The 72,089-nt window shown below is 39.1% G+C and overlaps 2 protein-coding genes across 2 annotated transcripts; both read right to left on the bottom strand.

Moving 5' to 3' along the window:
• Positions 1-21,694: 21,694 nt before the first annotated feature.
• Positions 21,695-33,287, bottom strand: LOC128664313 (DNA ligase 1-like). The gene is made up of 7 exons (XM_053719153.1): positions 33,141-33,287; positions 32,429-32,599; positions 30,083-30,199; positions 26,133-26,312; positions 25,197-25,763; positions 22,367-22,504; positions 21,695-21,721 (listed from the first exon to the last, which is right to left on the bottom strand). Exons 1-7 carry the CDS (start codon positions 33,285-33,287, stop codon positions 21,695-21,697), a joined length of 1,347 nt encoding a protein of 448 aa, XP_053575128.1.
• Positions 33,288-35,461: 2,174 nt separating this feature from the next.
• LOC128664312 (uncharacterized) lies at positions 35,462-42,190 on the bottom strand. Its single transcript, XM_053719151.1, has 7 exons — positions 41,946-42,190; positions 41,426-41,657; positions 40,829-41,191; positions 40,485-40,685; positions 36,450-36,665; positions 35,607-36,152; positions 35,462-35,494 (listed from the first exon to the last, which is right to left on the bottom strand). Exons 1-7 carry the CDS (start codon positions 42,188-42,190, stop codon positions 35,462-35,464), a joined length of 1,836 nt encoding a protein of 611 aa, XP_053575126.1.
• Between the last annotated feature and the right edge of the window lie 29,899 nt (positions 42,191-72,089).

Below are 72,089 nucleotides of genomic sequence, written 5' to 3'. Positions count from 1 at the left end.
AGGGGTCTGATCTAAGGTCTGATGAAGACATGTGGCTGACATTGGCTGCAGGACCAGGGGATCTGATCTAAGGTCTGATGAAGGCATGTGGCTGACATTGGCTGCAGGACCAGGGGGTCTGATCTAAGGTCTGATGAAGGCATGTGGCTGACATTGGCTGCAGGACCAGGAGGTCTGATCTAAGGTCTGATGAAGGCATGTGGCTGACAATGGCTGCAGGACCAGGGGGTCTGATCTAAGGTCTGATGAAGGCATGTGGCTGACATTGGCTGCAGGACCAGGGGGTCTGATCTAAGGTCTGATGAAGGCATGTGGCTGACATTGGCTGCAGGACCAGGGGGTCTGATCTAAGGTCTGATGAAGGCATGTGGCTGACATTGGCTGCAGGACCAGGGGTCTGATCTAAGGTCTGATGAAGACATGTGGCTGACATTGGCTGCAGGACCAGGGGGTTTGATCTAAGGTCTGATGAAGGCATGTGGCTGACATTGGCTGCAGGACCAGGGGGTCTGATCTAAGGTCTGATGAAGGCATGTGGCTGACATTGGCTGCAGGACCAGGGGGTCTGATCTAAGGTCTGATGAAGGCATGTGGCTGACATTGGCTGCAGGACCAGGGGGTCTGATCTAAGGTCTGATGAAGGCATGTGGCTGACATTGGCTGCAGGACCAGGGGGTCTGATCTAAGGTCTGATGAAGACATGTGGCTGACAGAGGGGCTGCAGGACCAGGGGGTCTGATCTAAGGTCTGATGAAGGCATGTGGCTGACATTGGCTGCAGGACCAGGGGGTCTGATCTAAGGTTTGATGAAGGCATGTGGCTGACATTGGCTGCAGGACCAGGGGGTCTGATCTAAGGTCTGATGAAGGCATGTGGCTGACAATGGCTGCAGGACCAGGGGGTCTGATCTAAGGTCTGATGAAGGCATGTAACTGACATTGGCTGCAGGACCAGGGGGTCTGATCTAAGGTCTGATGAAGGCATGTGGCTGACAGAGGGGCTGCAGGACCAGGGGGTCTGATCTAAGGTCTGATGAAGGCATGTGGCTGACATTGGCTGCAGGACCAGGGGGTCTGATCTAAGGTCTGATGAAGGCATGTGGCTGACATTGGCTGCAGGACCAGGGGGTCTGATCTAAGGTCTGATGAAGGCATGTGGCTGACATTGGCTGCAGGACCAGGGGGTCTGATCTAAGGTCTGATGAAGGCATGTGGCTGACAGAGGGGCTGCAGTGCCAGGGGTCTGATCTGAGGTCTGATTAAACCATGTGTCTGACAGAGGGGCTGATCAGATTTGTGATGTGGGTTAGGGGCTGCAGGGACAGGGATCTGATTTGTTTGGAGGTATATGGCTGACAGAGGGGATGCAGTGCCAGAGTTCTGTACTGACTCCTGATGTGGGTATGTGGCTCATAGAGGGGCTGCAAGGTCAGTGGTCTAATCGGACACCTGATGTGGGTATGTGGCTCATAGAGGGGCTGCAGGGTCAGGGCTCTGAGGTCTTATGAAGGCATGTGACTGACAGAGGGGCTGCAGTATCAAGGGTCTGATCCTGGGATAGGCACAGACAAAGGCTTTGGCGGACATTTTCTAAAGTGCAGACCTTAGTGAAGGACACCAAGGTACACTCGAAATTAAAAACATTATTTTATAGCGCTGGGTGTTATTATACTGATGCAGATACCACTGATCCTATAACCAGCCCTCCTCTGGCTATACCCATGTGCCAGTGTCACTACTGTGTCATTATATAGTGCTGGGTGTTATTATACTGATGCAGATACCACTGATCCTATAACCAGCCCTCCTCTGGCTATACCCATGTGCCAGTGTCACTACTGTGTCATTATATAGTGCTGGGTGTTATTATACTGATACAGATATCACTGATTCTATAACCAGCCCTCCTCTGGCTATACCCATGAGCCAGTGTCATTACTGTGTCATTACATAGTGCTGGGTGTTATTATACTGATGCAGATACCACTGATTCTATAACCAGCCCTCCTCTGGCTATACCCATGTGCCAGTGTCACTAGTCTGTCATTATATAGTGCTGGGTGTTATTATACTGATGCAGATGCCACTGATCCTATAACCAGCCCTCCTCTGGCTATACCCATGTGCCAGTGTCACTACTGTGTCATTATATAGCGCTGGGTGTTATTATACTGATGCAGATACCACTGATTCTATAACCAGCTCTCCTCTGGCTATACCCATGTGCCAGTGTCACTAGTCTGTCATTATATAGTGCTGGGTGTTATTATACTGATGCAGATACCACTGATCCTATAACCAGCCCTCCTCTGGGTATACCCATGTGCCAGTGTCACTAGTCTGTCATTATATAGTGCTGGGTGTTATTATACTGATGCAGATACCACTGATCCTATAACCAGCCCTCCTCTGGCTATACCCATGTGCCAGTGTCACTACTGTGTCATTATATAGTGCTGGGTGTTATTATACTGATACAGATACCACTGACCCTATAACCAACCCTTGTCTGGCTATACGCATGTTCCAGTGTCACTACTGTGTCATTATATAGCGCTGGGTGTTATTATACTGATGCAGATACCACTGATTCTATAACCAGCCCTCCTCTGGCTATACCCATGTGCCAGTGTCACTACTGTGTCATTATATAGCGCTGGGTGTTATTATACTGATGCAGATACCACTGATGCTATGACCAGCCCTCCTCTGGCTATACCCATGTGCCAGTGTCACTACTGTGTCATTATATAGCGCTGGGTGTTATTATACTGATGCATATACCACTGATCCTATAACCAGCCCTCCTCTGGCTATACCCATGTGCCAGTGTCACTACTGTGTCATTGTATAGTGCTGGGTCTTATTATACTGATGAAGATACCACTGATTCTATAACCAGCCCTCCTCTGGCTATACCCATGAGCCAGTGTTACTACTGTGTCATTGTATAGTGCTGTGTGCTATTATACTGATGCAGATACCACTGTTTATATTACCAGCCCTCATCTGGCTATACCCATGTGCCAGTGTCACTACTGTGTCATTATAAAGTGCTAGGTGTTATTATACTGATGCAGATTCCACTGATTCTATAACCAGCCCTCCTCTGGCTATACCCATGTGCCAGTGTCACAACTGTGTCATTATATAGTGCTGGGTGTTATTATACTGATGCAGATACCACTGATCCTATAACCATCCCTCCTCTGGCTATACCCATGTGCCAGTGTCACTACTGTGTCATTATATAGTGTTGGGTGTTATTATACTGATGCAGATACCACTGACCCTATAACCAGCCCTCCTCTGGCTATACCCATGTGCCAGTGTCACTACTGTGTCATTATATAGCGCTGGGTGTTATTATACTGATGCAGATACTACTGACCCTATAACCAGCCCTCCTCTGGCTATACCCATGTGCCAGTGTCACTACTGTGTCATTATATGGTGCTGGGTGTTATTATACTGATGCAGATACCACTGATCCTATAACCAGCCCTCCTCTGGCTATACCCATGTGCCAGTGTCACTACTGTGTCTTTGTATAGTGCTGGGTGTTATTATACTGATGCAGATACCACTGATCCTATAACCAGCCCTCCTCTGGCTATACCCATGTGCCAGTGTCACTACTGTGTCATTATATAGCGCTGGGTGTTATTATACTGATGCAGATACTACTGACCCTATAACCAGCCCTCCTCTGGCTATACCCATGTGCCAGTGTCACTACTGTGTCATTATATAGTGCTGGGTGATATTATACTGATGCAGATACCACTGATCCTATAACCAGCCCTCCTCTGGCTATACCCATGTGCCAGTGTCACTACTGTGTCTTTGTATAGTGCTGGGTGTTATTATACTGATGCAGATACCACTGACCCTATAACCAGTCCTCCTCTGGCTATACCCATGTGCCAGTGTCACTACTGTATCATTATATAGCACTGGGTGTTATTATACTGATGCAGATATCACTGATTCTATAACCAGCCCTCCTCTGGCTATACCCATGTGCCAGTGTCACTAGTCTGTCATTATATAGTGCTGGGTGTTATTATACTGATGCAGATGCCACTGATCCTATAACCAGCCCTCCTCTGGCTATACCCATGTGCCAGTGTCACTACTGTGTCATTATATAGCGCTGGGTGTTATTATACTGATGCAGATACCACTGATTCTATAACCAGCCCTCCTCTGGCTATACCCATGTGCCAGTGTCACTAGTCTGTCATTATATAGTGCTGGGTGTTATTATACTGATGCAGATACCACTGATCCTATAACCAGCCCTCCTCTGGGTATACCCATGTGCCAGTGTCACTAGTCTGTCATTATATAGTGCTGGGTGTTATTATACTGATGCAGATACCACTGATCCTATAACCAGCCCTCCTCTGGCTATACCCATGTGCCAGTGTCACTACTGTGTCATTATATAGTGCTGGGTGTTATTATACTGATACAGATACCACTGATTCTATAACTAGCCCTCCTCTGGCTATACGCATGTTCCAGTGTCACTACTGTGTCATTATATAGCGCTGGGTGTTATTATACTGATGCAGATACCACTGATTCTATAACCAGCCCTCCTCTGGCTATACCCATGTGCCAGTGTCACTACTGTGTCATTATATAGCGCTGGGTGTTATTATACTGATGCAGATACCACTGATGCTATGACCAGCCCTCCTCTGGCTATACCCATGTGCCAGTGTCACTACTGTGTCATTATATAGCGCTGGGTGTTATTATACTGATGCATATACCACTGATCCTATAACCAGCCCTCCTCTGGCTATACCCATGTGCCAGTGTCACTACTGTGTCATTGTATAGTGCTGGGTCTTATTATACTGATGAAGATACCACTGATTCTATAACCAGCCCTCCTCTGGCTATACCCATGAGCCAGTGTTACTACTGTGTCATTGTATAGTGCTGTGTGCTATTATACTGATGCAGATACCACTGATTATATTACCAGCCCTCATCTGGCTATACCCATGTGCCAGTGTCACTACTGTGTCATTATAAAGTGCTAGGTGTTATTATACTGATGCAGATTCCACTGATTCTATAACCAGCCCTCCTCTGGCTATACCCATGTGCCAGTGTCACAACTGTGTCATTATATAGTGCTGGGTGTTATTATACTGATGCAGATACCACTGATCCTATAACCATCCCTCCTCTGGCTATACCCATGTGCCAGTGTCACTACTGTGTCATTATATAGTGTTGGGTGTTATTATACTGATGCAGATACCACTGACCCTATAACCAGCCCTCCTCTGGCTATACCCATGTGCCAGTGTCACTACTGTGTCATTATATAGCGCTGGGTGTTATTATACTGATGCAGATACTACTGACCCTATAACCAGCCCTCCTCTGGCTATACCCATGTGCCAGTGTCACTACTGTGTCATTATATGGTGCTGGGTGTTATTATACTGATGCAGATACCACTGATCCTATAACCAGCCCTCCTCTGGCTATACCCATGTGCCAGTGTCACTACTGTGTCTTTGTATAGTGCTGGGTGTTATTATACTGATGCAGATACCACTGATCCTATAACCAGCCCTCCTCTGGCTATACCCATGTGCCAGTGTCACTACTGTGTCTTTGTATAGTGCTGAGTGTTATTATACTGATGCAGATACCACTGATCCTATAACCAGCCCTCCTCTGGCTATACCCATGTGCCAGTGTCACTACTGTGTCATTATATAGCGCTGGGTGTTATTATACTGATGCAGATACTACTGACCCTATAACCAGCCCTCCTCTGGCTATACCCATGTGCCAGTGTCACTACTGTATCATTATATAGTGCTGGGTGATATTATACTGATGCAGATACCACTGATCCTATAACCAGCCCTCCTCTGGCTATACCCATGTGCCAGTGTCACTACTGTGTCTTTGTATAGTGCTGGGTGTTATTATACTGATGCAGATACCACTGACCCTATAACCAGTCCTCCTCTGGCTATACCCATGTGCCAGTGTCACTACTGTGTCATTATATAGCGCTGGGTGTTATTATACTGATGCAGATACCACTGATCCTATAACCAGCCCTCCTCTGGCTATACCCATGTGCCAGTGTCACTACTGTGTCATTATATAGTGCTGGGTGTTATTATACAGATGCAGATACCACTGATCCTATAACCAGCCCTCCTCTGGCTATACCCATGAGCCAGTGTCACTACTGTGTCATTATATAGTGCTGGGTGTTATTATACTGATGCATATACCACTGACCCTATAACCAGCCCTTCTCAGGCTATACCCATGTGCCAGTGTCACAACTGTGTCTTTGTATAGCGCTGGGTGTTATTATACTGATGCAGATACCACTGATCCTATAACCAGCCCTCCTCTGGCTATACCCATGTGCCAATGTCACTACTGTGTCATTATATAGTGCTGGGTGTTATTATACTGATACAGATACTGCTGATCCTATAACCAGCCCTCCTCTGGCTATACCCATGTGCCAGTGTCACTACTGTGTCATTATATAGTGCTGGGTGTTATTATACTGATGCAGATACCACTGACCCTATAACCAGCCCTCCTCTGGCTATACCCATGTGCCAGTGTCACTACTGTGTCATTGTATTGTGCTGGGTATTATTATACTGATGCAGATACCAATGATCCTATAACCAGCCCTTGTCAGGCTATACCCATGTGCCAGTGTCACTACTGTGTCTTTGTATAGAGCAGGGTGTTATTATACAGATGCAGATACACATCCAGTATTTCACTCAGGCTTTATTTATTCCATAACTTAGAACCCAATATCGCTAGCAGTCTCTTGACAATCCACTAACTTTATTCACACTACATATTTTCTTATTATTTAATCAGAAAATAAAAATATACTGTACTTAGGTTGTGGCGGACACTGCAAGAGTTAGTCACAGACACCAGTGTCCGTGTACAGACACCTTACCTATCCCAGGTCTGATCTGAGGTCTGAAGTGGATATATGGCTGACAGAGGGGGCTGCATGGCCAGGGGCCTGATCTAAGGTCCAATGAAGGCATGTGGCGTACAGAGGGGCTGCAGGGCAAGGAGTATTCTCTGAGGTCTAATGTGGGTATATGCCTTATAGAGGGGCTACAGTGGCATGGGTCTGATCTGATGTCTGATGTGAGCATATGGCTGATAGAGGGGCTGCAGGGTCACGGGTCAGTTATGTGATCTGACACCTGATGTGGGCATGTGGCTCATCATAGAGGGGCTGCAGGGTCAGGGGTCTCATCTGAGGTCTTATGTGCATATGTAGCTCATAGAGGGGCTGCAGGGTCAGGGGTCTCATCTGAGGTCTTATGTGCATATGTAGCTCATAGAGGGGCTGCAGGGTCAGGGGTCTCATCTGAGGTCTTATGTGCATATGTAGCTCATAGAGGGGCTGCAGGGTCAGGGGTCTCATCTGAGGTCTTATGTGCATATGCAGCTCATAGAGGGGCTGCAGGGTCAGGGGTCTCATCTGAGGTCTTATGTGCATATGTAGCTCATAGAGGGGCTGCAGGGTCAGGGGTCTCATCTGAAGTCTTATGTGCATATGTAGCTCATAGAGGGGCTGCAGGGTCAGGGGTCTCATCTGAGGTCTTATGTGCATATGTAGCTCATAGAGGGGCTGCAGGGTCAGGGGTCTCATCTGAGGTCTTATGTGCATATGTAGCTCATAGAGGGGCTGCAGGGTCAGGGGTCTCATCTGAGGTCTTATGTGCATATGTAGCTCATAGAGGGGCTGCAGGGTCAGGGGTCTCATCTGAGGTCTTATGTGCATATGCAGCTCATAGAGGGGCTGCAGGGTCAGGGGTCTCATCTGAGGTCTTATGTGCATATGTAGCTCATAGAGGGGCTGCAGGGTCAGGGGTCTCATCTGAGGTCTTATGTGCATATGTAGCTCATAGAGGGGCTGCAGGGTCAGGGGTCTCATCTGAGGTCTTATGTGCATATGTAGCTCATAGAGGGGCTGCAGGGTCAGGGGTCTCATCTGAGGTCTTATGTGCATATGCAGCTCATAGAGGGGCTGCAGGGTCAGGGGTCTCATCTGAGGTCTTATGTGCATATGTAGCTCATAGAGGGGCTGCAGGGTCAGGGGTCTCATCTGAGGTCTTATGTGCATATGTAGCTCATAGAGGGGCTGCAGGGTCAGGGGTCTCATCTGAGGTCTTATGTGCATATGTAGCTCATAGAGGGGCTGCAGGGTCAGGGGTCTCATCTGAGGTCTTATGTGCATATGTAGCTCATAGAGGGGCTGCAGGGTCAGGGGTCTCATCTGAGGTCTTATGTGCATATGCAGCTCATAGAGGGGCTGCAGGGTCAGGGGTCTCATCTGAGTTCTTATGTGCATATGTAGCTCATAGAGGGGCTGCAGGGTCAGGGGTCTCATCTGAGGTCTTATGTGCATATGTAGCTCATAGAGGGGCTGCAGGGTCAGGGGTCTCATCTGAGGTCTTATGTGCATATGTAGCTCATAGGGGGGCTGCAGAGTCAGGGCTCTGAGGTCTGATGACAGCATGTGGCTGAGAGGGGCTGCAGAGTCAGGGCTCTGAGGTCTGATGACAGCATGTGGCTGAGAGGGGATGCAGAGTCAGGGTTCTGAGGTCTGATGACAGCATGTGGCTGAGAGGGGATGCAGTGAGAGGGTTCTGATCTGATGTCTGATGCATAAAATGTTAACGCGTTATACATAAAAGAAGGCTAATAATAATACTAATAAGAAGAGTATGTGGCTCAGAGAGGGGCTGCAGGGTCAGGGGTCTGATTTGGTTGAAGGTATATGGATTTATAACTACACATTAGTGTGCACAAGCAACTTACAATAGGTCGTTTATAGAATAAACTTGTTGGTCATCTCTATATTATATTCACCAGTATTCATGTCATTGTGCACTTCAGTCAGCCAGTTCCATTCTATACGTTTATATATAAGAAGACTTACTCTTAACATCTGGCGTCTCCGGTCACTCTCGCACTTTAGTTCAGCCTCTCTCTGTAACTCCGTCAGTCTCTTCATGGCTTCCTGCTGCTCGTGCACAGACAGACGTATAAACACCTTCTCTCGCTGGAGCAGAACTCTGCCAGATTGTGTGGAGCTGAGCGGAGGGGACATGTCATCTTCTGTACTTGACAGCTGTTACAGGAAATCATTATGAACTAAATATCGAGATACACACAGTATACTTGAGTATCACAAATGTCTTTGTCACAGGGACAGAGCTCAGAATTAGGGACTGTCCCTTTCATGTTGGCCCTGACATTTATAATCTCTCTTCTCAGGTGAGATATTCTAAAATGATCTTTCAGAACTGCAAGATCCCTAGTGAAATATTCAAAAGGCAGATTTTGCTTTGCTTTTCCAAGGGGCATTCTCTGCATTTCTGTATTTGGAGAGACAATCCCAGTGAAACATAGCATTGCATGAAATGAGAGTTCTGCTGCATTTACTCTTTGTGCTTTCTATTTTATATCAATTTACACTTCTGATTACATTTTATTATATTTAAACTTTACACTTTCTATTTTGTATTTTATTTTGTATATGGCAATGTTTTTAGGATTGTGATTTTACAAATTCTGATTATAGATCTAACTTCATAGGGGCAGAAATCACTGAATTTTCTAAGAAAAGGGAAGGAACCTGGAAATCCCAGAGAGATGAGAGATGTCTTCCATAGAAAGTAATGAATACAAAATTTCACATGAAAGAGAGAAGGTAACTGGAGAACCCCTATGGCTGATGATGAGGCCTATTTATTAAAGGTCTTGCGGACCTGATCCGACAGTGCGGATCAGGTTTGAAAGACCTCGCTAAATGCGGAGAGCAATACGCTCTCCGTATTCAGCATTGCACAAGCGCTCAAGAGCTGCTGGTGCAACGCTGCCCCCTGCAGACTCGCGGCCAATGGGTCGCCAGCATGGGGTGTCAATAAACCCGATTGTACTCGATCGGGTTGAATTGTGGCGATTCCTGTCCGCCTCATCAGAGCAGGCGGACAGGGTTATGGAGCAGCGGTCTTTAGAGCGGTGCTTCATAACTGCTGTTTCTGGCGAGTCTGAAGACTCGCCAGAAACACGGCCCTTCAAGCTCCATTCAGAGCTTGATAGATAGGCCTCAAAGGCTCCATTTGCATCCATTCCAAATGATATATTACTTTGAGCAAACTTCACCCCCAAACAGCTGGCGAGACAAATCAGTGAGATCAGCTTGTTTAAAATGCTTAGAAAAAAAAGACTTGTTAGAGAGCTTCAGACACCCTGGGAACTCCCCTGTACAGCCCAAGCAAACTGCACTGTCCCTCCCACTTTCTGAATTTGTCACTTTTAGTTTGCAATGTAACAAATTCAAGGTGCAATGTAATTTGTATTTATAAACAGAAATATACAAAGTATCGTCCTAATTTGTTACACAGAAACTTTCAAAACATAATCAGAATTTGTAAAATCACTGAGTTTTATCTAAATGTATTAAAGGGAGACTAAACCCAATTTTTTTCTTTCATGAATCAGATTTAGCAGCAATTTTAAGCAGCTTTTTAATTTACTCCTTTTATCAATTTTTTTTTTCTCTTGCAATTTTTTTTTTTAAAAACAGGAAAGTAAAAATGACAAGCCGGACCATCTTTGGTTCAGAACCTGGGTTGTGCTTGCTTATTGGTGGCTAAATATAGCCACCAATAAGCATGCGCTATCCAGTAGACATGTGCGGTTCGTTTCGGATTTATTCGGAAATTCGGTAAATTCGGTAAATTCGGAGATTCGGATCAATTCGGATTTCCGAATTAAAATACTTCCGAATCTACCGAATGAATCCGAAATAGCTGCCGTATCTCCGAATAAATCCGAATTAGCTCGGTAAAATTCGGCATTTCCCCATAGGAAACAATGGGAGTTTCGGCTGAAAAAAAACTAACACCGCAGCCCCATTGTTTCCTATGGGGAAACACTAAGTCTGCACCTAACACCCTAACATGTACCCCGAGTCTCTAAACACCCCTAATCTGACACTTATTAACCCCTAATCTGCTGCCTCCGCTATCGCTGACACCTGCATTATTTTATTAACCCCTAATCTGCCGACCGAATATCGCCGCCACCTACATTATAACTATTAACCCCTAATCTGCTGTCCCTAACACCGCCGACCCCTACATTATAGTTATTAACCCCTAATCTGCCTCCCCCAACGTCGCCGCAATCTAACTACAAGTATTAACCCCTAATCTTCCGACCCGATATCGCCGCCGCCTACATTATAGATATTAACCCCTAATCTGCTGTCCCTAACACCGCCGACCCCTACATTATAGTTATTAACCCCTAATCTGCCTCCCCCAACGTCGCCGCAATCTAACTACAAGTATTAACCCCTAATCTGCCGACCCGATATCGCCGCCGCCTACATTATAGCTATTAACCCCTAATCTGCTGTCCCTAACACCGCCGACCCCTACATTATAGTTATTAACCCCTAATCTGCCTCCCCCAACGTCGCCGCAATCTAACTACAAGTATTAACCCCTAATCTTCCGACCCGATATCGCCGCCGCCTACATTATAGCTATTAACCCCTAATCTGCTGTCCCTAACACCGCCGACCCCTACATTATAGTTATTAACCCCTAATCTGCCCCCCCCCAACGTCGCCGCAATCTAACTACAAGTATTAACCCCTAATCTGCCGACCGCAAATCGCCGCAACTATAATAAATGTATTAACCCCTAAACCGCCGCACTCCCGCCTCGCAAACACTATAATACATTTTATTAACCCCTAATCTGCCCTCCCTAACATCGCCGCCACCTACCTACAATTATTAACCCCTAACCTCACGCCCGCACCGTCGCCGCTACTATAATAAAGTTATTAACTCCTAAACCTAAGTCTAACCCTAACACTAACACCCCCTAACTTAAATATAATTTAAATAAAACGAAATAAATTTACTATAGTTAAATAAATGAATCCTATTTAAAACTAAAGACTTACCTGTAAAATAAACCCTAATATAGCTACAATATAACTAATAGTTACATTGTAGCTATTTTAGCATTTATATTTATTTTACAGGCAACTTTGTATTTATTTTAACTAGGTACAATAGCTATTAAATAGTTATTGACTAATTAATAGCTACCTAGTTAAAATAAATACAAATTTACCTGTAAAATAAATCCTAACCTAAGTTACAATTACACCTAACACTACACTATCATTAAATAAATGAATCATATTTAAAACTAAATACTTACCTGTAAAATAAACCCTAATATAGCTACAATATAACTAATAGTTAAATTGTAGCTATTTTAGCATTTATATTTATTTTACAGGCAACTTTGTATTTATTTTAACTAGGTACAATAGCTATTAAATAGTTATTGACTAATTAATAGCTAACTAGTTAAAATAATTACAAAATTACCTGTAAAATAAATCCTAACCTAAGTTACAATAAAACCTAACACTACACTGTCATTAAATAAATTAACTACAAGTACCTACAATTATCTACAATTAAATAAACTAAAGTACAAAACCCCCCCACTAAATTACAAAAAATAAAAAACCACTAAATTACAAAATATTACAAGAATTTTAAACTAATTACACCTAATCTAAGCCCCCTAATAAAATAACAAAGCCCCCCAAAATAAAAAAAATGCCCTACCCTATACTAAATTACAAAAGTTAACAGCTCTATTACCTTACCAGCCCTGAACAGGGCCCTTTGCGGGGCATGCCCCAAAGAAAACAGCTCTTTTGCCTTTAAAAAGAAAACACAATCCCCCCCCCCCCACATTACAACCCACCACCCACATACCCCTACTCTAACCCAAACCCCCCTTAAATAAACCTAACACTACCCCCCTGAAGATCTCCCTACCTTGAGTCGTGTTCACCCAGCCGGGCCGAAGTCTTCATCCGATGGGGCAGAAGAGGACATCCAGACCGGCAGAAGTCTTCATCCAAGCGGGGCAAGAAGAGGTCTTCCATCCATCATACAAGTACCAAAATACAAACAAACACTAAATTACCAAAAATAATAAAATATTACAATAATTTTAAACTAATTACACCTAATCTAAGCCCCCTACTAGCTATTAATATAGCTTCAATATAACTAATAGTTACATTGTAGCTATTTTAGGATTTATATGTATTTTACAGGCAACTTTGTATTTATTTTAACTAGGTACAATAGTTATTAAATAGTTAATAACTATTTAATAACTACCTAGCTAAAATAAATACAAATTTACCTGTAAAATAAATCATAACCTAAGTTACAATTACACCTAACACTACACTATCATTAAATTAACTAAATAAATGAATCCTATATAAAACTAAAGACTTACCTGTAAAATAAACCCTAATATAGCTGCAATATAACTAATAGTTACATTGTAGCTATTTTAGCATTTATATTTATTGTACAGGCAACTTTGTATTCATTTTAACTAGGTTCAATAGCTATTAAATAGATATTGACTATTTAATAGCTACCTAGTTAAAATAATTACAAAATTACCTGTAAAATAAATCCTAACCTAAGTTACAATTAAACCTAACACTACACTATCATTAAATAAATTAACTACAAGTACCTACAATTAAATACAATTAAAAAAACTAAACTAAAGTACAAACCCCCCCCCCACTAAATTACAAAAAATAAAAAAATATTACAAGAATTTTAAACTAATTACACCTAATCTAAGCCCCCTAATAAAATAACAAAGCCCCCCAAAATAAAAAAATGCCCTACCCTATACTAAATTACAAAAGTAATCAGCTCTATTACCTTACCAGCCCTGAACAGGGCCCTTTGCGGGGCATGCCCCAAAGAAAACAGCTCTTTTGCCTGTAAAAAAAAAACACAATCTCCCCCCCCCCCACATTACAACCCACCACCCACATACCCCTACTCTAACCCAAACCCCCCTTAAATAAACCTAACACTACCCCCCTGAAGATCTCCCTACCTTGAGTCGTGTTCACCCAGCCGGGCCGAAGTCTTCATCCGATGGGGCAGAAGAGGGCATCCAGACCGGCAGAAGTCTTCATCCAAGCGGGGCAAGAAGAGGTCTTCCATCCATCAGAAAAGTACAAAAAAACAAAGAAACACTAAATTAGCAAAAATAATAAAATATTACAATAATTTTAAACTAATTACACCTAATCTAAGCCCCCTACTAGCTATTAATATAGCTACAATATAACTAATAGTTACATTGTAGCTATTTTAGGATTTATATTTATTTTACAGGCAACTTTGTATTTATTTTAACTAGGTACAATAGCTATTAAATAGTTAATAACTATTTAATAACTACCTAGCTAAAATAAATACAAATTTACCTGTAAAATAAACCCTAACCTAAGTTACAATTACACCTAACACTACACTGTCATTAAATTAACTAAATAAATTAATCCTATATAAAACTAAATACTTACCTGTAAAATAAACCCTAATATAGCTTCAATATAACTAATAGTTACATTGTAGCTACCTTAGGATTTATATTTATTTTACAGGCAACTTTGTATTTATTTTAACTAGGTACAATAGCTATTAAATAGATATTTACTGTTTAATAGCTACCTAGTTAAAATAATTACAAAATTACCTGTAAAATAAATCCTAACCTAAGTTACTATTAAACCTAACACTACACTATCATTAAATAAATTAACTACAAGTACCTACAATTAAATACAATGAAATAAACTAAACTAAAGTACAAAAAAAACAAACACTAAATTACAAAAAATAAAAAAAATTACAAGAATTTTAAACTAATTACACCTAATCTAAGCCCCCTAATAAAATAACAAAGCCCCCCAAAATAAAAAAAATGCCCTACCCTATACTAAATTACAAAAGTAATCAGCTCTATTACCTTACCAGCCCTGAACAGGGCCTTTTGCGGGGCATGCCCCAAAGAAAACAGCTCTTTTGCCTGTAAAAAAAAACACAATACCCCCCCCCCACATTACAACCCACCACCCACATACCCCTACTCTAACCCAAACCCCCCTTAAATAAACCTAACACTACCCCCCTGAAGATCTCTCTACCGTGTCTTCACCCAGCGGGCCGAAGTCTTCATCCGATGGGGCAGAAGAGGACATCCAGACCGGCAGAAGTCTTCATCCAAGCGGGGCAAGAAGAGGTCTTCCATCCATCAGAAGTCTTGATCCAGGCGGCATCTTCTCTGTTCATCCATCGGGAGCGGAGCGGCAACATCCTGAAGACATCCCACGCAGAGCATCCTCTTCTTTCTTGATCCGACGACTAGGTGACTGTACCTTTAAGTGACGTCATCCAAGATGGCGTCCCTTGAATTCCGATTGGCTGATAGGATTCTATCAGCCAATCGGAATTAAGGTAGGAAAAATCTGATTGGCTGATTCAATCAGCCAATCAGATTCAAGTTCAATCCGATTGGCTGATGGAATCAGCCAATCAGATTGACCTCGCATTCTATTGGCTGTTCCGATCAGCCAATAGAATGCGAGCTCAATCTGATTGGCTGATTCCATCAGCCAATCGGATTGAACTTGAATCTGATTGGCTGATTGAATCAGCCAATCAGATTTTTCCTACCTTAATTCCGATTGGCTGATAGAATCCTATCAGCCAATCGGAATTCAAGGGACGCCATCTTGGATGACGTCACTTAAAGGTACAGTCACCTAGTCGTCGGATCAAGAAAGAAGAGGATGCTCTGCGTGGGATGTCTTCAGGATGCTGCCGCTCCGCTCCCGATGGATAAACAGAGAAGATGCCGCCTGGATCAAGACTTCTGATGGATGGAAGACCTCTTCTTGCCCCGCTTTGATGAAGACTTCTGCCGGTCTGGATGTCCTCTTCTGCCCGATCGGATGAAGACTTCGGCCCGCTGGGTGAAGACACGGTAGAGAGATCTTCAGGGGGGTAGTGTTAGGTTTATTTAAGGGGGGTTTGGGTTAGAGTAGGGGTATGTGGGTGGTGGGTTGTAATGTGGGGGGGGGTATTGTGTTTTTTTTACAGGCAAAAGAGCTGTTTTCTTTGGGGCATGCCCCGCAAAAGGCCCTGTTCAGGGCTGGTAAGGTAATAGAGCTGATTACTTTTGTAATTTAGTATAGGGTAGGGCATTTTTTTATTTTGGGGGGCTTTGTTATTTTATTAGGGGGCTTAGATTAGGTGTAATTAGTTTAAAATTCTTGTAATTTTTTTTTATTTTTTGTAATTTAGTGTTTATTTTTTTTGGACTTTAGTTTAGTTTATTTCATTGTATTTAATTGTAGGTACTTGTAGTTAATTTATTTAATGATAGTGTAGTGTTAGGTTTAATAGTAACTTAGGTTAGGATTTATTTTACAGGTAATTTTGTAATTATTTTAACTAGGTAGCTATTAAACAGTAAATATCTATTTAATAGCTATTGTACCTAGTTAAAATAAATACAAAGTTGCCTGTAAAATAAATATAAATCCTAAGGTAGCTACAATGTAACTATTAGTTATATTGAAGCTATATTAGGGTTTATTTTACAGGTAAGTATTTTGTTTTAAATATGATTCATTTATTTAGTTAATTTAATGACAGTGTAGTGTTAGGTGTAATTGTAACTTAGGTTAGGGTTTATTTTACAGGTAAATTTGTATTTATTTTAGCTAGGTAGTTATTAAATAGTTATTAACTATTTAATAGCTATTGTACCTAGTTAAAATAAATACAAAGTTGCCTGTAAAATAAATATAAATCCTAAAATAGCTACAATGTAACTATTAGTTATATTGTAGCTATATTAATAGCTAGTAGGGGGCTTAGATTAGGTGTAATTAGTTTAAAATTATTGTAATATTTTATTATTCTTGCTAATTTAGTGTTTGTTTATTTTTTTGTACTTTTCTGATGGATGGAAGACCTCTTCTTGCCCCGCTTGGATGAAGACTTCTGCTGGTCTGGATGTCCTCTTCTGCCCCATCGGATGAAGACTTCGGCCCGGCTGGGTGAACACGACTCAAGGTAGGGAGATCTTCAGGGGGGTAGTGTTAGGTTTATTTAAGGGGGGTTTGGGTTAGAGTAGGGGTATGTGGGTGGTGGGTTGTAATGTGGGGGGGGGGTATTGTGTTTTTTTTTAACAGGCAAAAGAGCTGTTTTCTTTGGGGCATGCCCCGCAAAAGGCCCTGTTCAGGGCTGGTAAGGTAATAGAGCTGTTAACTTTTGTAATTTAGTATAGGGTAGGGCATTTTTTTTTATTTTGGGGGGCTTTGTTATTTTATTAGGGGGCTTAGATTAGGTGTAATTAGTTTAAAATTCTTGTAATATTTTTTTATTTTTTGTAATTTAGTGGGGGGGGGTTTGTACTTTAGTTTAGTTTTTTTAATTGTATTTAATTGTAGGTACTTGTAGTTAATTTATTTAATGATAGTGTAGTGTTAGGTTTAATTGTAACTTAGGTTAGGATTTATTTTACAGGTAATTTTGTAATTATTTTAACTAGGTAGCTATTAAATAGTCAATATCTATTTAATAGCTATTGAACCTAGTTAAAATAAATACAAAGTTGCCTGTACAATAAATATAAATGCTAAAATAGCTACAATGTAACTATTAGTTATATTGCAGCTATATTAGGGTTTATTTTAAAGGTAAGTCTTTAGTTTTATATAGGATTCATTTATTTAGTTAATTTAATGATAGTGTAGTGTTAGGTGTAATTGTAACTTAGGTGATGATTTATTTTACAGGTAAATTTGTATTTATTTTAGCTAGGTAGTTATTAAATAGTTATTAACTATTTAATAACTATTGTACCTAGTTAAAATAAATACAAAGTTGCCTGTAAAATACATATAAATCCTAAAATAGCTACAATGTAACTATTAGTTATATTGAAGCTATATTAATAGCTAGTAGGGGGCTTAGATTAGGTGTAATTAGTTTAAAATTATTGTAATATTTTATTATTTTTGGTAATTTAGTGTTTGTTTGTATTTTGGTACTTGTATGATGGATGGAAGACCTCTTCTTGCCCCGCTTGGATGAAGACTTCTGCCGGTCTGGATGTACTCTTCTGCCCCATCGGATGAAGACTTCGGCCCGGCTGGGTGAACACGACTCAAGGTAGGGAGATCTTCAGGGGGGTAGTGTTAGGTTTATTTAAGGGGGGTTTGGGTTAGAGTAGGGGTATGTGGGTGGTGGGTTGTAATGTGGGGGGGGAGATTGTGTTTTTTTTTTACAGGCAAAAGAGCTGTTTTCTTTGGGGCATGCCCCGCAAAGGGCCCTGTTCAGGGCTGGTAAGGTAATAGAGCTGTTAACTTTTGTAATTTAGTATAGGGTAGGGCATTTTTTTTATTTTGGGGGGCTTTGTTATTTTATTAGGGGGCTTAGATTAGGTGTAATTAGTTTAAAATTCTTGTAATATTTTTTTATTTTTTGTAATTTAGTGTTTGTTTTTTTTGTAATTTAGTGGGGGGTTTTTGTACTTTAGTTTATTTAATTGTAGATAATTGTAGGTACTTGTAGTTAATTTATTTAATGACAGTGTAGTGTTAGGTTTAATTGTAACTTAGGTTAGGATTTATTTTACAGGTAATTTTGTAATTATTTTAACTAGGTAGCTATTAATTAGTCAATAACTATTTAATAGCTTTTGTACCTAGTTATAATAAATACAAAGTTGCCTGTAAAATAAATATAAATGGTAAAATAGCTACAATGTAACTATTAGTTATATTGTAGCTATCTTAGGGTTTATTTTACAGGTAAGTATTTTGTTTTAAATATGATTCATTTATTTAATGATAGTGTAGTGTTAGGTGTAATTGTAACTTAGGTTAGGATTTATTTTACAGGTAAATTTGTAATTATTTTAACTAGGTAGCTATTAAACAGTAAATATCTATTTAATAGCTATTGTACCTAGGTAAAATAAATACAAAGTTGCCTGTAAAATAAAAATAAATCCTAAAATAGCTACAATGTAACTATTAGTTATATTGCAGCTATCTTAGGGTTTATTTTACAGGTAAGTCTTTAGTTTTAAATAGGATTCATTTATTTAACTATAGTAAATTTATTTCGTTTTATTTAAATTATATTTAAGTTAGGGGGTGTTAGTGTTAGGGTTAGACTTAGGTTTAGGGGTTAATAACCTTATTATAGTAGCGGCGACGTTGGGGGCGGGAGATTAGGGGTTAATAATTGTAGGTAGGTGGCGGCGACGTTGGGGGGGGGGCAGATTAGGGGTTAATAACTATAATGTAGGGGTCGGCGGTGTTAGGGACACCAGATTAGGGGTTAATAGCTATAATGTAGGCGGCGGCGATATCGGGTCGGCAGATTAGGGGTTAATACTTGTAGTTAGATTGCGGCGACGTTGGGGGAGGCAGATTAGGGGTTAATAACTATAATGTAGGGGTCGGCGGTGTTAGGGACAGCAGATTAGGGGTTAATAGCTATAATGTAGGCGGCGTCGATATCGGGTCGGCAGATTAGGGGTTAATACTTGTAGTTAGATTGCGGCGACGTTGGGGGAGGCAGATTAGGGGTTAATAACTATAATGTAGGGGTCGGCGGTGTTAGGGACACCAGATTAGGGGTTAATAGCTATAATGTAGGCGGCGGCGATATCGGGTCGGCAGATTAGGGGTTAATACTTGTAGTTAGATTGCGGCGACGTTGGGGGAGGCAGATTAGGGGTTAATAACTATAATGTAGGGGTCGGCGGTGTTAGGGACAGCAGATTAGGGGTTAATAGCTATAATGTAGGTTGCGGCGATATCCGATCGGCAGATTAGGGGTTAAATAATGTTATTATAGGGTTTGCGATGTGGGGGGGCCTCGGTTTAGTGATTCATAGGTAGTTTATGGGTGTTAGTGACTTAGTGTACTAAATGGGTGTTAGTGTACTAAAACATACCGAATTTCGGAACGGAATAGAACCGAATTCAGCCGAATCAGAATAAATCCGAAACGAATTTATTCGGATCCGAATAAATCCGAAACGAATTTATTCAAATTTTGCCGAATCCGATTCGATCCGAAACGAAATTTGAAAAGTCCGAATCGATCCGAACCGAAAACGAACCGAATTTTTTAGCCGTGCACATGTCTACTATCCAGGGTGCTGAACCTAAAATGGGCTGGCTGCTAAGCTTTACATTCCTGCTTTTTAATTAAAGACAGCAAGAGAACGAAGAAAAATTAATAATATAAGTCAATTAGAAAGTTGCTTAAAATTTGCACGCTCTGGGGCCCATTTATCAAGCTCCGAACGGAGCTTGTGGGCCCGTGTTTCTGGCGGACAGGAATCACCGAAAATCAACCCGATCGAGTACAATTGGGTTGATTGACACCCTCTTGCTGGCGCCGACTGGCCGCTAGTCTGCAGGGGGCGGCGTTGCACCAGCAGCTCTTGTGATCTACTGGTGCAATGCTGAATACGGAGAGTGTATTGCTCTCCGCATTCAGCGAGGTCTTGCGGACCTGATCAGCACTGTCGGATCAGGTCCGCAAGACCTTTGATAAATAGGCCACTCTGTCTGGATCGTGAAAGAAAAATGTGGGTTTAGTATCCCTTTAAAATATAAATGAGCAGGTACCTCCAAAACCTCTATTATGTTAGCATGGGAAAAAGAATTGCATATACATAAAGATGTAAAGGACTGGGAGAAACTCTTTCAGAGTGCTGACAAAGGCCTCTTGAGTGTAGACCTTAGAGAGAATGTGAGAAAGACCATCTTTAGATGGTATTTGACACCCGTGAGAACAGCACACATGCACCCACAAGGTAGTAGACTGTGCTATAGAGGATGAACTGGGAACATATAGACACATGTGGTGGGATTGCAGGGAGGTCAAAAAGATCTGGGGACAATTGTCCTCCTTTGTCAGTCAAGTTCTGGAAGAGGAACTCAATCTTTCGATACAACAGGCCCTTTTACATGAGTACATAAGCACCTATAACAAATATATCAGAATCCTTTGCACAGTCACTAGAACGTGTATAGTCAGATACTGGAAGACTGGAACTCCCACATGGACTGAGATTTACAATAAAATACAGCATACACCATGTATGATTTGGCTGCAGGATTGTTCGAAAACAAAGAGGTAGTCCATAGGATTTGGTATTATTGGATCGGTAGGCAGATAGGGTAATCAGAACCCCCTGAGGGCATGGACTGGTTGGCTATTGCGCAAATCAGATAAATCAGATTGTGTCGTCACCCCTCACCCCTCCCTACACTGACTTTTTTTACTCCTATTTTTTCTCCCTTTTCCTTTTTTGTATACATGTACATTAATATCAGATAGGAATGTTTATCTGTTTAAAATAAGTCTGTTGAAACAAGTTACTAAAGATAAAGAATACAGGACTGTCGCCCAAAGGGGGCGGTCTAGTTAACCTCTAAGTTCAACACAGAGAGACAGAGATGGAAACAACACCATAAGAAACGGAAGGTTGCTGGACTAAGTTGTATTATATTAGTAATTATTGAATACTTGCACCCAAACGAGGAGACACTTTCTGATGCATATTTTCTTTGGGGTTGTGAATAGCCATCTCTATGTGTTATTGTATAAGTGAGCTCTGGTGCGCCCCCTTGTGGGGGACATAGGAGGAACAGATATTGTTATTTATGTTCCATGATGTACTTCTATAACCTAATAAAAAGATATTTAAACATAAAATATAAATGAGAAAGTGCAAAACTTAAATGCAATAATACTGAAAGGACCCAATCTAATATGTAAATCTAAAATACGAAGTGTAAGTGTAACAAAACTCTCATATCACGCAGTGCTGTATTGCACTGGGCTTGTCTTTCCTTCATATATAGAAATGAGAGAGATCTCTCCCTATTCAGTGAGTTCAGCCCCTGTGAAGTCTGAACTGCAAGTTTTCTACAAGCTGGAGAACCTTTGGATATCAGGACCATAGGGACAGTTGGGAGGTCTGGATAGAGCATATTCTGGTGTCTACATGCGACAGTAATCATAAGCCAACCCTCTCTCTCTAAATCTGCATATTAAACCATAAGGACAGGTACAGTAAAGGGTTAAGTGAACTGATACAATGTTGGGAGATTAAATGATGAGTTTAGATAATTCCTGGTATATGGTCCCTTGCTCTGGGCATACTGCTTCTTAAAGGGACACTTCATTTTTACAGACATTTTTATAATCTTGCAAATGAACATAACGTAATAATGAGATTCTAAGTAAAAAGTTTAATGCATAAAGACAAAACAAGATACTGTATTACAGATCCTTAGTACAAGAATGTGACAACATACAGGACACACTTACCTCTTCCCCCAGCATCATTCCCTCTGTCGGTAACTCTATCATGTGACGCAAGATGTTTTCAGCCAATGATGTTCCAGCTGTAGCCACAGCCACATTCTGATTGGCTGCCTGTAATAATTTATACCAGGAGCTCTGTCCCTTAGATAAAACATGCAGAAGGCAGTTAATTATAGTACAGAACACAGGAATTATATAGCAGGAATATTTAGGGGCCATTATAGTGAAAAACATGACACTAGAACATGTAATATTATCACTATTGACCCTGCAACTCTTTGTGTTTAAATGCCTTTGTGGGGGTTAAACACATAGGTAAAGTACTCACCAGCGTTCCAGAGGATTACAGAGGAGCCACTCCTTAGGCGGATCCTCTTCTTTCTTCAGTCTCTACATAAAGTCATTTTCTGGAGCTGCAGCTGAAACTACAGTTGACTCAATCAGCAGTGCTAGTTGCACGACTGTCTGACTAGCACTGCTGATTGGGTCAGTAGGAGTTTCTTCTTGGGACTTGCAGTGCTCTGCGGGTCCAGAACAGTACATTTACTATATGGCGAATTCAGGGGGGGGGGGGCAACAGGACAATTGCTCCCCCCTCCCCCGATGGCAGAGCCAGACAGACTGCGGTCTCAGTGACAGGGAGTGCTAGTGATCAGCACTCTGAGAGAGAAAGGTAATGCACACACTGCCCCATCACTAAACTGATCTGTATTGATGGATTTACATGGAATTTTTTATTTTAGGCCATCAGATGGCCCTGTTAGATGAAGTGCTTCCTCTGTAACCACCAGCCTAAGCTCCCACCCTGCATGTCCCCTGCCTGACTTCACATGGTGAATGGGATTCTACTTCATTAGGTAAGTGGAACTGGGATGGCTGTGTTGTTGTCAGGATGGTTAAGCTGTCACTGTAAAGTTGTTATTGTAATGTAACGTATGTGTGTGTGTGACTGTGTATGTGTGTGTGTGTTTTACTGTGTATGTGTGTGTGTGTGACTGTGTATGTGTGTGTGTGTGACTGTGTATGTGTGTGTGTGACTGTGTATGTGTGTGTGTTTTACTGTGTATGTGTGTGTGTGTGACTGTGTATGTGTGTGTGTGTGACTGTGTATGTGTGTGTGTGTGACTGTGTATGTGTGTAACTGTGTGTGACTGTGTATGTATGTGTATGTGTGTAACTGTGTGTGTGTGTGTGACTGTATGTGTGTGTATATGTTTATATGTTTGTGTATATGTGTGTTTGTGTATATGTGTGTGTGTGTGTGTGTGTGTGTGAGACTATGTGTATGTGTGCTTATGTGTTTGTGTATATGTGTGTTTGTGTGTATATATTTGTGTCTGTGGATGTATATTTGTGTGTGTGTTTGTGAATGTGCATGTGTGTTTGTGGGTGTATATTTGCGTGTGTGTGTTTGTGCATGTGTGTATCTGTGAATGTATATTTGTGTGTGTTTGTTTATGTGCATGTGTGTTTGTGGGTGTATATTTGTGTGTGTGTTTGTGTATGTGCACGTGTGTTTGTTGGTGTATATTTATGTGTGTTTTTGTGTATTTACATGTGCGTGTCTGTGTGTGTTTTGTGTTTGTGTATTTGCATGCGCGTGTTTGTGGGTGTATATTTCTGTGTTTGTGTGTATGTGCATGTGTGTGCATGTGTGTGCATGTGTGTGTCTGTGGGTGTATATTTGTGTGTTTTTGTGTATATGTGTATGTCCATGTATGTGTGTGCGTTTATATGTGTGTGTATGTGCATGTGTGTTTGTGTAAATGTGTGTGTATGAATATGAATATGCGTGTGTATGTGCATATGTGTTTTATATGAATGTAAATATATGTGTGTATGTTCATATGTGTTTGTGTATATGTGTGTGTATGAATGTGAATATGTGTGTGTGTATGTGCATATGTGTTTGTGTATATGTGTGTGTATGAATGTGTATGTGTGTGTGTATGTGCATATGTGTTTGTGTATATGTGTGTGTATGTGCATATGTGTTTGTGTATATGTGTGTATATGTGCATATGTGTTTGTGTATATGTGTGTATGTGTGTGTATGAATGTGTATGTGTGTGTGTATGTGCATATGTGTTTGTGTATATGTGTGTGTATGAATGTGTATGTGTGTGTGTATGTGCATATGTGTTTGTGTATATGTGTGTGTATGTGCATATGTGTTTGTGTATATGTGTGTATATGTGCATATGTGTTTGTGTATATGTGTGTATGTGTGTGTATGTGCATATGTGTCACACAATAATCTGTCACATTGCCCCTCCCGTTCTGGATCCACCCCTGTTAACCTCTTTACAGGAAATAAATATATAGCATTAAAGGGTGTTTTGTTTAGCATATGTTTGGTGATACTTTTATTCTAGCCTTAACACTTTACTTTAGACCTCCAGTCACACTAACTAATTTAGCACTGTTATGTGTTGCACTTGAGTGCAACACATTTCACAACTTGTAACATAATCGATGTTTAGCGCTAAACATTCTCTAGTAATTATGTTTTACTATGGACTTGTAATACCAGATTGCACATTAATCTTAGCGTGGTCCCGCTACATTGATACTGCACCCTGTGCTGTTAATAGAGCTCCACTTGCAATCATGGCTATAGTAAAAGAAAGGAATTTGTTTAAAAATGAAATCCTCTAACAAAATAAAGCATTTGTTTTTACACTACACCGTGCCTTTAAATTGACTGCTCGGTGCATTAGGTGATGGATGTTGTTGATCAGATAGGTGAACATATCTAAGAATGTGGTGAATATAAGATCAATAAAGGAAAATAAAATGAATCACTGACTCAGGCACTAAAGCTTGTATTAACCTGTTCTGTGTCTTGGGAGCCATGATGTCCGTCTGCCCGCAGCTCATGAGAGAAACTCAGTTTTTCATTGACCATCTGGATGTTGACTTCTGTCCGCTTTGTACAGATCTCTTCTTCAGTTATAACAACTCTGGTCTCCTGCTGTTCTCCTCTACTCTCTGTGTCTGTCCCCCGACCCTTATACACTATATTGTCCTCCTTACAAGGGGTTTGTTCAGGAGTCACCTTCTTCCTACCTAACTCCATCACTTCACCACTCTCTGTCCCATCTACCGCTTCCCTTTTCAGCTGTACGTCTATAATTTTCTTCTCTATTTCTCCTTCCATAACTTCATCTTTACATTCTGTTTGGGTTTTATTCTCCATTTTACTCTTTTTATCACTTTCCCGTCCCTCTTCTTGATCCTGTTCTACCTTCTCAGCTTTTTCCCTCTTCTTCTCCACCTTTCCCTGAATTCCCATCAACTTATTTTCTGTTGTCTTCTTACTCTCCTCAGAACCTCTCTCATCACTTTTTCTCTTATGTTTATTTTGTCCATCTTCTTTAGAATCTCCTGTAGATGATACCTGGAGTAAAAACAGAACACACTCATAGTTCACTTGTGTAATAAAGCTTTGCACTTCCCCCTCCTCTTAGTCGAGTATGAGTTTATATCTACTTTTATTACTGTAGCTATCAACTCCAGACCCAATGTTAATCTCCCCATTTATAAATGTGTTAATATACTAAATATGATACATATATGTATGGCCCATGGTCTAAGTAGAATGTGCATAAACGAATACATAGGTAGAGAATATATCTCAAGCATTATATGTTTAATAGGTCCATTTAAAGGACACTATGCATTGGAGCTCTAGTGGTGCCATTTGTATTGATGCCTGATATACATACAGCAAGCTACATGCTAAACATAAGCTGATATGTAGCTTTACCCTTGCTTTTATTTGATTCCTAACAATTAATTTCCATTTGACCAGTGGGTTACTGCTTGGTTCTGCTTCCATTGCGCTTGTAGGACTTGCGCTCAGACAACAAGAGGAATATGTCTCCAGTGAAAGCTCAGTAACTAATGCCGTAGAACTGGAAGCTTCTGATTTATGGATCTCCTTTACCTGATAAACACAGATGAAAATCCAGCAAGTCACTTCAAGTTACTTCTACTTTTTTCATCAGACTAACATTCCACATGTTTGTAACATACAGACAAGTAGACACCTCTATAAAACATACAATTAGCTGCTTATCTGCTGTATTTCTTCGCGTTTTATTTACCCTTTCACAGTATATACCATGAGCATTTGTGTTTCTCTTATCAGTAGAGGATCATGAAATAACATTTTCTGTACTAGAAGGTTCTGTTCTTTTAGGGTGTCTATTTTCTTTGTAGGTCTCCCTAAAAAGGACTCCACTGAAGCAATGTATTTAAAATGTTTCATTATTAGATTACAGTTGTACAGACTGATAGATGCTGAGTCTATACCAGACTAGAGATACAGGGAAGTGCGAGAGATGAAACATGATAGAAGCACTGGGAAAGGAAGCAATTTTAAGAGATGGTGGGTGCATTGTGGAGAGAGGGATGATAGTAAAACCAATAAGGAACACAATAGGGGCATTGATCAAAGAGATCAAGAACTGTTCATAAGCATGTGCTCGGGTGTTGCTGGCTATAAAATAAATATTTAGAGGTGGTAGCTAGTACATCTCATAGTGGAGAAAAGAAGTATAACATGAATAGAGTGTGAGATGGAAAAGAGAGAGATGACCTTCTGATAGCTGTGACAAAAAGAGCCTTGGCAGAAGGAGTAGGAGTAATAGAAGAGCAAGAGGTCTGTGTTTATGAGACAGGTTGATGGCATTGCTGAGAAACAAGGAAGCTGAACTGATAGAAATGCTGAGAGCAGAACAAGGAAGAGATAACACAGGCAGTGCTGTAATACATGGAGAAATCAGTAAGAGAAGGAAAGAGCAATAACTGTCTTAGGAAGATGAGCATTCATGCACCAATAAGAGAAGGAAGGGCCAGGGAAGTAGTTCATAAGACAGTCCAATGTAAAATGTATTAAGGATTAGTGACAGATAGACTTGTAATGATTCTACACCTATTTAACTAATCCAGCAGTTTTTTTAGGACCCAGGATGTTTCCACTATATCATCTTGTATGGCCAATGAGCCTAGTGGAAGATCATCTTTCTGTGCTCTGTTGTTGAGAACACCCTACTATCTGTGCCGGACAGACAATGTGCTGCCATTTTGTTTCCTTTTTCCTTTCAACATTAGATTACTTCCTTACAAGTTTTCTTCTCTTTTTGTGTCAATGAATCTCCTACCTCATTTCTGTTAGCATTAGCATTTCTGTTAGTATTTCCATTTCTGCTCCCATTCTCTGTTAGAAAATCTATTGTATAATTTCTCTGTTACAAGGAGACCACTGCCTGTTTTTTGGACCTTCTTATTATTAACATTACTTGTGTGCTTCTCTCCACTCCACTCCCTCCTCTACCAATGTCAAGAGATCTTCAATATTCTCTGTGAGTCAGGCAGGGCCAGTGCTAGGATTTTTGGTCACACAGGTGAGGATACATTTTACCCCCCCTCCGGGTTACATACCATCCCATTGCTAGTTAAAGGGATATGAAACCCAATTTTTTCTATCATGACTCCTATTATCAATTTGTCTTCATTCTCTTGGTATCTGTATTTTAAAAGCAGGAATGTAAGCTTAGGAGCTGGTCCATTTTTGGTTCTGCACCTTGCTGATCGGTGGCTAAATTCAAATCAAACAGTGGTAGCGCAGCATAGCAAATCAGACAGTGGTAGTGCAGCATAGCAAATCAAACAGTGGTAGTTCTGCATAGCAAATCAGACAGTGGTTGTGCTGCATAGCAAATCAAACAGTGGTTGTGCTGCATAACAAGTCAAACAGTGGTTGTGCTGCATAACAAATCAGACAGTGGTTGTGCTGCATAGCAAATCAGACAGTGGTAGTGCTGTATAGCAAATCAGACAGTGGTTGTGCTGCATAGCAAATCAGACAGTGGTAGTGCTGTATAGCAAAATAAACAGTGGTTGTGCTGCATAACAAATCAAAGAGTGGTTGTGCTGCATAACAAATCAAAGAGTGGTTGTGCTGCATAACAAATCAGACAGTGGTTGTGCTGCATAGCAAATCAGACAGTGGTTGTGCTGCATAGCAAATCAGACAGTGGTAGTGCTGTATAGCAAATCAAACAGTGGTTGTGCTGCATAGCAAATCAGACAGTGGTAGTGCTGCATAGCAAATCAGACAGTGGTTGTGCTGCATAGCAAATCAGACAGTGGTTGTGCTGCATAGCAAATCAAACAGTGGTTGTGCTGCATAACAAATCAAACAGTGGTTGTGCTGCATAACAAATCAGACATTGGTTGTGCTGCATAGCAAATCAGACAGTGGTTGTACTGCATAGCAAATCAGACAGTGGTAGTGCTGTATAGCAAATCAGACAGTGGTTGTGCTGCATAGCAAATCAGAGAGTGGTAGTGCTGCATAGCAAATCAGACAGTGGTAGTGCTGCATAGCAAATCAGACAGTGGTTGTGCTGCATAGCAAATCAGACAGTGGTAGTGCTGTATAGCAAATCAAACAGTGGTAGTGCTGTATAGCAAATCAGACACTGGTTGCGCTGCATAGCCAATCAGACAGTAGTTGTGCTGTATAGCAAATCAAACAGTGGTTGCACTGCACAGCCAATCAGACAGTAGTTGTGCTGCATAGCAAATCAGACAATGGTAGTGCTGTATAGCAAATCGGACAGTGGTTGCGCTGCATAGCAAATCAGACAGTGGTAGTGCTGCATAGCAAATCAGACAGTGGTAGTGCTGCATAGCAAATCAGACAGTGGTTGTGCTGCATAGCAAATCAGACAGTGGTTGTGCTGCATAGCAAATCAGACAGTGGTAGTGCTGTATAGCAAATCAAACAGTGGTAGTGCTGTATAGCAAATCAGACACTGGTTGCGCTGCATAGCCAATCAGACAGTGGTAGTGCTGCATAGCAAATCAGACAGTGGTAGTGCTGCATAGCAAATCAGACAGTGGTTGTGCTGCATAGCAAATCAGACAGTGGTTGTGCTGCATAGCAAATCAGACAGTGGTTGTGCTGCATAGCAAATCAGACAGTGGTAGTGCTGTATAGCAAATCAAACAGTGGTAGTGCTGTATAGCAAATCAGACACTGGTTGCGCTGCATAGCCAATCAGACAGTAGTTGTGCTGTATAGCAAATCAAACAGTGGTTGCACTGCACAGCCAATCAGACAGTAGTTGTGCTGCATAGCAAATCAGACAGTGGTAGTGCTGTATAGCAAATCAGACAGTGGTTGTGCTGCATAGCCAATCAGACAGTGGTTGCGTTGCGTAACAAATCAGACAGTGGTTGTGCTACATAACAAATCAGACAGTGGTTGTGCTGCATAACAAATCAAACGGTTGTGCTATCACAGCCAAAGCCCCTAAAACTGCTCCGACATGCCCCCCCAAACTTTGAAGGTGCATCTTAACTCATACAAAGCCGTCAATAAATATTTATAACCTCTCTTGTCAGCTAATTATATCCCTCCACTGCAAAAATAGTGGCCAATTAGCTTGTGAGAAACATTCCACCACTAGGAAGTTATGCTGCACCAGACCATAAACGTAATGTCAATCAAAGAGGAGGAGAAAGTGCATTAAAATATCCAATAGCTGATCTCTAACTGAACAACTTGTACTTTCTATCCTGACAATGGCTAAATAAAGGGCAATATAAACTACTACCTGCTCTGATTAATTTCTGGGCACTGATTTATCTGTGATACTATTAAGTTCATGTTAACTAGCATAATAAACAAAGGGGTGTATGTACCTTATTGTTGTGTATCAAGGAGTGTTTTTTCTCCTCATTCTCTACCTGGTGGGCTTCTGTCCATACTCTTTCTGAGTCCTCATCCTCACCTTGCTGTATATCTGTCTGCTCTGGCGGCTGCTGAGAGAGTATTAAATGGTCGTATTTTTGTTTCCTGTAAATAATTATCTTGTGCATTATGCAAACATTTCTGTATATCAATAGGGGGCCTCGCTATTTGTTTAGAAATCATATATATATATATATAAATACACTCTCCCAAGAGCAGTTTAATAGATAGCATATAATATACAGCAGCAAATTTACACAGAAATTAAGTAGCCAAATTCGTGCAAGTTGATCTGATGACAGATATTGAGTGATTCTTTCTTTCTTTTTTTCTGTTTTTCTGTTTTTTTTTTTTATTCTATAAATATCTATTTTATGAGATGCAAGCTATTAACTCTGCCTTAGGATGGTATTAGGCAAGGGTCATGATTCACAGTTTAAAAAAAAAGTAGCTAAAATTGGCAAAAATCGCAGATAGATTGTAATTAAGGCCATAATATGAATTGTGAGAGTGATTCAGACAATTTCTTATCTCTCCCACTGTCAGTTTTATTTTACATAGAACATATACAAAGTGCAATCTACAGTGGGTATGGAAAACAATCAGCCCCCTTGAAAATAATCACATTTTGTTGCTTTGCAGCCTGTAATTACTCAGTGCAACTTATAACATCCAAGTGAAAGATATAACACCAACATGTCAGGCAAAAATAAAGACAATTCAAAAACAGAATCACTGAGTTGAAGAAAGGATCACCCCCTCCTAAAATTACTTGTAAACTCAATCAGGTGTAGCTAATCACCTTCTCAACGGCACACACAAGGCCATTTGACCGTCAACTGTGAAGAGCTGTGGGCATATTGATTAGCTCAGCATGAAAAGAGCTTTCCTGGAGCATATCAGTCCCTGGTAGTGCAACTGAAGCAAACAATCAACTATGGGCGGCAAAGCACTGTCAAAAGATCTCCGGGATAATGTTGTGGACAGGCACCAGTCAGGAGATGGATACAAGAAAATATCAAAGGCTTTATCAATGCCTAGAAGCACAGTGAATTATATTATTAAGAAGTGGAAATTTTTTGGTACAACACAGACCCTCTCTGGATCAGGACATCACTTCAAACTGGATAAAAGAGCCAGGAGGAAACTGATAAGAGAGGCTAACACGAGAGTCCCACAGCAACTATGAAGCAGTTGCAGGAATTTATGACAAAGAGTGGTCTTTGTGTGCATGTGACAACACTATCACAAATTATCCACAAATATGGCTTGTATGAGAGGGTTGCAAGAAAAATAAAACTCCTCATGAAAGACCACATGGAAAATAGTGTTATGGTCAGATGAGACTAAAATTGAATTATTTAGCCTCAAGACCAAACGATATGTCTGAAGGAAATCCAATACAGCTCACTATCCAAATAACACCATACCTACAGTAAAGCATGGAGGTGGTAATATCTTGTTATGGGGGTGTTTTTCTGCAGCACTTGTCAGAAAATAAGGAACTATAGATGGGGCAAAATACCATCAAATTCTTGAGGAAAATCTGCTGCCCTCTGCCAGGAAGTTGTCAATGAGAAGAAGGTTTGCCTTCCAACATGACAATGACCCAAAGCATACCGCAAAAATGGAGAAAAGGAGAAAAGGGTGAATGTCCTTGCATGGCCTAGTCAGAGCCCAGACTTAAACCTCATTGAATATCTGTGGCATGACTTGAAGTCTGCAGTCCACAAATGGTCACCATCAAATGTAACAGAACTGGAGCAGTCCTGCAAAGAAGACTGGGCAAATATTGCACAGTGTAGATGTGCAAAGTTAGTAGAGACAAATCCCAACAGACTAAAGGCTGTAATTAAAGCAAAGAGGTGGTTCAACAAAATACTGACACAAGGGAGTGATCCTTTTTCCAACTCAGTGATTATGTTTTTGAATTGTCTTTATTTTTGCCTGAGATATTGGTGTTATATCTTTCACTTGAATGTTATAAGTTGCACTGAGTAATCACAACTGGCTAAACAAAAAATGTGTCTGTCTTTATTTCAGGCTGCAAAGCAACAAAATGTGATTATTTTCAAGAGGGGTGATTCTTTTCAATACCCACTGTAATGTGTGCCTTCCTAGAATCTTGTGAGGGATCTCATAGTGCTGGAGGATCATTTTAGATCATCTCTTCTGAATGAAGAGCTTTAGATCATTGGTTCTTTTTCTGATGTTACACAATGGAAAAGTCTAAAGAGGTTTGAGATTAAATTAAATGTATTAACAGAGTCCAGGAGGAGTACATGAAATCAGCTTACCCTCTCTGAGTTTAACTTTTGCATTACTTCACGCTTTTTCTCTCCTTTTATGCTCTCATTTAGCTTTTGGTCTCTGGACACTCTTCCCAGCTTGTCCTTTAGGTTTAGAAGACCTCCAATCAGAGTTTCTGTGACCTGCAGGACTGTAGCAGCCAAATCATCAGGTGACCTCTGGGAGAAATGGTGAGAAATGAGGAGATAATATTTAGATGTATTTAGCCAGCTGATTGTATTGTAAGTATTGGTAATAGTCTATTGGGTTATTCATTATTGTCAACAAAGTATTTTACTGTCCTGAGCTTGACTCTAGTGGGCATGGACATATACAATTCTTAATGTAAATGTATAAATTCACAGGCTACCTTTTCCCACTGAGAAATTTAGGCAAAGGTGGTTATGATTAACAATGATTTGTCCCAAGCACGTTAGCTTTAGAAAAGACCTATCACTCACTGCAAGTTTGAGGGGCTTAGTGATGGACCTCTATGTGTAAGCTTGCTATAGGGCAAATTCAACAGTAGGTTCTTCATCATGTAACATATTCCAGCCTTAATAATATAAAGCAATCTTGATATGCTACATAAATACCCATCCCAGAGCCACATATTTGAAAGCTAATCAGCTCATCAGTGCAAAAGTCACCACAAACTATTATCACTGAATTGTTTTAAGCCCATTGTTAATTGATATCACCTTTATGTTTAGTACTCACTTCTTGTATAGACTGATTTATCCTCTCCTCATTCTCCCTCTTTGTAATGGGTTCTGCTCTGGAAACAGTGTTTTCTTCTCCAGGTTTGTGTTCATCATCATTCAAGAGTATTTCTCCGTCTTGTACCAATAAAGTCTGATCATCCATTGCTACAGGAAGCTTGTGATTAGTCTTGGCTGTTGGAATCTGTACCTCTCCTATAGCTAGAGAACAAGCTCCATTTCCAGCATCTAAAGGCTCCTCTACCTTCTCTGTATCTGCTGTTTCTTGGTTTTCCTTCTTTGCCTCACTTGCCTGGTGTCCATCTTCTGATTTTGTAGGATGGTCTCTGTCATGGGTATCTGGGGACAGACCCTCTTTATCCATCAGTGAGTCACAGGTGCCATTGACCACAAATAGAGAAGTCTGCTGGGAGAGAGTTCCACATTTAAAAACCGTTTGACAAACTAATCTTTTTATTTGAAAAGCCATTATGCAGAAAGAAAAGAAAATACAGTTCACAATTTATAAAAAAAAAAAATATCTTAATTTTATTACTTTGTTGTAGTGCAAATGTGTCCTTTTTAGACTATAAAATCATAAAAGAAAAAATGTGCGTTTAGTATCCCTTCAAGTTACTAATGACCTACTTACAGCACAACCTTAAAGCCACCTCTCTGTTAATCCTCCTTGATCTGTCTGCATCTTTTGATACTGTTGACCGCACTCTCTTGCTCCTAACCCTCCAGTCCTTTGGCATTTGGGACACTGTCCTTTATATTGGGTTGCCACAAGGCTCTGATCTCGTTCCTCTTCTCTTTTCAATCTACACATAACTCTTATGTTACTTAATAAAGTCCCATAGTTTTTAATATCGACTGTATGCTTATGACACCCAAATCTACCTCTCAAATCTACCTCTCTGCACCAGGCCTATCCCCCTCCTTTCTAACTTGTCATTGTCTTTCAAATATTTAATCTTGATATCTTTACCCCACAACACTCACTAATAACATCATCAACCCAACCCCCAATGCCCAGTGCCTTGAAGTCACACTTTACTCATATCTTTCATTAAATCCCCACATCCAGTCCTTGACACAACTAAGATTTTCATCTACTCTCTCATCATCTCCTGCTATGATTAACTCCGTCCTCTCTGGTCTTCCTAGCGGCCACCTATCTCCTTTACTATACATAATGAATGCCTCCGCCAGGCTGATCTTCCTTACATGTCGCTCCTCATCTGCTGCATCTCTCTGCCAATCCTTTCACTGGCTTCCTCTAGCCTCCAGAATAAAACACAAAATCCTGACTCTAACATTCAAGGCCCTCTATAACACTACGCCCTCCCATATCTCTGACCTTATCTCCAGATAATCTTCCTGTCCCCTTTGCTCTGCTCACGACCTCCTTCTCTCCCCACCTACTCACATTCTTGTCTACAGGACTTCTCCAAATTGGCCCCAATCTTTTAGAAGGAGTCACGCTGTAACACAGAGTCTTTAGGTAGCTGAGGTTACATAGATTCTAAAGGCACAGGTATATATACACAGTAGTAACCTATCAGTGCTGTAATTACAATATCCAATGATTTTATCTCTTTCATATGTAGAAAAACTTACAAGTTCTTTGTTGTTACTCAGCTGTAATTAATGGATTAGTGCTGTCATGGTAACAATTGTAAATAAACTCCATCCGAAAAAAGTTACACTTTTTGTTAATGATATTAACACCTATACATAATAATTCATGAAGTACAGTATAATCTATAAACTATACATAAAAGAAACTAAAAAATAATAACATAATATGAAATCCAATTACAACTAACAGTGATTTAATATAATTATTAAAAAAAATAATAATGATCACATTAGCATGAGGAGATGACAACTTTCTGTAAATCGTCTAAAACTAATAAGTATGGATTCTAGGATATTGCAGCTCAAAAGTACATGACAAGAAATGAAAAAAAATGAAAGCCAAAAACACATAGTAAATGTTTGTCAGTAAGTTCAAAAGGAACAATTCACAGATCTCTTATCTTATTCATCTTGGTGAAAAAAACGTAGTCCTCCTGAATCTGCGAATATCACACAATGTCAGCTATTTGGTCTGACTGAAACATTACAAACCACCCTTATGCAGTATTTCTTATGATAGTGACGGAAATAAACACAACAGTAGCTGGTTCTACCAGACTAAGTAGCCACTAATACATTCTGTGTTGCCTGTGGTTGAGATAACACTCACCAGCTCCGAGGCCTTTCTAGAACTATCCCCTTTGTTTTTGGGTTGTGCCAGATCATTCTCTCTCTGTGTCAGGGTTTCTTTCCTCTCTAGGTTACCATCATCTCCAACTCCCTCTGTGTCTTTTTGTGAGGTAGGACACCCACTCATGTGTGATTTTCTTATTAATGTGCCTGGTTCCAGTCCTTTAGTGTCCCTTTCTGCTTGTGTAGACATGTTGTCTCTTTTTATTGCCTCCTGTTCTTTCGACCTAATGAAGTTTCCATCCCCAGCAAACTTCTGAGACAGGAAGTCTCCATCATGTTTCCCTCCCTCTGCTTGTGCTAGTGGATCTCCTCTTTCACTTCTCTCTACCATATGTGTGGTTTGGTCTCCTCCCTCATATCCCTGGTTTGTAGGGGCATGTTCCCCTGAAGTGATCTCATTTTCCAGGTTATTGCTTTCTCCTATTCCTCTTTTCTCTATTTCTTGATCAGGTGGTTTCTCATTATGACCACTCTCATCTCTCTTCAGCTCCTCAATTTTCTCCCTTTCTCCTTTCACTGTGCCATTGTTTTCATGTCCCTCTTTGTAAATACAATTTTTGCCTCCCATAGCTTTCCCTTCCATGCACTCCTGTAGGTTCATGTCAGCATTCATTTCTACATTCCCTGTTAACTGGATATCAAATTCTCTACATCCATGTCCATCTTTGCACTGTGTTTTTCTTTGTGATTGCTCCACTGGACCCTCAAATTCACACAAGCCACAGTTCACATTGTCTTTGCCTCTCATGTGAGTCTAGAAGGGACAAAGCAGTGTAAAACAGAGGGATAGTTACGTATGTAGGGAAATATAATAAATATTAGATATATTAGAACAAAAAACGGAGTGTTTTGTACAGTAAGCCTTTTAGCACTACTAAATATATTAAGCATCATAAAGAGAATGGCTGAAGAGAACAACAATGTAGTTGAGCAGAAGTTTATTGTCATACTGGCAAACCCCTCCCCCATACCATGATTTATAGGTAATGCCTTTTTTTAATTTGTAACACTTGCACCAAAATTTTATCCAAGAATGGCAAGAACCCCGTACCTTAGTCACTTCACTTGTTTCGCTTACACTGGACATTATGTCTACATGCTTCTGGCTCAGAACCTCCTCCCAGATGTCAGCATGATTTCCGCTCAGTACACAACCCTTGTGTAGCTTCAAATCCTGTTCATGGCTACCTTCTGCCTCACTGGTGTCTTCTCTTCCCTCATCATCTTTAGGCACAAGGGAGCTCTGAGAATCCCCTGCTGAGGACCCCTCCAGGCCAAAATTCAAGACAACGTATAAGACATTATACAGGGCTGTATTATTACATTGAAAGTGGCAAAAGTAAAATAAAATTTCGGAGACACGGAATATCCGTCATAGTAAATGTTAATTGTCAATGAATAAAAGCAATCGTGATAAATGAGCAACCTTGGCCCTTCTCAAACAGTAGTTGCTGAAACCGTAGAAATAAGTGGAACATTGAGCAGAACGATCTTCACAATCAGGCATTATACATTTATAAAACGTTAATTCTATTATAAATGTCTAAAAACAATGTAACCCACTGTATAGCTATTGACCCTCAGAGCGCCATTAGGTACGGTTTCACTTGCGCTTGTGCAAACAGGACATCGTCTTACACTTATTGCTGCAGTTAGAGCAACTACTGTCTGTCTGTTTCTGCATCGTTTTTTTATTGTGCATCTGGGATCACTTTAAATGTTTTAAAGTCACTGCAGAGTCATTGGATAGAGAAAATGGTAAAAACGCTTAAAAAAATGGTAATTTCAGCGTTAAAACAACAATGCAGCCCTTATGAGTCTTGTTAGTATAGCTGTACCACAAGCCTTTTAGCCTGTAACGCAACGTCAGTCCCGCACTCGAAAAAATTACGTTTTTTCATGGGATTCCCATAGCGCTGCCATTACGAGTTGTGCGGTAAGGCTAAAAAACTTTTAAAAAAAAATTATTACAGCCTATAATGACACGATCTGTACCGCCATCTGAGACGAGTAGTTATGAGTTTTACGCAACAAAACTGTTACATAAAACTCATAACTAAAGGGTTACAAAGTACACTAACACCCATAAACTACCTATTAACTCCAAAACTGAGGCCCTCCTGCATCGCAAACACTATTTTAAATTTATTAACCCCTAATCTGCCACTCCAAACATCGCTGCCACTAATAAAAAAATTTAACCCCTATTCTGTCGCTCCCACTAGCCCCGCACCCCAACATTGCCCACACTATAGCTGCTCACCGACATCGCTGCCACTAAATAAAGTTATTAACCCCTAAACCTCTGGCCTCCCACATCACTACCACTAAATAAACCTATTAACCCCTAAACCGCCAGACCCCCACATCGCAACAACCTAAATTAAACTATTTTAACCCCTAAACCTAACCGTAACACTAGTTAAAATAAATATAAACTTACCTGTGAAATAAAACCTTACACTAAAACCTAACATTACAAAAATAAAAAAAACACTAAAATTTACGAAATTATCCAAAACAATAAAAATTATTACTATTCTAATACCCTGTTTAAAAAAAAACAAAAAAAAAAACACTCCAAAATAAAAAACCCTAATCTATAAAGGGCATTTGTATGGGCATTGCACTTAAAAGGGCATTCAGCTCTTTTACTGCCCATTAAAAATAAAAAATGTCTATTCTAAAAAAAAAAAACACCCCCAAAACGAAAAAAAAACATTACACAAAATAACAAACGAATTATCCAAAATAATAACAATTATTCCTATTCTAATACCCATTTTAAAAAAAAATCACGCCAAAATAAAAGAAACCAAATCTATAATAAACTACCAATAGCCCTTAAAAGGGCCTTTTCTAGGGCATTGCCCTAAAGAAATTAGCTCTTTTTCTAAACAAAAATACAAAGACCCACTAACATTACAAACCCCCACCCCCCTAAAAATCAGCTCTTTTTCTACAAAAGAAAAATACCCCACCCCCCAAACCCATAAAATAAAAATAAAGTAAAACCTAATCTACCCATTGCCCTGAAAATGTCATTTGTATGGGCATTGCCCTTAAAAGGGCATTCAGCTCTTTTAAGAAATGCCCAAACCTTAAGCTAAAAAAAAACACCCCAAAAAAACCTAACACTAACCCCTCTTTAGGTACTCACAGTTGCTAAAGTTCTGCTTGAACGATCTTCATCCCGGCGGCTCCATCTTCATCCAGGCGGTTCCATCTTCATCCATCATGGGACCGGCATCTTCTTCATCCTTGCGGAGGCCGAGCGGTCGATGGGCGGAGGCGGAGGTCCAGGCGAAGATCCAAGGCGAAGGTCCATTGATCCGATGTGGAGATCCTCTTCATGCAATCGTCTGCCGCACACTGAGGATTCAAATGCAAGATACCCCTTTTATACTGGGGGTACCATTGCATTCCTATTGGCTGAAAAATTTAAATCAGCCAATAGGAATTAGGGCTGCTAAAATTCTATTGGCTGTTCAAATCAGCCAATAGGATTTAAGCAGCTCTCATTTCTATTGGCTGATTCAAAAAAAAATTGTACAAAAAGATATGATTTCTATAGGGCAATGCCCTACAAAAGGCCCTTTTAAGTGCATACAAAATGTCCTTTTAAGGGCCCTTGGTAGTTTATTATAGATTAGGGTTTTTTATTTGTTTTGTTTTTTTAAAACAGGGTATTAGAATAGGAATATTTTTTATTGTTTTGTATAATTTCGTTAGTTATTTTTTGTAATGATAGGTTTTTTTTATTTTTTGTAATTTTAGTGTTTTTTATTTTTAATAGAGTGTAATTTAGGTTGTTGCGATGTGGGGGGCTGGCAGTTTAGGGGTTAATAGAGTGTAATTTAGGTTGTTGCGATGTGGAGGGCTGGCATTTTAGGGGTTAATAGGTTTATTTAGTGGTAGTGATGTGGGAGGCCAGAGTTTAGGGGTTAATAACTTTATTTAGTGGCAGCGATGTCGGGGAGCAGCGGAATAGGGGTTAATATCTTTATTATAGTGTGGGCGATGTTGAGGTGCAGGGAATAGGGTTAATAACTTTAGTATAGTGGTGGCGATATCAAGAGCGGCAGATTAGGGGTTAACAGATTTATTTCGGTGGTGACGATATCGGGAGCGGCAGATTAGGGGTTAATAACATTATGTACGTGTCGGCGATGTCTGGGGCAGCAGATTAGGGGGGTTTAGACGTGGGGTTTATGTTAGGGTGTTAGGTTTAAACGTAACTTTTTTGTCCCCATAGACATCAGTGGGGCTGCATTACAGAGCTTTTCATTCCGCGCTTCAGGTGTTATTTTTTTTCTATCACTTTCTCCCCATTGATGTCTATGGGGAAAGCGTACACGAGCACGTCAAAGCAGCACTTGTATTTTGTGCGGTATGGAGCTCAACGCAACCATATCGCACGCACAAGCCGGCTTTTCTAAAACTTGTAATGGCAGCGGTATGGAGGGTGAAATAATGCAACTTTGTTGCGTTCGTTAAGTACCCTCTATAGCTCAAGAAACACAGTAGAGGTGATTGATTGATTAAGAAATTAGGTAATATATACATAAGAGGTGACATTTATTTTATCTGGTGTAGATCACTTCTGTGTGTGGTTGACTGAAACGTGTCATAAGTATCAATACAATTTGTATACTATAATGATAACTGCCTGGTGATGTAGTGCTGGACTGTCCTTATGAATAGGAACTGACTAGAAAATAGTCATTAATCTTATTTCATCCCAGGTCAATCCCCTCTCTCATGTCACTTCTATATTCCAGATAGCACATAACCATTACTCACTATATTACTAGGCTGACCATATTGCCGCTTTAAGAAGGAACGCATATGAAAAATACATATGTGAGGGTTCTTATGCAAAACCATTTCTTTAAACAGCCCTGAAAACAGCCCTGACATATGTATTTTTCATATGTGTCCCTTTTTAAAGCGGCAATATGGTCAGCCTATATATTACTGTATATTAGTCCCCCACTTGTTTAGCTGTTTCTATGCACCTTTATATTCTTAATAAAGAAGAACATTCTTATGTGTTCCTAGAATCTCTCACTCTCCAACTTCTCACCTCTTGGGTAGTGACCATGACACTTTCATTAGATAACTCTTCATCATGGATCAGCAGGTGATCTTCCTCCACAGAACTGTCAGTCACAATCACTACCACTTTTCTAACTGTGGTCAGTCCTTCCTCTGTTCCAGGGATCAGACCACCAATCAGATTTTCAGCTGCCTCCAAAAATGTAATGGCCAGTTTGTCAGTGCAACCCTAATTGAGAAATAAATGCAGGGTAAATGTGGCAGTTGACACTCACATTTCATGATGTGCTTTCATTGTATTATAGTTGACCAGAATCAGAACTGTAGCCTCCAAGATAATAGAGGAAGTTTACGTAACCTGTGAAAACTCACCTGTTCAACTGAACCTTCTTCAGAAGAATCATCCACCTGTTTTGTGGGTGCAGCACCATCTTCTCCTCCTAGTCGTTGGGCTACAGAACTATCTACTTTGGACTCCTCACTATGTGTAAGGATAAGCTGGTGATTTTCTGCCTTTTCTGTATCCATTTCTTTAGAAAGAATATTGGTTGCTTGCTCCCTCTTTATAGAGCTATCACCTTCATTTTTTAATGTTCTCTGATCAGTGAGTTTTCCTTTCTTGGCTCTATCATCTTCTCCTTGTGTAGCGATCTCACTGCTCTCTGTTCTCTTGAAACCTGGCTCTTCTCTCTCCTTACAGTCATGGATCTTGGGTCTCTCTTCTGTCCCACAGTGCTTAGCGTGAAGTAGAAACAACAGATATATTACAAATATCAGATTTATCAAAACTGTTTGTTTTTATTTACTTATGCTTAACTTATGTTTGATTGAATGATTGATTCCAAATCCTGTGTCAATGTATTCAGCAAAAACAATAATTTATAAATATTTTGGATTATTTTAATTATTCTATATATAAACTATTTCTCTGAACAATTATACTGCTTTCTGCTTGTAACTTAAACTTACCAACTGTGAATACGACTTCACCGCTCCTCCCATATGTAGCTCTCCATTGGACTCTAGACGCCTTGCGTTACTGCATCCTCTGGAGCACTCTGGGTGCATTTCCCATGAAACTTCTCTGGTTAGCTGCCCAGTGCTGATAGCAGAATCTCCATGCTCATCACCTTGATCTTTATGTTCATGTTCTTGGCTACTGATTCCATACACAGAGCACTGCCTATCTCTGTCTCGCATGCTGGAAGGAAATTAAAATGCACCACTAGCATCAAGTACAGCATTATGAGGGTATGGAAGATTTATGGTAGCACCCAAATCTTATTTCCTTCATTTATCATTAGAGACAAACATTTGTTTTTTAAATTACATCATTTTAAAACATATCTGAAGAACATAAACCTATGAAATTAACCAGCAGTTATTTTAACATACACCATACTGGAAGGAACCTTGCAAGGAATGCTATTATTTCTAGTGCTTTCACCTGCACAATCTAATTTACATGACGCTAAATATGGTCTGATACCTTTTGTCATTGTTGCTTTTCTGCGTTGCTTCCCCAGCACCCTCACTTGTTTGCTGAGTGGAATGTGTCTTGGGTTCCACTTGATGACTGTGTAAGTTCTGCTCAGGTCCGGTAGCCATGGGTTGTATGTTGGTCTCATCTATAACTGGAATCTGGTTCCCATCCGACAGTCTGGACTTTGAGGCTCTGCTAACTTCCTCTTTAAGCGATATGAGGTGTCCAATCAAACTCTCTGCAGCCTCCATTACAGCGGCAGCCAATGGATCACCAGAGATCTGCACAATACACAGTTTTGTCCCTCAATACGCTTAATGCAACAAAATAAAAACATAGTGGCTAATGAATTATGAAGATATTTAAATCATTCTAAAATATTATTAATGACTGCCTAATGCAGGTTTTTACACTTACATAATCACAGGGGCAATCACAATACTTTATAAAAACTTATCGGTTTTCAAAAGAAAAATACCATTAAAGACTCTGGGTATTTTTGTAGATGATGTGATTGACTTCATAGTCCATTACTATTATTATTATTTTTTGTTAATATTATTAACACTTTAAAACATACAAACATCATAAATGAACATATTTACATTGTGTAAAAGTTTAAAAGTTTAATTTAAGCTGCATTTTAACTTTATTACTGCAGGAAAACATTTTTTTATTATCATTGAATCTTAAGCAGATATGAAACCCAAACAAGTTATTTTGTGATTCAGGCAGACCATACCGTCTTAGGTTTCCAATTGACTTATTATTATATATTATATTATCAAATGTGCTTTGATCCCATGATATGCTTTGTTTAAGGTGTTAGGAACACTGCATGGCAGGAAATAGTGATTCCATCTAATGCTCTTGCAAAAGGCACAATCCTGAGCATTCATTTCTGTCTTTCAATAAAAAATACCAACGAAGAAAATTTGATAATAGAAGTAAATTCGAAAATTGTTTAAAATTGCTCTATCTGAATCATGAAATTGTTCGGGGTGGTTTATGTCCCATTAAGATGCTCAAGAGATTTAAGGGACTTAAAAAAAGCTACATTAACATTAATTACCTCTTTAATGACTCTCTGAGCAATACAATACAACTAAGCAAATATGTTCCATTAATGTATTGTTTAAATTGAACCTGAAGCCAGCAGAATATATGCACCTATATTATTTCCCCTTTTTCACAGACAATCCAAGGACATAGTGACCTGAGTTATAATTTCCAATAGAAAAGGACACTCAGGGACAGAGACACAAGATGCTACATTTTATTTTCTCATGTACCCGCATATTTTTTCTCCTCCTCCTTTTGCCCCTCATTTTTTTTGCTTATCTCACCCCCCCCCCCCCCCACACACACACACACAGCCCCAAAACCCTGTGGTTTCTGTACACAGTTAGAATTAACTTTTATTTGAGAAAATGATGTCAGGCAACAATATGTGACTTCACCTTGCACAGATAGTTAAAGTCCAAACCAGTGTCTGTAGTCTTTACAGGTTATGGACCACAGAAAAAGAAGGGGCATTACCAATAGTATTTATCATATACAGCTCTGCAGACACTGTTAACCCCTGTATATTTATGACGAGTATTAGTAGGATGTGCCTATCAGCCAATGAGTATTAGTAGGATGTGCCTATCAGCCAATGAGTATTAGTAGGAAGTGCCTATTAGCCAATGAGTATTAGTAGGAAGTGCCTATCAGCCAATGAGTATTAGTAGGATGTGCCTATCAGCCAATGAGTATTAGTAGGAAGTGCCTATTAGCCAATGAGTATTAGTAGGATGTAACTATAATCCAAAGAGCATTAGTAGGATGTGCCTATCAGCCAATGCACATAGTAGGAAGTGCCTATTAGCCAATGAGTATTAGTAGGATGTGCCTATCTGTAAGGCAGCTGGAAGTACTACACGTAGTTACAAAATGATTAATTGGTTTGGATCACAACTGCAGAGTAAAGAGATGAGGAAATACAATAATTCAAGATTATTGATGATTATTTGGTTACAGGAGAGGATGGATTGCTCCTGTTGTTGAGAGGGTAAAGTTCTTATGGATGACAATGATATAAGTAGTGTCTCTATATATTGATACTATCTTGCAACAAGTAACCACTGTATTGTTTTTTTATGATGGTAGGAGATTAAACAGTTCATATACGATCTTAATGTTCAGTGATAATGGCTACAATCTTTGTTAGAAATCCTTATATAATCTTAGTGTACCTTTAGAGAGCTTCCAAACAATTCCTTCCTGCTGTTAACTTGGCGTGTACCTGGAAAGCGGAGCCGCACCCAGCAGCTGCAGAGATTCACACAGTGTGAGCGGTCCGGAGAGCGTGTGATGTCACGGTGGAGGTCTGTGTGAATGAACCAATCAGGATCGCAGAATTGCTGACAGGCAAGTAGAGAGGGGAGAAGTGCCGCTGCTCTTTAACTTGATTGCGGTATCCTCGGATTGTGAGTAATCCGATTAGAACGGAGAGAAACACAGAGTTGGTTTAGTTGGAACAAAGGGTTTGGTTCTTTGCCTTGTCTTTGCGTGGAAGTGCCAACTGCTTTAATATGTATCCTTTTGTAGAGCAAATGAATGTGAAACAAAGTTCCTTTGAAGTTGTAATTTGTTATGTCAATTGTTGGTTAGGGATATTTCCCAGTATCAAAGTTTGTAGAAGATGAATACAGCCTATGAGCTGTGGAGCCAAAAGTTAGTTGCACAGAGTCAGCTTCAGTCCTTGAGAAACCTAGCTACACTGAGTAAAACTATCAGCAAGGAGCCCTAGGCATGATGGGAGTTTATAGGACTGCCTTAAAGGGACAGCATCACAGTGCATATATATGACAGGTCCCCCCGTCAAAGTGGCTGCACCGCAGCCAAAGGAGCAGGTCTATCAGGGTGAAGCTGGTGGAAACGTGAAATCAATCAAGAGGCAGTAATGTTAGAAGAAGGTTCCCATGTATCATCTTCAGGTGGAAACCCCTTCCATCGGATCAAATACTGTAAAGAACCCCTATAGCGACGAGAATCCAATATGTCTTCGACTTCATAGATGTCATAATCATTGAGAATTGGGGTTGGTTCGTTGTCAGAAGTTTGTTGTCTGGTCGGATAGTAAGGTTTAATGAGAGAAACATGAAATGTCGAATGTATGCGATAGGAGATAGGAAGATCCAATTTGACAGCGTTTTCATTGATAACAGCAAGAATGTTGAAAGGACCAATGAACAATTGGGAGAATTTCTTGCAGGGTAACTTCAATTTAAGAAACTTAGTTGATAACAAGACCCTATCCCCCACCTTATAAACAGGCGGACTTCTTCTTTTAGCGTCGTAATAATGTTGTTGTCTCTCCTGAGCAGCTTTGATGTTGTTCTTTAGATGAGAAAAAGTGTCCGAGAGTGAGTTAACGGAATCGCTAACAAGAGGATAAGTAGATGGTGGTTGAGTATGTAAATGGAAGACTGGGTGGTACCCATAATTGGCGAAAAATGGTGAAAATTTAGTGGAAGCATTCTGTAGATTATTGTATGCGAACTCAGCAGTGTATAGATTATCCAACCATTGATCTTGGTGGTAAGAGCAATAACAGCGGATATACTGTTCCAACCACTGATTGACTCTCTCGGTTTGACCGTTTGTCTGCGGATGGTAGGCAGTGCTGCAACGATGATCAATCTTAAGATGTTTACAAAGTTCCTTCCAAAATCTTGACGTGAACTGGCTTCCTCGATCTGTGATGACAACTTTAGGTATTCCATGTAGTCTTACCACATCTTTCATAAAAAGATAAGCAGTTTGTGAAGCAGTAGGGAGTTTTTTGTAGGGTATGAAGTGTGCCATCTTCGTAAAAAGATCTACTACTACGAGTATGGTATTATGATTGGACGATGTTGGCAGATCAACAATAAAATCCATCCCCACAGACTCCCAAGGTCGATCAGGAATAGGAAGTGGTTTTAAGAATCCATAAGGACGTGATTTTTGTGGTTTTGAAGTCGCACATACGTGACAGGAATTTATAAAATCTGTTACAGAAGAAGTCGTTTTAGGCCACCAGTATTTCCTGCCAATCAATTCTGTAGTTCTACTAATACCTGGATGGCCCGCTAGTGGTGAATCATGATGTGTTGAAATCAAGGAATCCCTGATATTAGGTGGAATGTAAATCCTGTCTTCATTATAGTATAGTCCATCGTTACCTTTATGAAGGACCTCTAATGGGATGGAGGTATCATCTTGTTGTGATGAATAGATAATGTCAGGGAGTACTTGATTGAGACCCAAGAAATGTTTTGAAGGAAGTATTGTTTGCAATGGAATGTCATCAGAGGGAGCTCTTGGAGATCTTGACAACGCGCCCGCCTTCCCATTCTTTGTACCAGGACGGTAAGTGATATGGAAGTTGAATCTAGTGAAGTATAAACTCCATCTGAGTTGACGAGCAGAGAGAGTTTTACTAGACTGCAAATATTCTAAATTCCGATGATCAGTGTATATGATTATAGGAATAGTCGTTCCTTCTAAAAGGTGGCGCCAGTGTTCCAATGATTTTCTAATGACGAGAAGCTCTTTCTCTCCTATGGAGTAGTTTCTTTCTGCTGAAGTCATTAGTTTTGAAAAGAATGCTACTGGATGGATCGGATCTGTAGGAGAGGTTTGTTGAGACAATATGGCTCCAATAGCATAATTGGACGCATCAACTTCCAATATATATGGTAGATCAGGATTAGGGAAATGCAGAATAGGTGCAGAAGAGAATGATGTCTTAAGAGAATCGAATGAGATTTGTGCTTGTTCATTCCATTGAAATGAGGATTGATTACCAGTGAGTGATGATAGGGGTTTAACTATCTGTGAAAAACCTTTAATAAATTTCCGGTAAAAATTGGAGAAGCCGAGAAATCTTTGCACCTCTTTTTTTTTTAAGTGGGTGTAGGCTAATTAAGGATCGCATCAACCTTGTTATCCTCCATCCTAAGACCTTTTGGTGTAATTTGATAGCCGAGGAAAGAAAGTTCAGTAACATGAAAAAGACATTTTTCTGGTTTAGCAAACAGATGATGAACACGTAACCTATCCAAGACCCATCGTACATGCTTCTCATGCTCCTGTATATTCCGTGAATAGATGAGAATGTCATCCAAATAAACCACCAAGCACACGTCCAGCAAGTCTCTAAAGATGTCATTAATGAAACGCTGGAACGTGGCTGGGGCATTGCATAAGCCGAAAGGCATGACGAGATATTCGAAAAGTCCGTATCTTGTCCGGAAAGCGGTCAACCACTCATCGCTTTCACGGATCCGTACAAGATTGTACGCTCCTCTCAGATCGAGCTTGGTGTATATTTTCGCTTCTCTGAGCCTCTCTACCATCTCAGGAATGAGGGGTAGAGGGTATCTATTCTTGATGGTCCTTTTATTGAGTTGACGATAATCGATAATGGGTCGAAGAGAATTATCTTTATTTTTCACGAAAAATATGCCTGCTCCAGCAGGAGAAGTGGATGGCCTAATAAAACCTTTCTTGAGGTTATCTTCCAAGTAAGACTTCAAATGCTCCAATTCGGGTTGTGAAAGTGGATAAATATGGCCAAACGGAATAGAGGAGCCTGGAATGAGTTCAATAGGGCAGTCATAAATGCGGTGGGGTGGCAAAATGTCTGCTTCCTTCTTATCGAACACATCCATATAGTCATGGTAGACTTCTGGAATAATTGGGAGACTAGTAGGACTGCTGAATAGATTGGAATGGTATTGGATGCAGTTATTTTCACAGTAACATGAATCAAAATCAACTAATAATTCTTTCCATGATATGTTAGGTTGGTGTATCTGTAACCAGGAAATACCCAAGACTAAAGGGAAGAGAGGAGATGAAATGACATAGAAGGAAATAAGTTCAGAATGACCGTTAGAGGTAATCATTCTCAAAGGTATTGTTTCATGTGTGACTAAAGTGACAATAGACCCATCAATGACACGAATAGAGACTGGAATCTTTTTCTTATGCAGTGGAATTTTTTTTTATTTTTAATTAATGCTACATCAATGAAATTTGAGTGTGCTCCTGAATCGATGATGGCACTAGTTGTGAGTGCTTGGCGATCCCACTGCAAGGAAACAGAAAGAGTACAGTAAGCAGAATCAATGATTTGGTTTGAAAAGCAGTTTTTTACAGGTAGGAACTTACTGGGTCTTTGACGTTGTAAAGCAATGCATTCCTTGACAGTATGATTAGGAGAACCACAGTACATACAAAGATTCAACCTCTTCCTACGAAGCCTTTCATCCGGCGACAGTGGACCCTTAGTGAAACCAATCTCCATTGGAACAGTAGTGTCTTTAGCGGTAGAAGCATTTGGATGTGAACTGTAAGTACGATAAGGAGTGTCAGTATGTTGGCGTTCTGCACGTCTCTCCCTAAGACGTCTGTCTATCTTGATGGTGAGATCAATTAAAGCCTGTAGAGATCTGGGAGTGTCAGCTCGAGCGAGCTCATCCTTTAATGGTTCGCTGAGTCCAATTCGATACTGGTTACGGAGTGCCACATCACTCCATTCAGAGTCTTTTGAGTAAAGTTTAAATTCTGTGAGGTATTCCTCAACTGGTCTACGTCCCTGCTTTAGAGATCTCATCAGATTTCCCGCAGTGATCTGCTTTTGTGTATCTTCATAAAGAGTGCGCATCTGAGAGAAAAAATCATTCAAAGAACCCAGTACGGGATCATCATTTTCGAAAAACATATCTGCCCAGCTCCTAGGTTCTCCTCTGAGAAAAGATATGACTGTCATGACTTTAATTCTCTCATTATGATAAGTTTTAGGTCTCATCTGAAAAAGAAGTAAGCAAGAATTTCTGAACTGTCTGTACATTGTACGATCTCCTGAGAACTTCTCTGGTAGTGAGACCTGGGGTTCAGGAGTGTTATCTCTAATGATGGTATGTAAGGTCTCATTCTGTAATTTTACTTCCCTTAACCCATGTCTCAACTGATCCACTTGTTGGGTTAAGTTATAAACAACAGTGGGTATCTCTGCTGGATCCATTCTTTTTACGGCTGATAGTTATGTAAGGCAGCTGGAAGTACTACACGTAGTTACAAAATGATTAATTGGTTTGGATCACAACTGCAGAGTAAAGAGATGAGGAAATACAATAATTCAAGATTATTGATGATTATTTGGTTACAGGAGAGGATGGATTGCTCCTGTTGTTGAGAGGGTAAAGTTCTTATGGATGACAATGATATAAGTAGTGTCTCTATATATTGATACTATCTTGCAACAAGTAACCACTGTATTTATTTTTTATGATGGTAGGAGATTAAACAGTTCATATACGATCTTAATGTTCAGTGATAATGGCTACAATCTTTGTTAGAAATCCTTATATAATCTTAGTGTACCTTTAGAGAGCTTCCAAACAATTCCTTCCTGCTGTTAACTTGGCGTGTACCTGGAAAGCGGAGCCGCACCCAGCAGCTGCAGAGATTCACACAGTGTGAGCGGTCCGGAGAGCGTGTGACGTCACGGTGGAGGTCTGTGTGAATGAACCAATCAGGATCGCAGAATTGCTGACAGGCAAGTAGAGATGGGAGAAGTGCCGCTGCTCTTTAACTTGATTGCGGTATCCTCGGATTGTGAGTAATCCGATTAGAACGGAGAGAAACACAGAGTTGGTTTAGTTGGAACAAAGGGTTTGGTTCTTTGCCTTGTCTTTGCGTGGAAGTGCCAACTGCATTAATATGTATTCTTTTGTAGAGCAAATGAATGTGAAACAAAGTTCCTTTGAAGTTGTAATTTTTTATGTCAATTGTTGGTTAGGGATATTTCCCAGTATCAAAGTTTGTAGAAGATGAATACAGCCTATGAGCTGTGGAGCCAAAAGTTAGTTGCACAGAGTCAGCTTCAGTCCTTGAGAAACCTAGCTACACTGAGTAAAACTATCAGCAAGGAGCCCTAGGCATGATGGGAGTTTATAGGACTGCCTTAAAGGGACAGCATCACAGTGCATATATATGACACTATCAGCCAATGAGTATTAGTAGGATGTGCCTATCAGCCAATGCACATTAGTAGGAAGTGCCTATTAGCCAATGAGTATTAGTAGGAAGTGCCTATCAGCCAATGAGTATTAGTAGGATGTGCCTATCAGCCAATGAGTATTAGTAGGATGTAACTATAATCCAAAGAGCATTAGTAGGATGTGCCTATCAGCCAATGAGTATTAGTAGGATGTGCCTATCAGCCAATGCACATTAGTAGGAAGTGCCTATTAGCCAATGAGTATTAGTAGGATGTGCCTATCAGCCAATGAGTATTAGTAGGATGTGCCTATCAGCCAATGCACATTAGTAGGAAGTGCCTATTAGCCAATGAGTATTAGTAGGAAGTGCCTATCAGCCAATGAGTATTAGTAGGAAGTGCCTATTAGCCAATGAGTATTAGTACGATGTGACTATCAGACAATGAGCATTAGTAGGATGTGCCTATCAGCCAATAAGCATTAGTAGGATGTGCCTATCAGACAATGAACATTAGTAGGATGTGCCTATCAGCCAATAAGCATTAGTAGGATGTGCCTATCAGACAATGAGTATTAGTAGGATGTGCCTATCAGACAATAAGCATTAGTAGGATGTGCCTATCAGACAATGAGCATTAGTAGGATGTGCCTATCAGACAATCAGTATTAGTAGGGTGTGCCTATCAGACAATGAGTATTAGTAGGATGTGCCTATCAGACAATGAGCATTAGTAGGATGTGCCTATCAGCCAATAAGCATTAGTAGGATGTGCCTATCAGACAATGAGCATTAGTAGGATGTGCCTATCAGCCAATAAGCATTAGTAGGATGTGCCTATCAGACAATGAGCATTAGTAGGATGTGCCTATCAGACAATCAGTATTAGTAGGATGTGCCTATCAGACAATGAGTATTAGTAGGATGTGCCTATCAGACAATGAGTATTAGTAGGATGTGCCTATCAGACAATGAGCATTAGTAGGATGTGCCTATCAGACAATGAGTATTAGTAGGATGTGCCTATCAGCCAATAAGCATTAGTAGGATGTACACAACCAAGTAAGCTTTATTAGTATACATTTCAATTTAAAAAGCCCTTACTTTACATTTTATTATACAAAAAATTAATAAAAGATGTTTAGAAATGGTTCTTACATATGGATGTCAGAAATTTATAACTGCATTATTCTTTTACATTTGTTTCACTAATATACAGTTCCTGCTTGTCGTGAACACATTAATAAAATATAATGTGGAATTACACTACAATATTCATATCCTACCTGGAGAGAAGAATCATCTTCCTTATTATATGTGCCCTTTTTTGTACGACTATCTTCATTTGCATCATTTTTAAGTGTTCCTTGCAACCTCTTTTCACTCACTGAAGTTCGGGTTATTTCTATTAACTCTTCATCGTCCTGGGCCTTTGCTGCAAATTCATCTGTTTCTTCCACATTGGATCTATGGATTTCTCTTTCCCTCTCTCTCCCTCTGATGGGATCTTCTCTCTCATTTTCATCTTTCCATGCCTCTTGTTTCTCTTCAGTATCATTTGCTTTTTCTGTTTCATGGTCTCTCTCCAATATTGTCCCCTCATGTTGTCCTCCAGCTATGTGACTAATGCAATGTGCTTCATTATCACCATTTGTAGGTGTGATGTCATCTCCTGCAACTGCCCCATATCTGGCACATTCGTCTTCCCCTTCTCTCTCTTCTTCTCTAATTGGAGGGCATTCTATGTCAGTAGCTTCTATCTCACTAGCTGGGGTGGGATCTTCTTCTTCTTCAGATTTGTCTCCAGTAATAAAAACATCACTTACTGTTTCTGCTGAACCACCTTGTCCATCCCCAAAATCCCTTGTATCACAAGTTCCAAGCTCAGCCATTTTCTCAGCATGAGGAGTCTGATGGGGCAGAAATAGACCATTATATCCAGCCATCTAATGCATATAGAAATCCCTACCCTGCTCAAGGGGTTAATATACAATGAAAGATTATATTTTACATTCTGATCAAGCAACCACTGTACATTATCATAGGTATCTGTTCAGAATCCTGCAGCCCATTCTCCAGTCTCTATGAGGTAGTAGGAGAATCACGGAGTTAAATTACAGGAAACACAAACAACACTGATACTGAAAATGTGTTGCTTGTTTTTCTACACATAGTTAAACATTTCATGGAGAACCTACATTTTTTACTTAAGGACATGTTTTGAATATACAAAATGATGGTGACAAATTAACAGTAACCTTAACAATATTGGAATCCCTGATGTACAATGATTCTCACTAAAATATATGTAAAGCTAAGTCGCACATAATACAACTCATGGCTGCTAGCTGGAGATTTCATGTTGCTAAACACCGGCTAAGTAATAAGTGAAGCACCAGAGAAATATAAAAATATATATTTTATTAGTTACTGAACAATCTCTGTGGTATATTGTTTGCTAATGTGAGACTTTCTATTCTCTATAGAAGCCTGAGTCAGCTTATCTCTCCAGTCTCTCCAGTCTCTCGTCCCTCCAGTCTCTCCTGTAGCTCGGTGTTGAAGTGGGGGTATATTGTAAACCTTTAGAGAAGCTTATCAAGACTATTTTCCCCTATAAAATTACCTATTAAAAACATTATTTTCTAAAGAATAATAATTATATACCACCAGGCTGTGAAAATGCTAAAATAATTTAGCTTTTTGTGTTGCAATTTTACTGCAATCATAGATGAATTGAAGACAAAATGCCAGTAAGTGTTATCTTTATAAAGCTCACATCTGTGATTGTGTGAGATGAACTCAGGACACACACATAGCAAGTCCATAATAGAACATGACAGCTATAACTCTTATGGAGGGACATCTTGACTTCCTGCTGCACTAGCTAAACCTACTATTGTGTGAGGTCATCAGGGTGGGACACTTAGTAACCATGCCCATGTTCTGTGAAGGGACCGAACTTTGTAAAACAGCGAACCATGTCACTTCCTGTGACGTTTCATCAGCTGTTGCTCTCAGTTTGAGCCTAATACGCATGCGTGGCAGATTCTTCACATTCCTGGGCACATACGTAACGGTAAAACTCTTTACAATTGTGAAATTATGAAACCATTGTATAGCGCATGCGTGGGCTTTTCTATCACAAATGGGGGTGTTTTATTGAACTATGTTTATTGAACACTGTACATTATGCTGTGAAACAGAAATAAATGTATAGTTATTTATACATATTTATTTATATATAAGTTAAACACATAGAAACATTCAAAGCACTTGACTTTATATTTACTGTGAAATACGATATGCAGTGGCGATATCCGAGTGGCTGTTTGTCATGCAGGGAGGAATAAACATCTTTTCATGTTAGTGCTTTGAATGTTTGTATGTTTTTAACTTATATATAAATAAATATTTATAAATAACTATACATTTATTTCTGTTTCACAGCATAATGTACAGTGTTCAATAAACATCGTTCAATAAAACACCCCCATTTGTGATAGAAAAGCCCACACATGCGCTATACAATGGTTTCAGCATTTCACAATTGAAAATATTTATACCGTTACGTATGCGCCCAAGAATGTGAAGAATCTGCCACGCATGCGTATTAGGCTCAAACTGAGAGCAACAGCTGATGAAACGTCACAGGAAGTGACATGGTTCGCTGTTTTACAAAGTTAGGTCCCTTCACAGAACACCCACTCACCTGCTCCTTGTTGCCCTCCCCTGGTTGATTGTCTGTCCCTCTTTTGGCTGATTTCCTCCTGTAGGCCTCTTCCACCTTCACCTTCAGTGACAGTAAACCAGCAATCAGGGTGTCTGTGGCTTCCATCACAGACAAGGTCAGCTCATCAGGAGAACACTAAAACATGAATGTAAGTTTATAAAATGCTCACAGGCTCCAAACCAAGCTGCAAATTGAATGGGAGTCGTGTTCCCTCTAAGGTCACATTTTGTGAGCGCCCCAGCAGTAAAACAGTTAATTAGGGAACCACATCTTGCAGTTAGCAAACACTACACAATGCAGAGTTGAGGTATGGTTACCTTATTAACAGCTTCACTGCTGGGCTGCTCCCAAGATGTGGTTTTATTGGGACACTGGAGGGGAGACAAGATGGATTCTTTATTAAACTAACAATGTTGGGCCTTATGTTGGAATACTTTTAGAAACTGAGCTTTAAGGTACAGTTAAGTCAAAATTCAACCTAAATCGATTGGACAGAGCATGACATTTTAAACAACTTTCCAATTCTTCTATTATTGATTTTGCTTAGTTCTCTTGGTATTCTATGTTAAAGAGTAATACTAGGTGAGCTCAGGAGTGTGCATGTGTCTAGACATCTGGCAGCAGTGTTTATAGCAATAATGTACACTGTTTCAAATGAATATGCCACAGACTACTAAAGACGTGCACACTCCTAAGCTCTTATGAGCCTACCTAGGATTACTCTTTAACAAAGGATACAAAGAGAATAAAGAAAATGTGATTTTTACTTCATGGTTTCTTTAATGGAGCCATAACATTTTTATTTGAATGCAAATTCAGCTTGAGATAATCATATCATGGGCATCAGCCTCTGGGTCCTCCCACACAACTTACCACCTCCCTTGTCCTGCTGTCTTGTGTCTCTTCTTTCTGCTGACAAAGATTATTCTCATACACTTGCTCGCCCTGGGTGAGATCTCCCTCCGTTAGCTCCTTTTTATGTGCTGTTGTATCTCTTTGCGTTCTGCCATTATCAACAAAGCCTTCTCCTTCTTTAGAAGTCACCTCATCTGTTTCCCCATGGAAATCTCTTCCACCCTCACAGAGCAGAGTATCTTCACTCACATAAACTCTATGTACCAAGGAGTCTTCACTTGTTCTAGAGTCTTCTTTCATTTGTATCTCTCCTCTGTTAGTCTCTGAGTTCTCTTTTTGTTTTTGAGAATTTCCAGCATTGATCTCTTCCTCTCTATTTTCTAGACATTCCTGAGAGTTAATCATCTGTGTTATGTCATCGCCTTCATCATCTTCTGTCTTCTCATCACCTTTCTCTTTCACAAGTTCCTCACACATTTTAAAAAGTCCTTCAGGATTCCTCTGGGGATGGTCATAATGTGTCCCTGCCCCTGAGCTCTCACTGCTCTGTGATTCATCCATACTTCTCTCAGTAAAATCCTTTTGTTCTTCCTTGAGATCAGCACTTTCTAATACAAGCTGTAGGAATGGAATACAACAGTGTAAATATAATATTAACAAAAGTTATTTTCCTTTTGATTAAATCATAAATATCATAAGATGTCCTCATTTTACAAAATCTGTCTTAATAAATGCACAATTACAGGAACTCATATGTTATGTATCTGGAAATTCAATGTATTCTAATTTATTTAACCATTATTTTTATGCTGAATCCTTTAACTGTTCTGATTGGTAGATTACTATGAGTTGGCATCTGGAGCCAGTTGAACAGTGACGCCGCACCTCTGTCTTGAGCTGTTCCAATGTGAGATGCTCCAGGGCAGTGAGAGGCTGTAGACATCTAATGAGGTCTGATACAACATCTGCCTCCTCTGTCAGGTCTCTGTGATGTCCATCTGTCTGTAGACAAAGCAGCACAAGCTCAGGGGTCCTCCGTGCAGCAGTATAGTGAGGGACAAGCTATACACAGGCAAGAAATCTCTTGACAGAAGAACTCATAATTTAACACTACACGTGCAGATGGGGGTTAAATCACCTCTAAAAGAGCACAGATAGCTCAACAAACATTACAAAAGCTGCTCATTTGCTATTTTTAAAGAAACATAAAACCCACATTTTTTCTTTCATGATTCAGATAGAACATACAAGTTTAAAAAACTTCTACTTCTATTATCTCATTTTTATTGTTTTCTTATTATTCTTGAAAAGCAGGGAGGTTAGCAGTGTGCACGTGTCTGCAGTACAATATGGCAGCAGTTTTGGAACAATGTTATACAATAGCAAGAGAACTAGATGGCAGCAGTTTTATAACAATGTTATACATTAGCAAGAGCACTAGATGGCAGCAGTTTTATAACAATGTTATACATTAGCAAGAGCACTAGATGGCAGCAGTTTTATAACAATGTTATACATTAGCAAGAGCACTAGATGGCAGCAGTTTTATAACAATGTTATACATTAGCAAGAGCACTAGATGGCAGCAGTTTTATAATAATGTTATACATTAGCAAGAGCACTAGATGGCAGCAGTTTTATAACAATGTTATACATTAGCAAGAGCACTAGATGGCAGCAGTTTTATAATAATGTTATACAATAGCAAGAGAACTAGATGGCAGCAGTTTTATAATAATGTTATACAATAGCAAGAGAACTAGATGGCAGCAGTTTTATAACAATGTTATACATTAGCAAGAGCACTAGAGAGCAGCAGTTTTATAATAATGTTATACATTAGCAAGAGCACTAGATGGCAGCAGTTTTATAATACTGTTATACATTAGCAAGACCACTAGATGGCAGAAGTTTTATAACAATGTTATACATTAGCAAGAGCACTAGATAGCAGCAGTTTTATAACAATGTTATACAATAGCAAGATAACTAGATGGCAGCAGTTTTATAACAATGTTATACATTAGCAAGAGCACTAGAGGGCAGCAGTTTTATAATAATGTTATACATTAGCAAGAGCACTAGATGGCAGCAGTTTTATAATGTTATACATTAGCAATACCACTAGATGGCAGCAGTTTTATAACAATGTTATACATTAGCAAGAGCACTAGATGGCAGCAGTTTTATAACAATGTTATACATTAGCAAGAGCACTAGACGGCAGCAGTTTTATAACAATGTTATACATTAGCAAGAGAACTAGATGGCAGCAGTTTTATAATACTGTTATACATTAGCAAGAGAACTAGATGGCAGCAGTTTTATAATAATGTTATACATTAGCAAGACCACTAGATGGCAGCAGTTTTATAACAATGTTATATATTAGCAAGAGCACTAGATGGCAGCAGTTTTATAACAATGTTATACATTAGCAAGAGCACTAGATGGCAGCAGTTTTATAACAATGTTATACATTAGCAAGAGTGCCAGATGGCAGCAGTTTTATAACAATGTTATACATTAGCAAGAGCACTAGATGGCAGCAGTTTTATAACAATGTTATACATTAGCAGGAGCACTAGATGGCAGCAGTTTTATAACACTGTTATACATTAGCAAGAGCACTAGATGGCAGCAGTTTTATAACACTGTTATACATTAGCAAGAGCACTAGATGGCAGCAGTTTTATAACAATTTTATACATTAGCAAGAGCACCAGATGGCAGCAGTTTTATAACACTGTTATACATTAGCAAGAGCACTAGATGGCAGCAGTTTTATAACAATGTTATACATTAGCAAGAGAACTAGATAGCAGCAGTTTTATAACAATGTTATATATTAGCAAGAGAACTAGATGGCAGCAGTTTTATAACAATGTTATACATTAGCAAGAGCACTAGATGGCAGCAGTTTTATAACAATGTTATACATTAGCAGGAGCACTCGATGGCAGCATTTTTATAACACTGTTATACATTAGCAAGAGCACTAGATGGCAACAGTTTTTAACAATGTTATACATTAGCAAGATCACTAGATGGCAGCAGTTTTATAACAATGTTATACATTAGCAAGAGAACTAGATGGCAGCAGTTTTATAACAATGTTATACATTAGCAAGAGCACTAGATGGCAGCAGTTTTATAACACTGTTATACATTAGCAAGAGCACTAGATGGCAGCAGTTTTATAACAATGTTATACATTAGCAAGAGCACTATATGGCAGCAGTTTTATAACAATGTTATACATTAGCAAGAGCACCAGATGGCAGCAGTTTTATAACAATGTTATACATTAGCAAGAGCACTAGATGGCAGCAGTTTTATAGCACTGTTATACATTAGCAGGAGCACTAGATGGCAGCAGTTTTATAACACTGTTATACATTAGCAAGAGCACTAGATGGCAGCAGATTTATAACAATTTTATACATTAGCAAGAGAACTAGATAGCAGCAGTTTTATAACAATGTTATATATTAGCAAGAGAACTAGATGGCAGCAGTTTTATAACAATGTTATACATTAGCAAGAGCACTAGATGGCAGCAGTTTTATAACAATGTTATACATTAGCAGGAGCACTCGATGGCAGCAGTTTTATAACACTGTTATACATTAGCAAGAGCACTAGATGGCAACAGTTTTATAACAATGTTATACATTAGCAAGAGCACTAGATGGCAGCAGTTTTATAACAATGTTATACATTAGAAAGAGCACTAGATGGCAGCAGTTTTATAACAATGTTATACATTAGCAAGAGAACTAGATGGCAGCAGTTTTATAACAATGTTATACATTAGCAAGAGCACTAGATGGCAGCAGTTTTATAACACTGTTATACATTAGCAAGAGAACTAGATGGCAGCAGTTTTATAACAATGTTATACATTAGCAATACCACTAGATGGCAGCAGTTTTATAACAATGTTATAAATTAGCAAGAGCACTAGATGGCAGCAGTTTTATAACAATGTTATACATTAGCAAGAGCACTAGACGGCAGCAGTTTTATAACAATGTTATACATTAGCAAGAGAACTAGATGGCAGCAGTTTTATAATACTGTTATACATTAGCAAGAGAACTAGATGGCAGCAGTTTTATAATAATGTTATACATTAGCAAGACCACTAGATGGCAGCAGTTTTATAACAATGTTATATATTAGCAAGAGCACTAGATGGCAGCAGTTTTATAACAATGTTATACATTAGCAAGAGCACTAGATGGCAGCAGTTTTATAACAATGTTATACATTAGCAAGAGCGCCAGATGGCAGCAGTTTTATAACAATGTTATACATTAGCAAGAGCACTAGATGGCAGCAGTTTTATAACAATGTTATACGTTAGCAGGAGCACTAGATGGCAGCAGTTTTATAACACTGTTATACATTAGCAAGAGCACTAGATGGCAGCAGTTTTATAACACTGTTATACATTAGCAAGAGCACTAGATGGCAGCAGTTTTATAACAATTTTATACATTAGCAAGAGCACCAGATGGCAGCAGTTTTATAACACTGTTATATATTAGCAAGAGCACTAGATGGCAGCAGTTTTATAACAATGTTATACATTAGCAAGAGAACTAGATAGCAGCAGTTTTATAACAATGTTATATATTAGCAAGAGAACTAGATGGCAGCAGTTTTATAACAATGTTATACATTAGCAAGAGCACTAGATGGCAGCAGTTTTATAACAATGTTATACATTAGCAGGAGCACTCGATGGCAGCATTTTTATAACACTGTTATACATTAGCAAGAGCACTAGATGGCAACAGTTTTTAACAATGTTATACATTAGCAAGATCACTAGATGGCAGCAGTTTTATAACAATGTTATACATTAGAAAGAGCACTAGATGGCAGCAGTTTTATAACAATGTTATACATTAGCAAGAGAACTAGATGGCAGCAGTTTTATAACAATGTTATACATTAGCAAGAGCACTAGATGGCAGCAGTTTTATAACACTGTTATACATTAGCAAGAGCACTAGATGGCAGCAGTTTTATAACAATGTTATACATTAGCAAGAGCACTATATGGCAGCGGTTTTATAACAATGTTATACATTAGCAAGAGCACCAGATGGCAGCAGTTTTATAACAATGTTATACATTAGCAAGAGCACTAGATGGCAGCAGTTTTATAGCACTGTTATACATTAGCAGGAGCACTAGATGGCAGCACTTTTATAACACTGTTATACATTAGCAAGAGCACTAGATGGCAGCAGTTTTATAACACTGTTATACATTAGCAAGAGCACTAGATGGCAGCAGTTTTATAACAATTTTATACATTAGCAAGAGCACCAGATGGCAGCAGTTTTATAACACTGTTATACATTAGCAAGAGCACTAGATGGCAGCAGTTTTATAACAATGTTATACATTAGCAAGAGAACTAGATAGCAGCAGTTTTATAACAATGTTATATATTAGCAAGAGAACTAGATGGCAGCAGTTTTATAACAATGTTATACATTAGCAAGAGCACTAGATGGCAGCAGTTTTATAACAATGTTATACATTAGCAGGAGCACTCGATGGCAGCATTTTTATAACACTGTTATACATTAGCAAGAGCACTAGATGGCAACAGTTTTTAACAATGTTATACATTAGCAAGATCACTAGATGGCAGCAGTTTTATAACAATGTTATACATTAGCAAGAGAACTAGATGGCAGCAGTTTTATAACAATGTTATACATTAGCAAGAGCACTAGATGGCAGCAGTTTTATAACACTGTTATACATTAGCAAGAGCACTAGATGGCAGCAGTTTTATAACAATGTTATACATTAGCAAGAGCACTAGATGGCAGCAGTTTTATAACAATGTTATACATTAGCAAGAGCACCAGATGGCAGCAGTTTTATAACAATGTTATACATTAGCAAGAGCACTAGATGGCAGCAGTTTTATAGCACTGTTATACATTAGCAGGAGCACTAGATGGCAGCAGTTTTATAACACTGTTATACATTAGCAAGAGCACTAGATGGCAGCAGATTTATAACAATTTTATACATTAGCAAGAGAACTAGATAGCAGCAGTTTTATAACAATGTTATATATTAGCAAGAGAACTAGATGGCAGCAGTTTTATAACAATGTTATACATTAGCAAGAGCACTAGATGGCAGCAGTTTTATAACAATGTTATACATTAGCAGGAGCACTCGATGGCAGCAGTTTTATAACACTGTTATACATTAGCAAGAGCACTAGATGGCAACAGTTTTATAACAATGTTATACATTAGCAAGAGCACTAGATGGCAGCAGTTTTATAACAATGTTATACATTAGAAAGAGCACTAGATGGCAGCAGTTTTATAACAATGTTATACATTAGCAAGAGAACTAGATGGCAGCAGTTTTATAACAATGTTATACATTAGCAAGAGCACTAGATGGCAGCAGTTTTATAACACTGTTATACATTAGCAAGAGAACTAGATGGCAGCAGTTTTATAACAATGTTATACATTAGCAATACCACTAGATGGCAGCAGTTTTATAACAATGTTATAAATTAGCAAGAGCACTAGATGGCAGCAGTTTTATAACAATGTTATACATTAGCAAGAGCACTAGACGGCAGCAGTTTTATAACAATGTTATACATTAGCAAGAGAACTAGATGGCAGCAGTTTTATAATACTGTTATACATTAGCAAGAGAACTAGATGGCAGCAGTTTTATAATAATGTTATACATTAGCAAGACCACTAGATGGCAGCAGTTTTATAACAATGTTATATATTAGCAAGAGCACTAGATGGCAGCAGTTTTATAACAATGTTATACATTAGCAAGAGCACTAGATGGCAGCAGTTTTATAACAATGTTATACATTAGCAAGAGCGCCAGATGGCAGCAGTTTTATAACAATGTTATACATTAGCAAGAGCACTAGATGGCAGCAGTTTTATAACAATGTTATACGTTAGCAGGAGCACTAGATGGCAGCAGTTTTATAACACTGTTATACATTAGCAAGAGCACTAGATGGCAGCAGTTTTATAACACTGTTATACATTAGCAAGAGCACTAGATGGCAGCAGTTTTATAACAATTTTATACATTAGCAAGAGCACCAGATGGCAGCAGTTTTATAACACTGTTATATATTAGCAAGAGCACTAGATGGCAGCAGTTTTATAACAATGTTATACATTAGCAAGAGAACTAGATAGCAGCAGTTTTATAACAATGTTATATATTAGCAAGAGAACTAGATGGCAGCAGTTTTATAACAATGTTATACATTAGCAAGAGCACTAGATGGCAGCAGTTTTATAACAATGTTATACATTAGCAGGAGCACTCGATGGCAGCATTTTTATAACACTGTTATACATTAGCAAGAGCACTAGATGGCAACAGTTTTTAACAATGTTATACATTAGCAAGATCACTAGATGGCAGCAGTTTTATAACAATGTTATACATTAGAAAGAGCACTAGATGGCAGCAGTTTTATAACAATGTTATACATTAGCAAGAGAACTAGATGGCAGCAGTTTTATAACAATGTTATACATTAGCAAGAGCACTAGATGGCAGCAGTTTTATAACACTGTTATACATTAGCAAGAGCACTAGATGGCAGCAGTTTTATAACAATGTTATACATTAGCAAGAGCACTATATGGCAGCGGTTTTATAACAATGTTATACATTAGCAAGAGCACCAGATGGCAGCAGTTTTATAACAATGTTATACATTAGCAAGAGCACTAGATGGCAGCAGTTTTATAGCACTGTTATACATTAGCAGGAGCACTAGATGGCAGCACTTTTATAACACTGTTATACATTAGCAAGAGCACTAGATGGCAGCAGTTTTATAACAATGTTATACATTAGCAAGAGCACTAGATGGCAGCAGTTTTATAACAATTTTATACATTAGCAAGAGAACTAGATAGCAGCAGTTTTATAACAATGTTATATATTAGCAAGAGAACTAGATGGCAGCAGTTTTATAACAATGTTATACATTAGCAAGAGCACTAGATGGCAGCAGTTTTATAACAATGTTATACATTAGCAGGAGCACTCGATGGCAGCAGTTTTATAACACTGTTATACATTAGCAAGAGCACTAGATGGCAACAGTTTTATAACAATGTTATACATTAGCAAGAGCACTAGATGGCAGCAGTTTTATAACAATGTTATACATTAGAAAGAGCACTAGATGGCAGCAGTTTTATAACAATGTTATACATTAGCAAGAGAACTAGATGGCAGCAGTTTTATAACAATGTTATACATTAGCAAGAGCACTAGATGGCAGCAGTTTTATAACACTGTTATACATTAGCAAGAGAACTAGATGGCAGCAGTTTTATAACAATGTTATACATTAGCAATACCACTAGATGGCAGCAGTTTTATAACAATGTTATACATTAGCAAGAGAACTAGATAGCAGCAGTTTTATAACAATGTTATATATTAGCAAGAGAACTAGATGGCAGCAGTTTTATAACAATGTTATACATTAGCAAGAGCACTAGATGGCAGCAGTTTTATAACAATGTTATACATTAGCAGGAGCACTCGATGGCAGCATTTTTATAACACTGTTATACATTAGCAAGAGCACTAGATGGCAACAGTTTTTAACAATGTTATACATTAGCAAGATCACTAGATGGCAGCAGTTTTATAACAATGTTATACATTAGAAAGAGCACTAGATGGCAGCAGTTTTATAACAATGTTATACATTAGCAAGAGAACTAGATGGCAGCAGTTTTATAACAATGTTATACATTAGCAAGAGCACTAGATGGCAGCAGTTTTATAACACTGTTATACATTAGCAAGAGCACTAGATGGCAGCAGTTTTATAACAATGTTATACATTAGCAAGAGCACTATATGGCAGCGGTTTTATAACAATGTTATACATTAGCAAGAGCACCAGATGGCAGCAGTTTTATAACAATGTTATACATTAGCAAGAGCACTAGATGGCAGCAGTTTTATAGCACTGTTATACATTAGCAGGAGCACTAGATGGCAGCACTTTTATAACACTGTTATACATTAGCAAGAGCACTAGATGGCAGCAGTTTTATAACACTGTTATACATTAGCAAGAGCACTAGATGGCAGCAGTTTTATAACAATTTTATACATTAGCAAGAGAACTAGATAGCAGCAGTTTTATAACAATGTTATATATTAGCAAGAGAACTAGATGGCAGCAGTTTTATAACAATGTTATACATTAGCAAGAGCACTAGATGGCAGCAGTTTTATAACAATGTTATACATTAGCAGGAGCACTCGATGGCAGCAGTTTTATAACACTGTTATACATTAGCAAGAGCACTAGATGGCAACAGTTTTATAACAATGTTATACATTAGCAAGAGCACTAGATGGCAGCAGTTTTATAACAATGTTATACATTAGAAAGAGCACTAGATGGCAGCAGTTTTATAACAATGTTATACATTAGCAAGAGAACTAGATGGCAGCAGTTTTATAACAATGTTATACATTAGCAAGAGCACTAGATGGCAGCAGTTTTATAACACTGTTATACATTAGCAAGAGAACTAGATGGCAGCAGTTTTATAACAATGTTATACATTAGCAATACCACTAGATGGCAGCAGTTTTATAACAATGTTATACATTAGCAAGAGCACTAGATGGCAGCAGTTTTATAACAATGTTATACATTAGCAAGAGCACTAGACGGCAGCAGTTTTATAACAATGTTATACATTAGCAAGAGAACTAGATGGCAGCAGTTTTATAATACTGTTATACATTAGCAAGAGAACTAGATGGCAGCAGTTTTATAATAATGTTATACATTAGCAAGACCACTAGATGGCAGCAGTTTTATAACAATGTTATATATTAGCAAGAGCACTAGATGGCAGCAGTTTTATAACAATGTTATACATTAGCAAGAGCACTAGATGGCAGCAGTTTTATAACAATGTTATACATTAGCAAGAGCGCCAGATGGCAGCAGTTTTATAACAATGTTATACATTAGCAAGAGCACTAGATGGCAGCAGTTTTATAACAATGTTATACATTAGCAGGAGCACTAGATGGCAGCAGTTTTATAACACTGTTATACATTAGCAAGAGCACTAGATGGCAGCAGTTTTATAACACTGTTATACATTAGCAAGAGCACTAGATGGCAGCAGTTTTATAACAATTTTATACATTAGCAAGAGCACCAGATGGCAGCAGTTTTATAACACTGTTATACATTAGCAAGAGCACTAGATGGCAGCAGTTTTATAACAATGTTATACATTAGCAAGAGAACTAGATAGCAGCAGTTTTATAACAATGTTATATATTAGCAAGAGAACTAGATGGCAGCAGTTTTATAACAATGTTATACATTAGCAAGAGCACTAGATGGCAGCAGTTTTATAACAATGTTATACATTAGCAGGAGCACTCGATGGCAGCATTTTTATAACACTGTTATACATTAGCAAGAGCACTAGATGGCAACAGTTTTTAACAATGTTATACATTAGCAAGATCACTAGATGGCAGCAGTTTTATAACAATGTTATACATTAGAAAGAGCACTAGATGGCAGCAGTTTTATAACAATGTTATACATTAGCAAGAGAACTAGATGGCAGCAGTTTTATAACAATGTTATACATTAGCAAGAGCACTAGATGGCAGCAGTTTTATAACACTGTTATACATTAGCAAGAGCACTAGATGGCAGCAGTTTTATAACAATGTTATACATTAGCAAGAGCACTATATGGCATTGGTTTTATAACAATGTTATACATTAGCAAGAGCACCAGATGGCAGCAGTTTTATAACAATGTTATACATTAGCAAGAGCACTAGATGGCAGCAGTTTTATAGCACTGTTATACATTAGCAGGAGCACTAGATGGCAGCACTTTTATAACACTGTTATACATTAGCAAGAGCACTAGATGGCAGCAGTTTTATAACACTGTTATACATTAGCAAGAGCACTAGATGGCAGCAGTTTTATAACAATTTTATACATTAGCAAGAGAACTAGATAGCAGCAGTTTTATAACAATGTTATATATTAGCAAGAGAACTAGATGGCAGCAGTTTTATAACAATGTTATACATTAGCAAGAGCACTAGATGGCAGCAGTTTTATAACAATGTTATACATTAGCAGGAGCACTCGATGGCAGCAGTTTTATAACACTGTTATACATTAGCAAGAGCACTAGATGGCAACAGTTTTATAACAATGTTATACATTAGCAAGAGCACTAGATGGCAGCAGTTTTATAACAATGTTATACATTAGAAAGAGCACTAGATGGCAGAAGTTTTATAACAATGTTATACATTAGCAAGAGAACTAGATGGCAGCAGTTTTATAACAATGTTATACATTAGCAAGAGCACTAGATGGCAGCAGTTTTATAACACTGTTATACATTAGCAAGAGAACTAGATGGCAGCAGTTTTATAACAATGTTATACATTAGCAAGAGCACTAGATGGCAGCAGTTTTATAACAATTTTATACATTAGCAAGAGAACTAGATAGCAGCAGTTTTATAACAATGTTATATATTAGCAAGAGAACTAGATGGCAGCAGTTTTATAACAATGTTATACATTAGCAAGAGCACTAGATGGCAGCAGTTTTATAACAATGTTATACATTAGCAGGAGCACTCGATGGCAGCAGTTTTATAACACTGTTATACATTAGCAAGAGCACTAGATGGCAACAGTTTTATAACAATGTTATACATTAGCAAGAGCACTAGATGGCAGCAGTTTTATAACAATGTTATACATTAGAAAGAGCACTAGATGGCAGCAGTTTTATAACAATGTTATACATTAGCAAGAGAACTAGATGGCAGCAGTTTTATAACAATGTTATACATTAGCAAGAGCACTAGATGGCAGCAGTTTTATAACACTGTTATACATTAGCAAGAGAACTAGATGGCAGCAGTTTTATAACAATGTTATACATTAGCAAGAGCACTAGATGGCAGTAGTTTTATAACAATGTTATACATTAGCAAGAGCACTAGATGGCAGCAGTTTTATAACAATGTTATACATAAGTAAGAGCACTAGATGGCAGCAGTTTTACAATAATGTTATACATTAGCAAGAGCACTAGATGGCAGCAGTTTTATAACACTGCTATACACTAGCAAGAGAACTAGATGGCAGCAGTTTTATAACACTGTTATACATTAGCAAGAGCACTAGATGGCAGCAGTTTTATAAAAATGTTATACATTAGCAAGAGCACTAGATGGCAGCAGTTTTATAACAATGTTATATAATAGCAAGAGCACTAGATGGCAGCAGTTTTATAACTGTTATATATTAGCAAGAGAACTAGATGGCAGCAGTTTTATAACAATGTTATACATTAGCAGGAGCACTAGATGGCAGCAGTTTTATAATAATGTTATACATTAGCAAGAGCACTAGATTGCAGCAGATTTATAACAATGTTATGTTATTAGCGAGAGCACTAGATGGCAGCAGTTTTATAACACTGTTATACATTAGCAAAAGCACTAGATGGCAGCAGTTTTATAACAATGTTATACATTAGCAAGAGCACTAGATGGCAGCAGTTTTCTAAAACTGTTATACATTAGCAAGAGCACTAGATGGCAGCAGTTTTATAACACTGTTATACATTAGCAAGAGCACTAGATGGCAGCAGTTTTATAACACTATTATACATTAGCAAGAGCACTAGTTGGCAGCAGTTATACAACATTATACATTAGCAAGAGCACTAGATGGCAACAGTTTTATTATAATGTTATACATTAGCAAGAAAACTAGATGGCAGCAGTTTTATAACAATGTTATACATTAGCAAGAGCACTAGATGGCAGCAGTTTTATAACACTGTTATACATTAGCAAGAGAACTAGATGGCAGCACTATGTCCTCTCATGTAGTGCTTCAGACAAGTGCACGCTAACTATCTAGATATCTCTTTAACAAATGTTGTTCTCTATCTGAATCATGAAAGAAACATATTGGGTTTCATGTCCCTTTAATGTATGCAGAAAAAAATAAGATGGAATTTAAGTACTTTATATTATAATGAATTGTGAGTCAACCAAAGCTGACCTATAACATATCTAGCTTGTTCAAAATGTCATCCCTGGTGGGGGGGTCTTCAAATGTTAAAATGTTAGTTAATATCTGTTATTTTTCTTTCTTTTCTTAAATAATTGTGATTTGCCTACTATGTAAAAATGTATTAATAGGGATGCAGGCGCATATAGAAAAGCCATTTAAAACACAGTACCCTTCTCTGACGTGCAGGAGAAAACAGAGAGATTATCATCCAACAAGGAATGAAAGATGATTTTATTGTTTGTACCTAATCAGATTTCATGTGCTGAGCATGAGATCTTTTTTTTAATACAAAGACAGAAGTGTAAAGGTGAAATAACACAGGCTTATCATAGAAGTCCCACCTCCTTGGCCAGGGTCAGGATACACTTCCTGAGCTCCAGTTCCTGCTTTAACTGCACCTGAACAAGTAGCCGCACTGCACAATCGCCCCAGGTCACCTCGCCACGTTCCTCTTGCAAGCATGACTTTGTCACCATCATAGCAAAGAGGAACAGCTGCTTCAAAGGGTCCCGGGCACCTGTGACAGATATATACATAGATATCAGAGTAGCAGAAGTCTGCCTTACCATATTTAATAATCTACCCCCTGTCTAGCACTGCAGGATCTGTTGGCGCATTACTATTAACTGGAGATGGGACTAGACATTTCATAATGGTGTAAGCTGTGGTCAGTCTCAGGATATCTGTCATATGCAATGTATTTGTTTAGCTGACAAGCACATGAGACACTAACTCTTCTTTACAGAAAGGGTTGTCAGTGCATAGAAAAGACTTAATAATGACCACTAATGGTGGTAAGCGCACACTCTGTAAAGGAAATTAAGACTGTGGGATATTTTTTTTATAATTCAGATGGAAATATGGGCAGACATAATGACCCATGTGGGGTTTATATATCTAACTCTATTGGGCTGATCATAATCTTTCATCAGCATGTTAATAGCTGCCAAAGTTGTCTTGATCACAATCTGCTATTTTCATTGTTTAACAACAATATTTTCTTTTATTATCATTTCAGTGACAAATGGTCCTATTCTAAACATTTGCCCATCCTGTTTTGCTGATCACCCCACAAATTCTTAATTAATGACACATTAAATATAAATTCTACAACTAAAATGAATTGATGAGCCCCAGACAACATAAAATGAGTTAATAAGCACTTTTACACTAATAAAATGAGCCACATCGATAACCCAACCAACACATATGCCCATTACACAGATAATCTATTTGCTTTGGAGCACAAGTGTCCACCTGTTATATTTTTACTAAACCTACAAAATCACTTTTTTTGTTCTTTAAAGGGATATGAAACCCAAAATGTTTCTTTCATGATTCGGATAGGACATGGGATTTTAAACAACTTTCTAATTTACTTCTATTATCAATTTTTCTTCGTTCTCTTTGTATTTATTTTTTTTAAGCAGGGAGTTATGCTTAGGGACCAGCCTATTTCTGGAGCACAATATGGCAGCAGTTTTGCAAGAACATTATTCATTTGCAAGAGCACTATATGACATCACTATTTCCTGCCACCAATCGCACCAATATCACACAGTGCGTCTCACCCTCATGGGCGGGGCCAGGCCGCTCCTCTTGCTCACTGTTTCCCAGCTTGGATGGAGGTTCCTGGAAGTCACCTTTGCTGCAGCTGTGTAGGAGATGGAATAAAAGGTCTCTGGCCTCTGCCTGTCTCTGGAGCAGGGATTCAATCTGTGTGTCCTGCATGAGAGAACCACAGTCAGCTTTATTGTGAGCCTGGCCGTGTTCTGAAACAAGGAGGTTTAGCAGGGCAGACTCACTTTGAAAGGTATCTGATATGGAGGTGGATTATAATATAAACAAAAGATGCTCATAAACTGAAGCTTCTGAGCCTGAGATTTCATTTCTAATTAACTTGGATAACAACCATTACAACTGACGTGACATTTTCCCCTGCAACAGAAAATACTTACGAAAGTGCAGATCCTGTATTATAGAATATCACTCACAAGTGACATTATAAAGCACAAATAACATGGCTCTAATTTGGTTAACCTCTCCAAAGGTGAAGTCTCACTCAGGAGCCAGAAGCTTTGCAGCTCTGGAGCAGAGAGCAGCCTGAGTTGGCACCTGCATTTGCCAGCTGAGATGTGGATCCATATGTGTGCTGCTCCTCATAGCTCATCTATGTATCATTTGCTCACATCAAAGTGCTGTTTAGTGCACGTTCTAAGCTTTATGGATGGAGATTATTTCTGAAATTAGAGTCTTATTTGCGTTCAAGTGATATGAGAGGTGGCTCAGCCTTACTGTTTAGACACCTCAGAACTACACTTTGAGAACAAACTGCATTACGTGATCTCCACTTGGAGAGATGATTTATACGACTGCACTAAAGCACATTTACTCATCCACTGTAGCTCAGATTATTAATGAATATGATGATAACCATGGTCCTAAGGTGTTCTGGGGATAGACCCTAAACAACAAAGGTGCCAGGTGTCCTGCAATTGCAAGCGTACTCTATGAAGAGCAAGTAGATTTGAAGAGGATTAAGAAGAAAGAATTAAAGTAAAAAATAAAGGAAGGGTTAGCTAAGAGACAATAAAGTTCCCTGCACTCTTAATAATAACAGTTTGCACCCCTGAGCATCACCCCGTAACAGTTATCTCAAACTCACCTGCTCAGATGTTCCTTGCATTGCACCCTTCCCCTTTTGTGCTTCTGATTTGGGGATCTGACCAGCCATTAGCCGAATTTGGGCAAGTTCCTCTTGGCAGAATTCCATGCCCACAGGGCCTTGCTCCCAAAACCTGCAATACACACACAGCAACGCCTAGAAAGACATATCTCCAGTAGTTCTTTTCCACATTAAACACTTACGGCTAGATTTAGAGTTTGGCGTTAGCCGTCAAAACCAGCGTTAGAGGCTCCTAACGCTGGTTTTGGGCTACCACTGGTATTTAGAGTCAGTCAGGAAAGGGTCTAACGCTCACTTTGCAGCCGCGACTTTTCCATACCGCAGATCCCCTTACGTCAATTGCGTATCCTATCTTTTCAATGGGATCTTTCTAACGCCGGTATTTAGAGTCTTGGCCGCTAATCTGCCGCCACCAACGTCGCTGCTACCTTACCTACAATTATTAACCCCTAATCTGCCGACCGGACCTCACCGCTACTATAATAAAGTTATTAACCCCTAATCGGCCTCACTCCCGCCTCAATAACCCTATAATAAATGTATTAACCCCTAAAGCTAAGTCTAACCCTAACACTAACACCCCCCTAAGTTAAATATAATTTTTATCTAACGAAATAAATTAACTCTTATTAAATAAATTATTCCTATTTAAAGCTAAATACTTACCTGTAAAATAAACCCTAATATAGCTACAATATAAATTATAATTATATTGTAGCTATTTTAGGATTAATATTTATTTTACAGGCAACTTTGTATTTATTTTAACCAGGTACAATAGCTATTAAATAGTTAATAACTATTTAATAGCTACCTAGTTAAAATAATTACAAAATTACCTGTAAAATAAATCCTAACCTAAGTTACAATTAAACCTAACACTACACTATCAATAAATTAATTAAATAAAATACCTACAATTAAATCTAACACTACACTATCAATAAATTAATTACATGAAATAACTACAAATAAATACAATTAAATAAACTAACTAAAGTACAAAAAATAAAAAAGCTAAGTTACAAAAAATAAAAAAATTAATTACAAACATAATAAAAACATTACAACAATTTTAAGCTAATTACACCTACTCTAAGCCCCCTAATAAAATAACAAAGCCCCCCAAAATAAAAAAATGCCCTACCCTATTCTAAAATTAAAATAGAAAAGCTCTTTTACCTTACGAGCCCTTAAAAAGGCCTTTTGCGGGGCATGCCCCAAAGAATTCAGCTCTTTTGCCTGGAAAAAAAACATACAATACCCCCCCAACATTACAACCCACCACCCACATACCCCTAATCTAACCCAAACCCCACTTAAATAAACCTAACACTAAGCCCCTGAAGATCTTCCTACCTTATCTTCACCACACCGGGTATCACCGATCTGTCCATGCTCCGAAATCTTCATCCAAGCCCAAGCGGGGACTGGAGATCCATCATCCGGCTGAAGTCTTCTATCAAGCGGCAAGAAGAAGTCCAGAAGAGGCTCCAAAGTCTTCATCCTATCCTGGCAGAAGAGGAGATCCGGACCGGCAACCATCTTCATCCAAGCGGCATCTTCTATCTTCATCCGATGACGAGCGGCTCCATCTTGAAGACCTCCGGCGCGGATCCATCCTCTTCTTCCGACGTCCTAAGTCCGAATGAAG

Source organism: Bombina bombina, chromosome 6 (assembly GCF_027579735.1).
Source record: "Bombina bombina isolate aBomBom1 chromosome 6, aBomBom1.pri, whole genome shotgun sequence".
Classification (NCBI taxonomy): domain Eukaryota; kingdom Metazoa; phylum Chordata; class Amphibia; order Anura; family Bombinatoridae; genus Bombina; species Bombina bombina.
Note: the sequence above shows the minus strand (reverse complement) of the source record. Positions and strands in the feature narration are given on the sequence as shown.

Bases quoted from the DNA above. Each gene is read 5' to 3' on its own strand.
- LOC128664313 (XM_053719153.1), bottom strand. From the start codon at position 33,287: ATGGATGATCAGACTTTATTGGTACAAGACGGAGAAATACTCTTGAAT. The intron at 30,200-32,428 runs GTAAGCTGATTT...CTCTCTCAGCAG, and splicing joins AAAAGTTAAACTCAGAGAGG to CCGCCAGAGCAGACAGATAT. The intron at 21,722-22,366 runs GTAAGTGTGTCC...TCTTTTTATTAG, and splicing joins GAATGATGCTGGGGGAAGAG to GTTATAGAAGTACATCATGG.
- LOC128664312 (XM_053719151.1), bottom strand. From the start codon at position 42,190: ATGGAGGCTGCAGAGAGTTTGATTGGACACCTCATATCGCTTAAAGAG. The intron at 36,153-36,449 runs GTACGGGGTTCT...TGTCCCTTCTAG, and splicing joins AAACAAGTGAAGTGACTAAG to ACTCACATGAGAGGCAAAGA. The intron at 35,495-35,606 runs GCAATAAAAAGA...CCTCACAAAAAG, and splicing joins TTAGGTCGAAAGAACAGGAG to ACACAGAGGGAGTTGGAGAT.